We start from the raw sequence: 66219 nt of genomic DNA, 5'->3' as shown, positions 1-66219 counted from the left end.
TAAAGAACTGCATGTGGTTTGCTATATGTTGTCAAATGCATAATTATTGTTCGTAAATAACAGAGCATTTCTATATTGATTCCAAAATGTTTGCATGTAAATGATGTTGATCATTTTGCAAATATGCATAATTATTATGAACTTCATGTGTTATTAAATATTTAAGTATGCAAAGAAATGGATATATTCATCATGTTTGTATTCTTATAGTCGTAAATTTGCTTTCATTAACGAAAATTTCAATGTCAATACTATGAAACTATACTAAACAAGACGCCGTTCTGGCGTTAACTCCGGCGCACGTGCCAGTCTTCAATATAGAGCTTCTGAACATAGACATATATTTCGCGCCATTACAGACTTGCGACGACGAAAAAATAAAAAAAAACAAAAACAAAAAAAAACAAAAACAAAAAAAAACAAAAACCGGGGCGAATTTTCAACTCCGTCGCTGACGCCGGAGTAAATAGTCGGCGTTCAGGCAATACGTACATTATTATGTTTGTTTGTATTGCGGTTGACATTATATAAACCTGGCATTCTTCCACTGAAGAGTGAAAATGAAATACCTGTCCAAAGCCAAAACTGACTGAGTGAATATTGACTGAGCAAAAAAAATCTTATATGTAGAAATACTAGTTCATATAACTTTGTTAAAGCCTTGGCCAAAATTATCAAACTTCACCTTAAAATTTTCGCTTAATTGATACACATGCATACTGAGGAATACGGCGAATGTTTATTACAAATGCCTAGGCAAGTGCAAGGACCTTGCAACAAAATTCAGTTCAAAATATATAATTGATATATAATGAAATGATTGCAAAACAACTGTACTTAGAAACTACGTAATAAAAAAAAATTACGCAAATAAACTCCAATCCATTATTATACATAAATGTCCAATACCTATGCAACATGTCCAGTGGTCAAATGGACATTTCCAATGTCCAATAGATCCAATGGACAATTACACGTCCGCCGGGTTTTAGCATGTCCATCGGATCCATTGGACAAACTGAATGTCCAATCGACATCATGAATGTCCAACGGAAATGGGAAATTAAGCTAAACTGAATATGTAATTACCGCATGCTGCTTCAATGCGTTTTGCTTATATTGTCCAATAGTCCAATGGACCCAATGGACAAGCAATTGTCTAATGGACATTTACAAATGTCCATTGGACATATTCTTTGTCCGTATAATTTCATATATGCATGTATATGCCTCGTCACTTTTATGCTTCGTTCTTAAAAAAACTCGTGCTAATAGGCTATACTCATAATCTCATATGCCTCAAAAAGCCCGCATTTTAAATACTGTGACACATGTATGCCTCGTTCTTAAAAAAACTCCGCCGCATTATACAAATACTATGACACATGTATATGCCTCGTTCTTAACTGAAAACTCCACATATATACTAACTTCAGCAGTTGCTGTCATGCTCGTCATGTCGGCGTCGCTTGACGATTCAGCAGAATCCTCCTCCCCGCATACATAGTTGCATACAGAATGTAGCACACTCGATATTGAGGTAAAGGAACGTCCTAAAACACTCACAACCCCAAATAAACGCAACATGCGAGAAGGGTTTTTTGTTAATTCCTCCATATTCCTCTCAATAATAAACAACAGCGCAAAGATATGCATAAACGTGATATTCGATACACGGTTCACATTGCGTATCAAATTCGACCCTAAACTTCAACGCACAATCGAATTTCCTCTATGTAATTGATCCAATGGACAATCAAATGACCAATAGACATTTTCTGTGACCAAAACAAACGCGTTCGTTTCGGCGTGTGTCAGGCACCCGATTGACTATGCCTGACTTAGACAATTCACACATTGCGTAGTTACAACAAATTCGACTTAAAGGCTAACGCACAATCAAATGACCAATCGACATTTCCTCTGTCCAATGGATCCCATTGACAATCAAATGACCAATCGACATTTCCTCTGTCCAATGGATCCCATTGACAATCAAATGACCAATCGACATTTCCTCTGTCCATTGGATCCGTTGGACAATCAAATGACCAATCGACATTTCCTCTGTCCATTGGATCCGTTGGACAATCAAATGACCAATCGACATTTCCCCTGTCCATTGGATCCGTTGGACTCAAATGACATCCCCCTGTCCATTGGATCCAATGGAGCCATTGGACGCGTTCGTTTCGCCGTGTGTCTGCCGTCAGGCACCCGATTGACTATGCCTGACTTAGACAATTCACACATTGCGTAGTTATATGAAATTCGACTTAAAGGCCAACGCACAATCAAATTACCAATCGACATTTCCCCTGTCCAATGGATCCCATTGACAATCAAATGGCCAATCGACATTTCCTCTGTCCATTGGATCCGTTGGACAATCAAATGACCAATCGACATTTCTCCTGTCTATTGGATCCAATGGAGCCATTGGACGCGTTCGTTTCGCCGTGTGTCTGCCGTCAGGCACCCGATTGACTATGCCTGAGTTAGACAATTCACACATTGCGTAGTTATATCAAATTCGACTTAAAGGCCAACGCACAATCAAATGACCAATCGACATTTCCTCTGTCCATTGGATCCGTTGGACAATCAAATGACCAATCGACATTTCCCCTGTCCATTGGATCCAATGGAGCCATTGGACGCGTTCGCTTCGCCGTGTGTCAGCCGTCAGGCACCCGATTGACTATGCCTGACTTAGACAATTCACGCATTGCGTAGTTATATCAAATTCGACTTAAAGGCCAACGCACAATCAAATTACCAATCGACATTTCCCCTGTCCAATGGATCATTTTCTCTGTCCATTGGATCCGTTGGACAATCAAATGACCAATCGACATTTCCCCTGTCCAATGGATCCCATGGACAAGCAAATGACCAATCGACATTTCCTCTGTCCATTGGATCCGATGGACAATCAAATGACCAATCGACATTTCCCTTGTCCATTGGATCCAATGGAGCCATTGGACGCGTTCGTCTCGCCGTGTGTCAGCCGTCAGGCACACGATTGACTATGCCTGACTTAGACAATTCACACATTGCGTACCTAGTTATATCAAATTCGACTTAAAGGCCAACGCACAATCAAATTACCAATCGACATTTCCCCTGTCCAATGGATCCCATGGACAAGCAAATGACCAATCGACATTTCCCCGTCCATTGGATCCAATGGAGCCATTGGACGCGTTCGTCTCGCCGTGTGTCAAGCACCCGCATTGACTATGCCTGACTTAGACAATTGCGTAGTTTTATCAAATTTGACTTTAAGGCCCACGCACAATCAAATGGCCAATCGACAATTCCTCTGTCTAATGGGTCCCATTGATGACCAACCAATAGACACTTCCTATGACCATTGGATCCAATGGACAATCGAATGGCCGATGGACATTTCCTATGTCCAATGGATCGAGTGGACAATCAAATTACCAATGGACTATAATTTTATCCATTTGACATCGTGCATCGGTACTGGACATTAATCTTATTATAAGCGTGAAGCTCGAAAAAATATATGTTTTATGTACATTTTATTTCTGCGCAAGCTGTAGTTAGCCGGCGTGCAGCCCGACTTTCGAATTCTACTCACGCAAGGGGGGGGGGGGGGAAGAAAAAAAGAGACGAAAAAAGGAGACGAAGGTCTTTTATTTCGTTTAAACCTTTCTTTTCATGGAGACGTTGAAATTAAATAAGAATTCGCAACTTTTGTTTTTTACACTGCAAGGACTTGAACCACCACCTATGGACTAACCACTGTGATAACCAACTCGGCCACGGCTGCTGGTAGTAAAAGACAAGAGTTTTTATTTTACTTTGACATTTCTTCGACTAAAGACTTTTAAATAATAATTCCGCTATCAGTGCTGGGTGGTTAAAGACTTTGAACTTCAGACTGAGAGTTTTTTATTTCACCTTATCTGCAGTGTTTTCGGTTTTAATTTTTGTCAATAATAAAACTAAACTTCAGCCATTACGATCACACGTGTCGGTCCCTGTTTGACCCGCTATATGCATGCTGCGTCATACACTACATCTCTCCCACTAATAAATGTCATCCCTCAAATATCAATATTCAACTGTTAACAGTTGGTGTCCGAAAAGATTCGCACCCTAGTTTAAACATATACGTATATATATAGTCGTCTGTCCGGTCTAACTATCAAATCCTAGTCTAACCGGTTCTTGCCCTATTCTGAGAGGATAACGTTGTTCCTGTGGTTCTACCTCATCCGCTTCTTGGCTTGGTTCAGGAGGACCTCCCTGCTCTTGTACGTCCAATGCTATTTCATCTTCTACCTCGTTTTCGAAAAGAAGTTTTTTTTAAAAGATTTCAGGACTTAATTTTTTTTTGTCTTCATAAAATTCATTTTGGAATTAGGCATGCAGAAGTGAAGATATTTGCTTGGCTATCCCGGCGCCAGGAATTTTTCCTTTTAATAAGAACTCCTAGTACAAATAGTTTAAATTTATATTAGTCTTATATTTGAGATTGATATAACATATATTTGTTCACTTTGTTGTAAAAGCGATAACATTGAGTGATTTTTTACTTGAAAAAACTTTTTCGCTGCTAAGTGGTTTTACCCCTTTTTCTGCTTCAGCAATTCCGCTTCCGCGTTGCGAAATTCTGGAATCTTCGCAACCCGGAATGAGAACTCCGGAATCTTTAAAACCCGGAATGAGTATCCCCGGAAAGTTTAAAACCCGGAAGGAGAAACATGTAAACAGAAGGAGCAATAAAATAAATCCCGTTCTAAACAAGTTGTGTCATTCGATATCAACTTTTTTCGATAAAACAGTCAATTTATGATAAAATGAGCCTGTCTCTTGAATTGTGTTGTTGAAATTTTGCACACTCAACCTAAAACGTAAAATAATTATATTTGAATAGTTATGCTACTACGCACGCAATTTGCTAATTAAATCAATGTCAAGTCTAAAATATCGTAAAAATCAAAGGTTGTCGGAATGCTTCTTATCCAGGCGAAATATTGGACCGTCACCGAAGCCCTATTTTCTCTAACAAATGCGTTTTTCTTCGCCTCATCGTTGTTCTAGTGGTTTAACCAATGAGATGGACATTAGAACACAGGAGAAGTGGCAGAAGGCATTCAATACGATCGAGTTATGAAATGAATACATGCCCACATCCGTGAAAAACGTTACAAAGTGAACTATCTTTTGTGTAGTCAAGTGCATCATATCTTCTGTGATTAAAGCTGTTAAAAAGTAAGTTTTATATTACTGTTATAGGTTTTTATTTTCTTCTATGCACGAGGTAGGAGATCTTTTACAAGGTTATCTAATGTTCATTAATGTTCAGTTTCTTTTCTTGATTCTTAATTCTTCTCTTGATCTTCTGATCTTCGTCGTTTTTGAGTTCTGGTCTTGATTGTCTGTCTTGTAAGGTTGAGCTTCCTAACGTTTCATATGCTTTTTACTAAGCTAGTCCACTCTCGTTTCGGGGTTCCATCTGAAGTTCTTGTGTCCACTCTCGTGTTCAGTCAACTGAAGGTTAGGGTGTTGTGCACGCCCTTTTATAGTCACGGTTGAAGGACAACTGTAAACGTCATCAACCAGAATGGGCTGATCCTTATCCAACCAATCAGCGTTGTTAGTTAGAAATGTGGGTTGGTCTTAGAAGCTCGTTCCAGCTCTCATATCTTGTTTGTATAAGGCGTTGACGCACTAGTCGAGTTGGTCTTTAGCTCTATCGATCAATACTTTCTAATGTTCACAACTTAAAATATTTATCATCAATAAGCATTAAAATTATCAAACATTGTTTTTGTGAACCTTATTTTAGAACTTAACTATTTGTTCTACTATTTTATTAATCGATTTAAACTTTCTCTGACGTAACCCTTAAAATGCTCGAACGCGCATTATAAAAAAAAACATTTGATTGACATAAGAGCTTCGCAGCTGCCTCGAACTTGGCAACGACATACGACTGTTGATCCAGATGCGCACGTTCTGACAGGATGATTGATATTTTCACCTTACTACTTTATTAATTCCCACGAAATGTCATGCATGAAAGGAAATGTGATTAACGGTTGCGAATGGGCCGAAATTATATTTACTCAGGCATCTTGTGGCAAAAAATAATCACTAATCCCTGTCATGCTCTTGCTACTTCTATTTTTATGGCTATTTTTATATGCATATCTCAATCACTATGAAGCCTTGCGTAACATTACTAACGTATTAATATTGAGAGTAGTTTGGAGAAGCTAGCACTCAGTTCTAGCCTTGCCCTACCATTTCAATACCTAATGGTATTGATAGTAGCATATTTGACGGGTGCTCGCAATTAAATAAAGTAGTTATTATTTTTAAAATTGTTTTCGAAAATTATTTCGTTACTGGTTGACTTACGCAACTTGGAAGAAGCCTAGCTGCAAGATTACCTCTCGTGATTAGTTGTAGGTGTATATACCCGTGTAACGTAACGGACACACGTTGAGGTGTTTCCAACGACCGGTTTGAACAAAGAGAATTTACATCCCGACTAATTCGCATCGGTAAAAACCATTAAAATTACGAGAAAATATAAAAACTAGATCTAAACGAAATTGAAAACTCTAGATCTCGTAACTCAGAAGGTTTACATTTACAAAGATCGAAACTCTACATATTAGTACTGATGCTTTTTGTCAAATACTTGTGTTTTTAATTATACTAACTTTAATTAAATAAGGCGTGCTCCCACAGGCTTTGGAATATAGAGTTATGGGAAACACAAGGATATCGTCGATTCCTTTTCGTAGTCAACCCCCTGTGTCTTCCGCATACGTCGAGTTCCCCCCTTGAATGTTGTGACCTCGCACACTCTGCCATTCTCCTTCCCATATCCAAGCTCAAACCGTCCTATGTTGATTATGCCTCGTTGTTCAGAAATCAGCGCTTTTGGTTTGTACATTTGATGGAATTTAAATCTCCCTATCGTAACTCTTATAATTTTAGTAACATATTCTTGTTGGCTGTACATCAGCCAGTCCAATAGCTAACAATCGTGAACGATCTCAAGATCTGAAACTATCTAACTGTTGATATTAAAAAAGTTTCTCACCAAGTTTAAAATTTCATATGCTTAAATCGTCATTGGCTTCGCTGTTTACGAAATGTACAAAATTATCTCTGTTTACACTCCAACGAATTCACGAACAGGTGTAAATGTTTTACTTTAACATGGTGTGTATGTTAACGTCATGATATAATTACGACCCAGACTGGTCGAAAAAACAAGGATATAGCGTTGCTGAAGTTAGAAACCCCTATCAAGTACAATAGTCGGGCCCTACCCGTTTGCCTGCCTACCTCTAACCTGCCTGCAGGCACACAATGTTGGGTGACAGGCTGGGGTGCCTTGGAAGAACATGGTCACGGTCCAGAGATCCTGCAACAGGCTAAAGTTAAAGTACCTCTCGTTAGTAAGCAAAGCTGTGGTTATGTTTACGGTTCACTCACATCGAGCATGCTCTGTGCTGGCTAACACACTGGGAAGATTGATTCCTGTCAAGGGGACAGCGGGGGACCCTTGGTGTGTAATGTGAACAGAAGGTGGCATCTGATGGGCGCTGTGAGCTGGGGGATTGGCTGTGCTAGAATTATGCGGTATATGCTGATATTGTACGCTTCAAAAGCTGGATAAATAATGCGATGTATATGTGCATAAAGGCCGATTTCCACTTACAGCGAAATCGTTCGCCAGCGAAATATTTGCATGTTTTCTTTTGAATTTTAACAGCATAAATAAATTAGTTCGACTTGACTGTTCTCGATTCAAAAGAAAATATGCAAATATTTCGCTAGCGAACGATTTCGCTGTAAGTGGAAATCCGCCTTAACAATTAAAGTTTGACACATTGTACTTTTTGTTGTTTATTTTGGGACATTAAAAATTACGTAGTGATCAACAGCGTCTCTACAACCTGTTATCATACGACTGTCCTCTTAAGGGGATGGGAATGAGAAAAGAGAGAAACAAAGAACTTTTGAAAAGAATGCATAATATATCCTAGTAAGACTAATCCCTCCCTCTTTAGGGAAATTTCCTTAAATTGTGGAAACGCTGGTGATCTAGAATCGAATTATGAATAATACAAATATTAACTTTGTAATTAAATAAATATTAATCGTGTCCTCTTAAAATTGGTCTGGAATCTACTTTAAAAGAATATATAGTTGTTGGTGAAAAAAGCAAGAGTGCCCAATACTATTTGATTTGCTACTCATTATATATAATAAATATGTATGAATTATAATGAATATATATAAAGATATTTCGATGACTAAGTCGCACCAGTATCATGGGCGTATTGTTGATTTTCTAACTATAACTATATAAACTATATAAATTATTACAATGATACATTAAAAAAGGCTTAAAATGACATTTACAGTTAAATTATGTTAAAAATACGAGCATGAAAATAGAATCATATCAAATTATCAACTGCGGCCACATTGGCGTATGCAAGGTTTAATGTTGATCCAACTATACTTTTTGTTTAACGCTTCAATACTTTGATGTAAATTTGGACAGTAATACACGTTTGCATTTGGCACGTGATTGCTTACTATGGCGAATGGTAAATTCTTACTTTCATGTACTATACAAACCAATGCACCTGAATCTCCTTTTCTTGCGAAATCATCGGCATGTTTTCCACGAATTTTATAAAAACCGAGATTCATGTCGTTTGGCAGACAGCTTGTTGTTATCGCAAAAAGTTCCCCTTCTGTTTCGTCGGATTCCGAGCCATATTTCTTGACTTTAGGCAATTTACCCATTTTCATGTACGTCTTGAATATTTCCCAGACTTGTTTTTTACTAAGTAATTGTGATTCAACCTCATTGACAAGGACAGCAATAGCGTCAACGCAGGTCAGCTCAGGTGTGAGCTGGATCAAACCAATATCATTTTTGTCGTCGTATAAACCACACTCGAACACTCCCAATACTGTTTCTTGATTCATATATTCGTACCGGCTACCAATACATCCAGCGGCGTCATTGGAGCAACAGTCTTCTTTCAGTTTGTTGTGTGCTTCGAATATGTTCTCCGGTAAATCGTTGAAGCAGTAACAAACATGATAGGAGGTGATGGCGTAGTGTTTTTTGTTGCTTCGCACCTGGGCAGCAAGGACTGCTATGGTTCCGCGTTCTTCATTTTGAACATACAGAGTATCACCAGAGCTAGGTGCTCGAAGAAAACAAGAGGAAGTTCTTAATCTCTCTTCATCTTCATCGTCGCTCTCCTGGATAAATTCAACGAATGAGGCGATGTTATCACCAAACAACTTCTTTAGGTCCTCCATCGAAGGTTCTGTGTTTCGAGCGTAGGTGATGCTCATTTGCCATGACTTTTTTCCTTCATCAATCCCAATATGGAAATCTTTTATCCAAGAGAATCTAATAAGGGAGTTTGTATTGTTTACTCAAATCAATTTATGAAAGTGGATCAGAGTTATATAGTTCATTTATAAGGTGGCTTATCCTTTAAGATTAAGGCTTTTCTACGCTCGCAATTAAAAACAATTTTGTTAACAAGTACGATCGTACTATAGTGGACCAGAAACTGCGTAACCGAGTTTAATTTCTGAACTGCATTGTATTTATAACAATGGAGAGGACAATGTATTTCTAATCGTTAGCGTTTACTTATATATAGGCTGAATATATTATTATATGTATATATTATTTGCTGCAAATATATCAAAAATTGCTTGTAACTTGCTTCAAAGGTCAAAAGTAAAAATTCGAACTCCGTCAATCGATGCGGAATATTGCTTAGAATAATTGTGCCAAGTTCATTCCGATCAAACAAGTAATGCTAGAGCCCTAGGATTTTTTAAAGAGCGTCGCCCCCTAACAACCACAACAACAACAACAACAACAACAACAACAACAACAACAACAACAACAACAACAACAACAACAACAACAACAACAACAACAACAACAACAACAACAACAACAACAACAACAACAAGATTAGCAGCGGTTAGGAACCAGTTCCTGGTGCTGCAAGAATATGTAATAATTATATTCTTGTAATTTTCATGCTTTGATGATGGTATCACAATATAAGTAAAGATCCTTTTTCAAAAATTTTTACTGTCCCACTGAGTTAACGGACCGAAAGCTTTGCAATAATAAATACTTACGTGGTGTAACTACAAACTAATTCATTTATATGTAGTAATTTGTCGAAAGTAAAGACTGTGTGATCATAATAGTGTATTAAAAATTGAGAACTTACTGTCTTAATTTGATGATGTGGTTGTAGTATAATATATCTTTTTAGATTAATTGGTATAGTAAAGGAACATACCTTTCACTTCTCAATTCATTTACGCAAACCTCTTTAATGTCACAGTTTTCGTCAAATACGTTTTCTTCAAACCATTCATTATTTGTTGACCCTATTTAAAAATAAGATTTAATTACCGTTGCATTCATGCTACTTTTGCATGGAAATTCAGGTGTTACCAGGGGCGTCGCGAACGAGTCAGGGTTGTATAATTTACTTTGCATTATTTTTAGTCAATATATACAACGCACAACTTTTCGCTCCTTAAACGGCGACTACAAGTTCTCACTAAAATCATCTTAATAGTCCACGAGTTGTCTTAATTCATGATAGATACTCGCTTATTTAACGCCAACTAAATAAACTTTTAAAACACACAGACATAGACCGAACGCAATGCGGCAAAGGGAAGCGAATTTTCAGTTTTAGAAGCACATAGATCATATTAGAATATGATGATATATAGTTCGCGTCCGATCTGTTTGGGCATTTATGTTACCCGTGGGTCCACAAAACATGATGTTGAAATGGACAAAACAAACATGGTGGTCGAGGGTCCACAAAACATGATGTTTCCCGAGAATATCAGTCAATAAGTGTCTTATTATTATATAGCAAGTTTCAAAGGAAACAACGGGTGAAAATAAGCGACACAAACGTACTAGGCAAAACTAACAGAGAGACTTTTCATTTTAAAAAGAATTCGGCTGAGGTTCAAACTTCAAAGGTAATATGTGACGTGGTATCACGACTTGCAGTTTTATTAATCCCCGGTGGTTAAAAGCATTAACCCCCGTTCAAACTGGTTCAAACCTGACAAACAAGATTTTGTAGTAAACATTCGAATAGTATCTCACCTGACGTAATTTTAACCAATCAGATTCTCAAACATATGAACTTCGAAACTTGCTATATAATAATAACTTATTATATACCGGGTGTATAAAAAAAATGTCCCTTCTTTCTAAGCAAACTGCGGCTCGTCTGAGCATGGTAAACATTGAACGGCGAACCATTTGTCTGTTCTGCCTCAAATTATCCATTTGGTTCGAAATTCTTTCTTGCAAATCACCTATGCTACCACCGGCAAATCTAGGCGAATGGACAGACAAATGGTTCGCTGTTCAGTGTTTACTATGCTTAGACGAGCCGCAGTTTGCTTATAATGAAGTGGTGGACATGCTGAGGATTAACATCACGAATAAATCGCTTTGTTTTTGTGTTCAGTTTCTCGCTTTAATTTATTCATTTGCCCAACCTTGCACGAGATCGGTCACGCTAAAATCAACGATGCATTTAATCCACTGCGCGCAATGAAATATTTGTCAACTTTAGGGGTCGCGCGTTGCTCCCAGTATGCATTATTTTTCCTGAAACTTTGACAGTTTATTAAAAAGCTTTCCTACTTTTAGACAGCTAAATCATATCTCAATTTCAGCTACACATTTTCGCGCGCAAGCCCTCTCAATATCAGTGCAAAGGAACACATCCCCCGGTAACATAATTTTGTTAATGAAAAACCAAACTTGGCCTAGGTATACCAGATAAGTCTTAACTAATCCCAAGGAACACAAAAATTTGCCAAATTCTACAAAATATCCTGAAAACGAAAATTTTACATTTGGGACACTTTTTTTGATACACCCTGTATAATGTTAAGAATTCAAGCAATCTCATTGGTCGAGAGCCATGATCTAGAAGAGGACAGACGACACGAAATGACGTCACAGAAAATTTTAACGAATTTAATCAGTCATCTCTTGTTTTACTTTGTCAGCCAAGCACATTTAGCACGTGTCTTAAGCTAGTCAATAGCATTTCGTCAATCTAAAAAGATCATGTACGCGTAATAGTTGCAAAATTTCTACTTTGACAATTTTCCAAGTTTTTGGGGGAAATTATTACCTGTTTGTTTTCGGAATTTTTCTGATTTTATTATACCATATCGCCCCAACGGCTCGTGGTCGCTTCTTATCACAAATGACGTCATAAGTCCACCTACTACCGAACAGACACATACCTCAATGTTATCAATTTGTTAATTACTTTATTACAATCAAATTGCCGGAAACAATACTTTGAATTTTTTGGAGTTCTAAGATATGTGCGTAATTTTCAAGTAATTAACAAACACTTCGCATCAATTATGGCACAACAGCTGCCTATAAAGTTAGACAAAGCAATTCTTGACGTGTCTACCTAAGTCCAGAGCCTTCGCCAAGAGAGATAGTTATGAACTTGTCTATTTTAGGCAGTTTTTATACCACATTCGATGCTAAGTTGTTTGGAGACGTTACCACACCATTTCGAACAATTTCTAAATCTCTTTACCATTAAAAGAAACAGCAGAAGCTATTTTGACTGGAACTTTTAGAGTTGATTCGTGCGTGCTGATATTCATGGCGGACGATGATTTCGTTGCTTGACCGTTTTTCGGAGCTTGAATACTCGGAATACCCTGAAAGTAAGCCTGAAAGTATATAATAGCTACAAGACTTATTCCTCAATGTATTTTCCCTTTGGAAATATAATGAGTATTGTTTTCTCAATGTTTCCCTCGAAGACATACATTAGCTGTATACTATATATCTAAAGAATTACAAGAAATTTTGATGCTAAAAGAGGTAATGACTTTTTTCTGTTATTCGTTCTAAGTCACAATCGGCCTTTATATTACTACTTCAATCATGTATACTTAGCTTACCTGAAACGCGACTCTGACATGTATCAGACTGCATCCGTTGTAATGTATTAGATCACCGCTGATAATGCTTCCATCTTCCGTTATCTTCATAACATTACAAATAGTGTACGTCCTACTCACTGGTCTGTCGTACTTGAAAATACAAGGCCTGTTTGGTTTTACCCAACATTCTTTGAAACCGTCGTACTCATTCACATCAGACCAAACATCAGGAAAACGCATGACCTGAAATCTAACTTTGATGTTGGTAGCATTGTTTGGTAACAGAATCAAACTTCCAGTACCATGAGCCTCGTGATTTTTCTTTTCATCGTTCACTTTATAGTCAACAAGCATCTTGGAAAGCCAACTTCCTTCAAAAATATACATCAGTTTATGCTTACCATCACCTCTCTCAGACCTATTTTAATTATCATGTCCCATAATATCCCTTACTCTTTCCGAATACTTGTCCCCAGTCAAGATATAAGTGCAACACTTTGGTGTATCGTACTTAAAAATATGAGGCTTGATTTGTTTTACCCAATCATTCTTGAAATGGTTGTATTCTTTCACATCACGCCAAACACCAGGAGAGCGCTTGACCTGAAAGCTAACTTTGATATTTGTGGCATTGTTTGGTAATGGAAAGGCGCTTTCGCTACCTTCAACCTCATGATGTCTTGTTTCACCGTTCTCTACAAAATCAACGAGCATCTTGAAACACCAACCATCTTTAGAAATATACTGTAGCTTATGTTTGGCTTTAGAATTGTAGGTGGTACCATCGCCTTTATCTAGCCTATTTTTGTAGCCTCCCATCAAATTTGTATGCGTTTGGGATGATTTTTTTTGTTCTGACTTATCGATAGATACCGTGGTTTTATCAATATCAATTGTTTCTCGTCCAACTGGTTTGTATTCATCGTCATTTATCGATATTGCTCTTTCCCAATCCAAGTTTCCATCCAAAGTGTAGGTGCAACTCACTGGTGTGTCGTACTTGAAAATATGAGTCTTGGTTGGTTTTACCCAACATTTTTTGAAACGGTCGTATTCTTTCACATCAGACCAAACACCAGGAGCACGCATGACTTGAAATCTAACTTTGATGTTGGTAGCATTGTTTGGTATCAGTATCAAGCTTTCACTACCATGACCCTCGTGATGTTTCTCTTTACCATCCTCCTCATAATCAACAAGCATCTTGGAAAACCCACTAATTGCAGAGAAATACTGTAATCCAACTTGCTTGCCTAAATAATAATTTCTAGGGATCTCTTTCACCTTTTCATGAAACCAGATTCCATTTAAAATATACGTGCAACTCGCTGGTCTGTTGTACCGAAATATATGCGGCCGGGTTGGCCATATCCAGCGTTTATTGAAGTGATCATACTCTTTCACATCAGACCAAACACCAGGGGAACGCTTGACTTGAAATCTAACTTCGATATTGGTAGCATTGTTTGGTATCGAAATCAAACTTTCAGTACCATGACCTTCATTATGTACTGTTTTACCGTCGACTGCAAAGTCAACAAGCATCTTAGAATGCCAACTTTCTCTAGAAATATACCTTAGTTGATGTCCGTAATTAAAGCCGGGTAAAGGAACACAATGCATACTACTTCCATGTCCAATTACTATCATATTATTGCCTCTTGACGCTGAAGTTTCTCTTAACCTTTTTTGTGTTGCTCAAGTTCTCAAAGAAGAGTTTTCAATATAGACGAAGCATGTGGCAGTCAAACAACTATAGACCTTCACCCTGGCGATCCCACGCACCGCTGTCCTAATACATAAGTCATGTAATTAGCACCAAAATTAAATTATAATTCACGAAAAAAATAAGACAAATGTACCGTCAGCAAGAGACACTTCTTCATTGAGTGTTGTAACTTAATTTTTTTCAGTTGTCTGAAGCTTTACTGTTTGCCTCGTCTAAAGAAAAAAATGAACAGAAATTGAGCGCATGCAGACTGAGTTAGACTTTTCCCATCTTTATCTGTTTAACAATAAACAAAATTGGGAACAACTGCAGGCTGAATTTATGGTTATATATCATACAATCTTCATGTATAAATTGCCTGGCAGAGTTTTCTTATCATTCGCCCATTCCTATATAGATATCGCCAAAATAAATGTATGCAATCGGAAAAATATAAACATGTTTCATGTATATATAAATATTAAACATATATTAATATAATTATTTTACCGACTATTAAAGCAATTTTATCGCTATAACCGATAATATCGCTATATTATTACGTGTCTTTATCGCTGCGGTGTTCAGATGCAAACGCTCGACCCTGTAAACGTGGCATCAAAACGAAAAAATTTTAGAAACGCTTAGAGTAAACAATCGAAAAAGCTGTAGTATACTGATTAAACTAACCTGGAAAGTTAAAGCCGGAATATTTCTTGTCAGAAATGTGGCATAAGATCTTTTGTTATAGAATAGAACTATGGAAGCGAACATATAGGATTATTAAGTGTCGCAGTTTTTTATATACATCTTGTAGACTTTTGCTGAAGCTTTCTTTCTTAATTCACAATATATATAACTTATTTTCCTATGAACTCGGCGAAGTTATCATATACGCCGACTGAAGTTGACAAAATTCGGTCTTTGGAGACTCTATGATCGTGAAGTGTAAGGAGTGCATGACCAACAGGAATACAACTTATTCGTCAAAACAAACTTCATTATTTATTACTCGCGATGGAAATTTGCATTTGCAGGAAATTTGCAGTTAAATAAAGTGGTTATTGTTCTTTAAATTGATTTGAAATATTGCATCAGTTGACTCGGTTACCCACTCGATTTTTATTCTATTTTCAAAGATTTCTAATTCTAATTCTGTTCCCCCATGCACTGCTCTGCGGTCTCCCCTCGGAGTTCAAATGTGGTTTAGCGACTATACCTGAAATATTAAAGAGAACTTTTCGAAGTCAACCTGATATTATGCAAAAATAATTTACGTTAATTTAATATGAAAATTTCTCAGGTTAGAACACTCGCTGGAATGTTCATAACGACCGATTTGAATAAAAAAATAACATTTTCCGGACTATTTCGCATCAGTGTAACAATTACAAGAAAATATTACAAACTAGGTCTATACGAAATTGAATATGCATGTACGTACCTTAAAATGATTATGTTTAAATTTTACAAAGATCAAAACTCCACATAAAGGTGGGATGCTTTTCGTGAAATAGCTACTTGTGTTTTCCTTTCGAATTGTTAACGACAGTAACATAGTACTGATGAATGACACGGATAAGTTTTATCCAGCGTGTGATTTGCGTTGTATGAAGCTTGGATCGTCAATCGTGCAACGCAAGTTTATTCAGCGGATAAAAAACACTATGCCCTGAATAAATTCATCCGCCGACTGAAGTTGAGAAAATTCGCTCTTTGGCGGCTCCTTGAAATGTAAGGTCTGCATGACCCAACAGGAATAGAACTTATTCATCAAAACAAATTTATTATTTATTATTACTCGCGATGGAAATTTGCATGAGCATGCATGCAGTTAAATAAAGTGGCTATTGTTTTTAAAATTGATTTGAAAAATATTGCATCAGTTGACACGTGAAAGAAGCCAAGCTGCTAGGTTACCCACTAATTGGTTATCTTATTCTATTTTCAAAGATTTCTAATTCTAATTCTGTTCCCCCACTGCTCTGCGGTCTCCCCTCGCGGAGTTCAAGACTAACTTGGAAGCCGAGTTAAAAATTTTTCACCAATGTTGACCTTTATCACGATCAAAGCGTTCCCGTAAATCTCGTGAGATGAAATATAATTATTATCGTTCTCAAATTGCAAATAAACACAGAAATAAATTTAATTTTGGCAAAATATACATATTTATACATATATACATTTTTCGAATTTATGGAATTTATTTTTTCGATCAACTTTCAAATGAGGTTAAGCGACTACCAGAAATATTTAAGAAAACTTTTCGAAGTCAACCTGATATTATGCAAAAATAATTTACCTTCAATTCATATAAAATTGTCTCAGGTTCAAACAAATTTTACAAAGATCAAAACTCCACATAAAGGTGGGATGTTTATTCGTGAAATAGCTACTTGTGTTTTCCTTCCGAATTGTTAACGACAGTAACATAGTACTGATGAATGACACGGATAAGTTTTATCCAGCGTGCGATTTGCGTTGCATGAAGCTTGGATCGTCAATCGTAAATCGCTATCCATTGAATAAATTTATCCAAGGTCCTGCGGTAGTTTGAATCCACTATCCAGTGGATAAATTCGAAGATACAAAATAACACTGTAAACGTTTACAATGAAAAAGGTTCAATAATGACAAAAATGCAATATTCCTGTTACTGCATGGGTTTGAACAAACTAATGCACATGATCGTACTCACTATTAAAAATGCTTTCGAAGTGCAATCCAGCCATTGTTATATTTGTCACAGCAGCGTTTCACGATGTGTGCACGTACATTCCCTTTCCTTGGTGTTTTTCTGGACATCTTTACGATGAAATTTACTATACACTTCTTATCAGTTTATAAACCCGAATGTGCATGCAAAGAAAGATTCAACCTATTCCCAGGAAACTGCTAATATTGTTTGAACTAAGTAAAACCTTATTCATGCATGCAATATATAGACAACAAAGTTACAAATTTTGCTCTTCGTTTTGATTAGCCCGAGGATTAATAGCTAATCGTAAAAACGTAAAAAATAGTGTTGATAAAATTTTTATGGAACCGAAAGGCAAAGCGTTACAAGGTGAAGACTCAAGGAATTAAATTGCAACTGTTCAAATCGTAAAAGAAATTCAAGTCTTAGCAACAAGCGGCATTGCGGTACGAAATTTCAGGAGAATCCTGGTCTCTCCGGGTAAATTTTAACTTATCTATTGGATAGCTTTCTCCTCCACTGTCCATGCTTCGTGCAACGCGTTTTTATCCAATGGCACTGGATAACAGATTTATCCAATGGATAAGTTTCTCATCTTTCGAACAACCGCCGGTCCCCTGAGCATGCAGCTGCTCTCGCCGTGCGTACGAATACGACTGCGAGTCCAAATGCCAGTTGTATATTATACTGTTGACGAGTCGGAAAACCAACGTTTATACGCGCTAACCTGTTTGCCTGCGCGGCTCCGCCATCCGACGAAACCTGCAGTCGTTTTAGTCGAAGGAATCGTGTGTCGTTTGGCTAATGCTTTCCATGGTAAATGTATGCAATCCAATAAACATGTTAGATGTGTATTTTAATACAGAAAGCGATATCTTTTATAGCTATATTTTAAGGTCTTCTTGCATCAATTTTATCCATTATACTCTATAGCAATGAATGGCGCTATAAGCCTATATTATTACGTCTCTCCATCGCTTATCATAGTAAGTCCACGTACGCTAATGTTTTCAAGCGTTTTCAGTGCAAACAGCATCAATTTAAGAGCAAAGTTAAAGCATATTTGATATATAATGGAGAATTCGGAAACGCTAACTATTAAAGAGCTGCCACTCTTTTATCTCATACGAAGAATTTCTTAATAATTGTTTATATATATATATATATATATATATATATATATATATATATATATATATATATATATATATATATATATATATATATATATATATATATATATCACATACTTGTGCCTTTATCAGGGCGATAACAGGGTGATATAAAAACGATATCGTCATTGATATCGCTTTTTGTCACTGATATCGCTTTTTGTCCCGCTGCATTTGCCGCTGGCAAAACAAAGATGGCTGACTCGAGCAGTTCGAGGTTTGTTTCAGTCGATGTCGATTGCTTTATAGAAGAAAACGAAGTATGTGATAAACAGGTTATCACAATCGGGACGAGGTGATATCAGTTTTATCGCTTTCAGGACGATATCATAAATGTCCCTCGTTCGCTGCGCTCACTCGTGACATTTATGATATCGTCCCTCAAGCGATAAAACTGATATCACCTCACCCCTCATGTGATAACCTATACATATATATATATATATAATATATATATATATATATATATATTATATATAATATATATTATATATATCAAAATTTAGAAAAGTTGTTATAGCAAATCAAGAGTGCACAAGCCGAAGCGTGCTTTATTTAAATTTACCGAGATAGTATGAGGAGCTACAAGAGATGACTTGTAGCTCCTCATACTATCAAGCCGAAGCGTGCTTTATTTAAATTTACCGAGATAGTATGAGGAGCTACAAGAGATGACTTGTAGCTCCTCATACTATCTCGGTAAATTTATATATATATATATATATATATATTTATTATTTATTGAAAATGGGTCAAGAGTTTTGATTGGCCAGCAGCTGTTGGCGAAATCGTCATATCCGCTCGGCAGCTGCCCAAATTTGGACAGTGACGTCACTTCGTCGGATATGAAAAAAATTATTGCACGTTTGACGTCACTTCGTCAGATATGAAAAAAATTATTGCACGGTATGACGTCACGCTAATTTATGCGGCTTGTGCCAAAACCTAAAAGCGGGAAAATACGAATGGCTTCATCAAAGGAAAGGTTCGCTGACCTTGGTGAAGATGAAATTAAAAAATTGCTGGAAGAAAAAGACTCAAAAAACACAAAAAGAGCTACCAAAGGCAGCAAAATGATCTTTGAAGACTATTTACAAGAAAAGAGGCTTCGCCATCCACAAAATAGCGAAGAACTTGCTTCAGTTCTCAAGTGCTTCTACGCTGAAGTGAGAAAAAAAGATGGGTCGGAATACACAAAAAATTCGCTGTGTTCAATAAGGTTTGGACTGAATAGATACTTTAAGTCTCTTTTCAACAACGACATCATCAAAGACAAAGAATTTGACGAAGCAAACAAAGTGTACGAGGCCCAATGCGTAGCTTTAAAGAAACGAGGACTTGCCAAAACAGAACACAAACCACCAATAGCCGACGAAGATATCAAGAAACTCTATGAAAGCGGCGTTTTCAATACAGACAGTCCAGCCACTCTCCAAAACAAAGTATTCCTTGAGATTATGTTCTTCTTCTGTCGTCGAGGAAGACAGAATCTTCGCGACCTGAAGAAAGACGATTTCGTTATTATAACGAACCCACAAGGACAGCGATGTGTTGTAAAAAAAACAGACGAACTCACGAAAAACCACCGCGTAAACGACGCTCAAGCTGAAGAAGGGGGAATTATGGTTGCCAATGACAGTCCTTACTGCCCTGTGCATTCGTTCGAAAAATATTTAAATCATCTTAACCCCGTCAACGAGTTTCTTTTCCAAAGGCCGAAGTATAATTGTCCTGTTGAGCGGGTAATTTGGTATGACAATATGGTCGTCGGGCAAAACACACTTGGCAAGAAGATGAAAGCGTTGTCAAAACAAGCAAAGCTTTCTGTTGAATATACCAACCATTCGATTCGAGCAACAACAATTACTATCCTCGACAGAAATGGCTATGAAGCCAGACACATTATGTCAGTGAGCGGTCACAGGAGTGAAAGCAGTTTAAAGAGCTACACTAAAACTGACGATTTAACAAAGAGCAAAATGGCCGGTTGCTTGTCTTCTGTAATTGATTCCAGCGAACATTACGTAGCTGAGACTCCGACTCGTAATGATAAAAACACTAACATGTCTGCCCTGACTTCTGTGAATGAAGATGAAACTGAGCTTCTTTTAACAAACTCACAAGAGGAATCAATTTTGCGGGATTTCTGCATCCAAACGACTACACAAACATCAAAACAGTTCAATTTTTACAACTGTCAAGTTCAGTTCAACTAAAATGTTTATAAACTGGAATGTTTCATTTGAACTTGTGTTAGGACAATTTCAGAACTCTAGTTTTCCAAACATTTGTATTTTCATATAAATATTCTACATGATTTGAAGTGTAAAATAACGAGGTTCATGATATATATATAGCCTACGAAACTCTAGTAACAATTAATTCCTTCGAAGTTCGAAACTAACCTGGAAAGCCAAGGCCAGATTATTCCGTTTAGAAGTGTTGAGCAATATCAACTTTCACTTTTTCTCGGAACCACGATATTGCAAAAGTGGCAGACTAGTCAGTCTTTAATACTGACTTGTTTACAATAGCACTAACGATTTTCACCTGTTTAAACATTTATCATTTTTCTTTATAACATGCGAAAGAAAATTTGCATGGGCGTGCAATTAAATGAAATTGCGATCATTGGAGACATTGCAGTTGTCATGTATATATATATATATATATATATATATATATATATATATATATATATATATATATATATATATATATATATATATATATATATATATATATATATATATATATATAAACAATTATTAAGAAATTCTTCGTATGAGATAAAAGAGTGGCAGCTCAATACTGCAAGCAAATAGAGCAATATATATTTATTCATTTAAATAATTCTTAAAAAATTGGCATCGCTACTCTGAGTTTCATGCCACAGAGGCAATCATCAGGCGACTAAATTTCAGTTCCTTACAAGTTTGATGACGTGCGACTTTCTTGTTTGCGCGTGCGTTTAAACGCCTTGATCGTATTAATAACACAATCAGATCTGTTTTAAATGTCAACCAGTGGAAAAACTCTTATTCAGTTATTGATTGGTTTAAAAAGATTGATGATAAAGCCAAGCACATGTTTCTATCTTTCGATATTGTCGAATTCTATCCGTCCATTTCAAAAGAACTGCCGGACAATGTCCTCAACTGGGCCAAGTCATTTACATTTATATCCCTAATAAACTGTTGAAAATAGCATCCGATGTGATAGCACCCTCACTGACAGAAATTTTTATCCAGTCTATTGCCACTGGAATATTTCCAAACGATTGGAAGGAAGCTAGAGTGTCACCCTTATACAAAAATGGCGCTAAAACTGATCCAGGTATAACTACCGACCTATATATCGATCATACCAACGATGTCCAAAATTTTCGAAAAAATCATTTACGACCAACTTTATGATTATCTTAATGAGAACAACCTGCTGACTTCTTGTCAATCTGGGTTTAGATCATTTCACAGTACACTAACAGCACTACTAGAGGCAACAAATGATTGGTCGGTTAATATAGATAACGGCTTGTTAAATGCGGTAGTCTTTATCGACCTAAAAAAAGCTTTTGACACCATTGACCATGAAATTCTTCTGCTAAAGCTAACAAATTATGGAGTTGATCCAGGTAGTCTAAATTAGTTTAGGTCATATCTATCGAATAGAAAACAAAAGTGCAAAGTAAATGGTCAGCTCTCAAGCTCTACCTCGTTAACCTGTGGAGTCCCCCAGGGTAGTAGTTTGGGGCCATTGCTATATTCCTAATCTATATTAACGACCTATACCAAATTGCTTGAATGTATCAAAGCCCAGAATGTTTGCGGACGATACGAGTATAAGTTATTCCGCTGATTCATTGGACAAAATGCAATTTGTTATTAACCGTGAATTAGAAAATCTGAATAACTGGGTTACAGCTAATAAGCTTAGTTTGAATATTGTTAAAACGGAATTCATGATAATAGGATCGCGGCAAAGAATTAAGATAACGATATATCTATTTCCATTAACAATCGTGAAATAAACAGGGTCAATGTTTCCAAATCTCTAGGTATGTATATTGATAGCCACCTCTCGTGGTCAGAGCATATTGACAAAATATCCAAAAAGGTTTCTTCGGCTATTGGAGCGTTAAAGCGCGTAAGACCCTTTATATCGCGCAAGGCGGCAGTTCAGCTTTATTTCGCTTTAATACAACCACATTTTGACTACTGCTGCTCGGTTTGGGATGAATTAGGGGACACACTTGCAAAAAAATTACAAAAATTACAAAACAAAGCAGTTCGAGTCATAACGAGGTCAAGTTATGATGCCAACGCTTGTGCTCTCTTAAATCGCTTGCAATTAGATAATCTCTATATACGACGTAAAAAATTGAAGTCTCAGTTGATGTTTAAAATATTAAAAGGAAATATGCCTCCATATTTACAAACCTTGTTTTCTATTCGAAATTCTGAGTATGACTTTAGAAATAATCAATTTAAATTAAATTTACCAAAAACACGAACGAACTATCTAAAACGTAGCTTATGCTATAGCGGGGCTTTGTTATGGAATAGCTTTCCTGAAGAAATGCGTAATTCAACCCTCTTTCCTCAATTAAAGAAAGCTACAAATGATTATTTTACTAATATATATAACGACTCTCTCACGGCAATTTTGTAAACCAGTTGTATTTTTTAACTGAATATTCCACCGTGTTTAAATAAATTGTTTGTATTGTATTGTATTGTGGTTTATTCAGCCGAAATAGAATTAAATAGCGTATATGAGACCAAGCAATACCTCGGAATGACCGCGAATTCGTTTAAATCAAGATTCAGCAACCATAAAAAGTCCTTTAACCACGCCAGGTACGAGAAGGAGACTGAACTTTCAAAGTATATTTGGGATTTAAAAAGAAATGACAAGAAGTTTACACTTTCATGGTCCATCACAAAACGCGCGCCAGCATACTCGCCGGGTGCTAAACGATGCAACCTCTGTATTGCAGAGAAACTGTGTCTTTTGCAGGGTGACGCAAAAAAACTCCGGAACAAAAGATCAGAGATCTTCGCCAAGTGCCGCCACCGAGAAAAATTCTGGGCAGGAAATTTTAAACGCACGCGCAAACAAGAAAGTCGCACGTCAACAAACTTGTAACGAACTGAAATTTTAAATTTAGTCGCCTGATTATTGCCTCTGTGGCATGAAACTCACAGTATAGCGATGCCAATTTTTTGAGAATTATGTGAATTAATAAATATATATATATATATATATATATATATATATATATATATATATATATATATATATATATATATATATATATATATATAACCAAGATAATCGTATTTCGTTAAGACTAAAAGAGTGAAAATTTTTCACTCTGAGTAGCGAAAAATCATTGTAATTTTAAGATTTTAAATTATTTTAAATTAAAGTCGCTTAGAAAACGATTTTCGTAGCCCACCTTCAAGCACTACTTGAAAACACGATAGAAAATTAGGCTAAATTATAGAAAGTCTTAATAAACTTGTTTTTAACTTCACAAACCTGCAGTTTTCGAGCATTTCATCTTCGAAGAATCAGTGAATTTGCATGTTTTGCAATACACCGTCGCCATTTTGATTTAGGAAATGTTCGGAATACTTGGTGTAATATGCGACATATTTAGCAGATTCAGCAGTTTTATACCCGCGGTATTTAAATGAAGTTCCCTGCACTTTTGCTGTTAGGTTTTTCACAAATTTTCATAGTTTTTCTAAACTGAATTAGTCAGAGAAGATTTAGAAAACAATTAATCGAAAAAACATCCGCATGGAATGAATGGAAAATGAAGATTTTTAGTCTCTTTGCAGTTGCATAATATTGAATAAATATATTATAGAATACTATAGAAAATTGTCACTGGTAAACAAGTCCATAAGACCCAACTAGCTATTGTATATTCAGTTTTTGAGATTATAACGCTGCATGCTGTTTAAAGGTGCGGTGCGAATTTCATGTGATTCTATACAATTTTTCTAATGGTGTGGGTTCAAACATGGTTGAATGTCGTTTATCAATTTTTTTATATTGTCTAGTAAATTCCGGCATCGAACGTTTGCATTAGTTTCACTTTTCAAATAAACATAGCTAAATAGTATTCTTTTTTCGTTGTATATCAGATAGACCAAAGATCCTGAGTCACCTTTCTCGGGAAGGCTTTTCCATTATTTCCCTCAATTTTTTAACAATTATTTTTGCCTGGTGAGCCTAGCGGTGGTACAGCATCTATTTGGGTTAATTTCCAATTTGTTATTCCGGTGACGGCGCCAATTTTTTCCACGGGAACACTGCCACTCATATCGAAGAAGATTTTCTCGACTTTCTTGATATCAGCCAGTTCAGTTTCAATTTGACTTTCTTCAATGAAATTGACAGCTTCGCGGCAATTCAATCTCGGTTCCAATTCAACAAAAGCAATATCGTGGTCGTCATCGACCGCGTTATAGACCGCGACAGAATCGTCCGAGTCGTCTTTCTTCTTCCATCGTGAGTTTGTAGACGCATGTAGCTCCCTGGCAGCCTTCTGAGTTTTTGTTCGCGCAGTCGTCTTTCAGCACTCTGTGGAAGTCTTGGTTTACATCTCCCTTGAAACATACGTGGTAACATGTAGTCACGTAATGCTTTTTATCAGAGTAACTTACGATGCCGACCGTTCCTGTGGGAATTTTGCGGTCTTGTACTTCCAGGCAAATTTTATGTCCTGATCGTAGTCCTCCAAGAAGATATGAAAGTGGAGGAGACTCTTCGTTGGGATTACTATCTTGAATAAAATCAACAAACATGCCGATTTTTATACCAAACAATTTCTTCAGTTCGACCATGGACGGTAGTTGATTTTGAGCGCACGTAATGTATAATTGCCAAGATTTTTCTGGTTCTTTTGCGATGCCAATATTGAAATCTTTCACCCAGGAAAGCCTGAAAAATACGAAAAAACAAGCTACAAGATTAGCGTAAGGACCTTTGTTTAATGTTTAAAGTTATCGTGATTATAATTATATCATTTATTATAATATAGCTTATGAACTGTAGCTATATGAGCTATTCTGCAATCTGATTGGTGGAGATACTCACCATGCAGATATTAGCTCATATATGGCGAGGTGAGTAGCAAAAACACAAAACCGACAATTATAGATATATTTAGGGGTAAGTAAGAACTGACAAAAAGCTTTCTGTTCATGAAAACGGGTTTTCAAATTTAATTTGACGTGTAAACATTCAGCGAAAGATTGACTTTAAATAAAAGAATAGCCGATCTAATTAAATGTTTTATGCAATGTCTATTTCGGTCATAAAATGGTATATCTATTCCTGGTATATAATTGTAAATTATTAATAAACTGCATATAATAGATATACTGTACCCAGCTAGTTTCTTTTTATATTTCTTTTTCCCACCAGAATTTTTGCCTAGTATATTTTCTTCAAACCATTCACGTTTCGTGCCTTAAGAACAAACGTTTGGTATTTTGGTATTTATATTTTGGATATGATAATCTGAAATTAGACTGTCACAGATGATTTAAACAATTTGTTTGAATGAAAGAATTTATTTTCACACGTGTATTTTCACAATTTATTTTGGAAATAGTGACAGCCAACTCCTGAATTATTAGACTAACCTTCCTTATACGTAATGAATGGAAGGATCTCTTTCCCAAAGATATCGATGATTTCATGGGTACGAGGTACTTTGCCAAACTTGCAAACGATTTATAAATGTTGGTGACTGCATTCCTCGTTTGCATCAATAATTTTAAAACTTTCCAGCCATCCCAATCTTAATTATAAAGCATAAAACGAATATTAATTGCATAGTGTTTAAACAATTCTATAATCTGTTTGAAGCGAACGGTTTTCTTACTTTGCGAGTTCATCTTTATGACCCATACTTATGTCAGAGTTTTCGTCTAGAACATGCGTTGCAAACCATTTTTCCTTCGCGCCTATAGTCAAATAATGAGAATTGTATACAATATACCTGTATTGCTTTCCATATAGTTCAAAAACTCATTAATAATTCATAAGCATTTAAGCCAATAAAATCAACCCTACGAAGTCACATGTGTTAGCCTCATACGTGGCAAAGTACCATGAATGCTTATTATATAATGGCACATTATATAATTTGTCACGTTCATTAGTATTCTTTATATAATTTTCATCCTAATTAGCATTTGTATTATACTTGGAGCAAATTTAGCAAATAGGGCAGGCTTTAATGCATTCGTTGCGACATACTGTATGTAAATGACGTAAACGCATATTAGGCATCCGTTTAGGTACTTACAACTGCCTCTCTCCCGGTAAATATGGTAAAAAGCTCCTTCTCGTGTTTTAAATAGTACTTAAAAAACAAATAGTAAACGAGAAACACGCTTCTAGAGCAAATAATCACGGGTGTTAGAATTTAGGTTTATTTAGCCTTAGATAAGGTAATAATCCGACTTATATATTGTAGGCGTCTGATGTCAGTATAAGATTAGTTACGAATTAATGGGTAGAGGTAAATATATATAGCACCAATGGAAATATTTAAACTTACAATCCTTGTAAGAAATAAATGGAAGTATTTCTTCGCCAAACAATTGCACCATATCCGCAGTACAGGGTACTTTGCCTAGTTTACAAATAACTTCTAAACTATGTTTGTTACGTTCCTCAGGTGTATCAACAATTTCGAAATCTTCAATCCACTCAAACCTAAACGAGAATTTTATCTAGTGAAAATCTTTTGATGCGAACACGAGGTAACCAGCGTGTCCTAAATCAACTTTCTTGAAATTATGAAAGGTTTCAATGCAAGAGTTCCAATTTTACACATGCCTTTAACGAACTATGGATTTGCTTTTCAAAATGTCTCCGATAGAAATGTGAGAAATGTCTCCCGATAGAAATGTGAGAAATGTCTCATGATTAAAGCATAACAAAACAAAAGGGTCTTGGAAGATGTATACAAAATTTTAAGAAATATATAGCAAACTGTTAAAATTAAATTTCATGAAGACAGACGTTTGGTATAAAATTATATCACATCTAAAGGTACATTCTTACCTTTCACTTTTCAATTTAACATAAACCTGTTTCATATCATAATTCAAGTCAAGAATATTTTTGTCAAACCATTCATCTTTTGACCCTAGTATGAGAACAACATTGAACATAAAACGAACAAGCATTAAGTATTCCTTCTGTCCAAGATGCCCGAATTTCGTAGAACAACCTTTTTGAATTCTCTCCGTACGTAATGAATTTGAGTTTCTATAGAAAACTATGTAAAGAACAATATTGAAAAATTTCTCACCTTCCCGAAAAACAACGAAAGGAGGTGATTCCTGTCCAACAAATTCCACAATCTCCTCAGGGAGGTTTTTTGCTGTATTTGTAGACAATTTCTAACTGTCGTTTATTGCATCTCTCGTTCAAATCAACAAAGTTAACGTTTTCGACCCAATCTAACCTAAAATTTGAATTTGGACAAACCTCTGAGGTTGAATTACGAAATTCTTGTATGTATACATGCATGTACCCATGCACACCAGTACAAATATTTTCAACCTTATCATAAGTTTAACAAATTAAAAACTCAAAAAGTGCGTAAACCTAAAAAACGCTACAAAATTGCATGGTAATTTAAACAAATTGAAACTTTACCCTGCATATACTTATATATGTGCGTATGAAATGCACAGAAAAAGATTGCTACCTTTTCAGCGAAATCTGAGTATACCATCTGCCTGAAGCATTTCCAGTTGCTAAAAATATTAAATACAACGACATGAGGCAAGTTTGAAAAGAGGTATATAGCTATAGTTATGTGCATGGGTATTGTGAAAGTCTGGATAGATTTGTATGGCATTCATCAGTTAGATTTTCTGCCAAGATAGCTTAAAGAAGCGTTCTTATTTCTTTATCTTATATACCTTCCAGTTTTACGCATGGAATTGTCCTGTCGACCTCTTCTGTAGATAGATCTTGCATGCGTGCAAACAAATTGTAAAAGGTCAGGTTCCGAACTGCATTTTCAACAACGTGAAAACTAAGGGGATCCTCAACGAACACACCACCCTGGCAAGGGTAGACGATGATTGTTATGACATAAAGGTTTGGATAAAAAGAATCTTTATATTTTACGCTTGCTGGTTTAGTGTCTTCGACATGCCGGAAAGTAATTTTCCAAAATTGTTGTATACTTCCGACATGTCTTGGCCAAAATCAGGGACGAGATTTCCTTAGCAACTCTTTTCCTAACTCCTTCTATTTCGTGCATTGAAATTATTACTCCACGAATAACTTCCTCACAAGTAACACCATAATTTGGCAAAGTTATACAACGAGCCACATCGCCTTCTATACAATCAGTGACAAAACTATCCGGACATTTCATAAACCTCCCTTTCCCCCCCCCCCCGCCCACTTTCAATGTTGAATATAAAAAATATGGCTTAATATATTACTTACTGTCTCTCCAAAGGCTTTCTACAAAAACAAATTTGCCTTTACCCAACATTGAAGAGGGGGACGGGGGGAGAAGCCACTGTTTTTAATGAGCTGTCCAAAAAATGAACGAAAATATGTAAGTGTCCGGAAACGATTGCCTCTAATAAGATCGGATGAAAACGAAAAAGCAGGTGGGCGTGCGCGGAATGAGTGGCTTTTGACAAGGCTGGAACTTACCAGAGATGAACGGAATGAGTGCGTGGCTTTTGACAAGGCTGGAAATTACCAGAGATGGACGCAATGAATGGCCTTTGACATGATCGGACTTCGATAGTTCTAACGCGGATAGCTGTGGACCACTCAAAAGAGATTTAATTACTTCGTCAGATTAAACGACTTTCGCCTCTCCATCTTTCAAGATGAACATGTTGTATTCCATCGTGACAATTTCCTGACTACCTTTTATCACTAGCCCAATGCTGCTCAGGTCGGAGAAATCTGCCTTGATTTCGTCTCGCTACGTTTCATACACACGAGACTTGATCATATCAGCGTAATTCATTCTCTCGGATTGCGTGAAATGGATTTTGTCTAAAGAAATAAACAACACCTCTCCCCCAGAATTACAAAATGCACATGCAAATGTAGATCTGTATAATTTCTATGAGATACTCTTCTTCATATCTGCATTTATTTTTCGATTTAAACCGCCCTTGCATCAAGTTATAGGTTCCTTTCTTACCCATTTCGGGGAATCCACCGACACGTATCAAGGATTTTGTTGATCTGAATGTATAAAGAGAGATGTTATATCAGTACATCAGACAACTTTATATCTACATGCATGGCGAAAATTGTGAAGAACATTATTTGTGGTTTTGAATATTGTTATGTTGCTCTTGGCCTCCTGGGAATGCAATACTTTTTTTTCACAACATGACTTCATGCAAAGTTTCATATTGTTATGATTTTTTTCTCTACTCGTTTTAGACATGCAAAATAGCTGCCCTCAAAGAGTGTTATTCATCAATATACCTACATTCTAATTTTGTGATACGGCAATTTAATTTAGCATTGGGTGAATCAATAATATCTATTTTGTAAAATGCTGCAAAAACCGGCCCACATGCATGCATGCATGCATGTTCTATATACAATATGTAACCTACACCTAGTTTTCTTTTGAGTTATATAAGCGCTTTAATTTAATAAGAAACAAGTAACCAATGCTTTACACCTTCAGGGTTATCAAGCGACCAAAACGAAAGTATAGCTAAAACAATCAACAGAAGTGAAAAATCCTGAGTTCGCATGTGTATTTTTTTACTGAGAATATAATATATATTATAATTATGTAGGTCACTCGTATAATAGTTTTTTGAAAGCTTGTCTAGCTATTAAATCGTTTTATCGAAAAACGATTTCTTCGTGGTGTATAGCCTATATTTTGTAAGAATTTCTTTCTTCTGTTAATTTGATACAATTTGACTTTCATATAAGCCTTGAAACCTTTTGAAAATTACTCATTACAGTTGAAAAATGTCATTTGCTTTTCTTACAAGTATGAGCGTCAAAAGCAAATTGTGTTTGCTAATTAGATGCCTGCATGATTCTGTAAATTTCCGAGTACTTTGGAAGTATCATGGTGCGACATACCTTTTACGAAAATTACGAAAATCCTTTGCTTTTTGTATTCACGTCAGAGAATGCAAGTAAGAATTGTGAATTCTCCAGTGGTCTGGATCAAGGAAGTATCCACGAATGAAGAAATATAATTTGGTAGAGAACAAATACAATTTGGTCGCAAAAAAGAATGACGTCACATCGTGATATAGATAAAAGATGTTTTTGTCATGGAAACAGTGCATAGCAGGGACGATCTGTCTATTGTTAATGCTATATACCTTCACACCATGGATTTCCTTGATAAAACACACCATGCTATGGCGCGTCAACAGATCCAAGCGGACGCCGGATGCGTAGGCAACTATAACGTAGGGGTAGAATCGTAATTTCTATTTAACGGCCAAGAACCCTGACAAAACAATATATATAGCTCTAGTTTTTCAAAAAATGTGGAACTGCGCGTGCATGGGGGTAAAAAATCCGGATATTTATGATAAAGTCTGAATTTAACCTGAAACCATGAGTGCGCAAAGGATGGTGGATTGTAACCCATGCCGAATAAACTTTGACTGATTGATACGGATGATTAAATAAAAGGCTTGAAACAAGCTTGGTTTACATAATAGACTCGACAATTTGCGAAAAGTCTATTGTCGAACTCGGCTCGTGGCCACTTTGTTTTGTTCTTATGACAAATGATGTGTATAACTGTAATATTCGTGTATCACTAACTGAACAGACAACGGTTCAATGTTATCTATTTGTTTAAATACTTACATGCAATTACACATTATGCTACACTTTCAATTGTTACTTTCGTTATACAATTACTTAGCATCACATCTGATGTACATCACATAACATCACATCTTTACATCTTATTTTTCATTTGGTGACCTGCAGAATGTAATTCAAATTGTTTGCTCTGTGTAATAGTGCAATATATATATATATATATATATATATATATATATATATTAGTGAAAAGAAATATATAGTGAAATGAAAATGAAGCAAGTATACAGAATAATAGATAATATGTAACCAGTTACCGTTACCTCTAAATGTTTCTCGATACAAAATTAAAAGTTTCAACTTTGAATTAGTCCAAATAGCCAGCATACCATCATTAAAATATGCTTGGTATATGCATGCATATCATTCACACAAGTGAAAGTTTTTCAAAACCGCATCTACCTAAACAAGGTTCCAAATCAGGATTCAGTGCTTTCAGACTGTGTTTTAAATTAGGACAGTAATAAACGCCACCAGATGTGTTGCTGACGTAAGCGAAGGGCAACTTTCTGCCATCTTTACATTTCATACACACCAAGGAACCCGAATCACCCGGTTCCGAAAAGATTTTTTTATCTGGAAGACTTCTTATTCCATAAAATCCGCGGTTCATTCCGTTTCCCAATGGCCCTGCATCTATTGCAAACAGCTCCCCTTCTCTATCTTTGCTTACAGAGCCAAATTTTACAACCCGAGCTAACCCGCCCATCTTTTTTAAATTATCAATCACTTCCCTTTTACTAGCCAAATTTTCACGAACGCCCTCTCTTTCAAGGTAGTTGACAGCATCGTGACAACTCCAACATTCATCAAGTTGAATTAATGCAATATCGTGCTCGTCGTTGTATAAACCACGATAAAACGTGCCAAGTACCCGACGTCCGTTTTCGTCCGAATACTCATACCTAACGCCAGCAAGATTGCTTGAACCATTTTCATGCTCTTTCTTCATTACTTTGTGCGATTTGAATAAATCGAATTCTTTCAGTTTTCCGTTAAAGCACACGTGATAACAGGTAATTGCGAAATGTTTTGGCATGTAGATATTTCCAACACCGAGGATAGTGATTGTTCCTCCAAATGGTTCATTTGAGACGTAAACTGCGTCGCCTGGTCTTGGTCCTCGGAGAAAGCCAGAATAACTGTCGCTAACGACCCGTTCTTGAATAAAATCAACAAAATAGAAAATCTTATTGCCAAATATCTTCTCCAGCTCCTCCATCGACGGTGTTTTGCGGTCATCGTGTGTGATGTAAATCTTCCACGTTTTATCCTTCTTGCCGTCAAAACCAATATGGAATTTCTTCACCCAGGATAGCCTAATGAAAAGGCGAAAGAACAGAGTTAGTACTATTTAACAATTAGTCGCCTAAGGCGAGGTGGTAACAAGCCTATAGCTGAATTGTTTTAGTATATATTTCGAGGTGTTTGCAAATAATATGAACATGATTTCATAAAAATTTAGAATTGCTTCAAATTTCTTATTTAAAAGACAACAACAAAAAGCTATCGTCACCGAGCAGTGATCAGAATGCAGGGAAATCAAACTCTCAAAAGCTTATACTCTGCGAGTAAGCGGTTATTACATTTTCGTGATAACCTGGTACCTGGTTTTTATTTCGCTGTAATAACCTTCCACCCCGCATTTCCCCAGGAGAAATTAAATACCACCGCCTGCTTTTTAGATTGCATGAAGGTTATCACAAAATACTTAAAAACTGATGAGTTTCTAATTGGAACCAACGCGACATTTACCCTTTGGATGTCACTTTCATCAACGCGGCAAAAAACATCCTGTTTAAAGCGGGATGGTCGAAACTGGGATCCCGTCTGCATGGGCGGGACGGGTTGAAAAACGTCCCAGGGTTCATATAAATTAACAGAATGCGAAAATCATATAGAAATAATCCTGAGCATTGTTATTCCTTTCCAACATGAAACGTCCCGTCCCAGCTCTCATATATAAACGGTCCCTTATAAGTCTGCCGCACACTTGGGTTATTAGTTGAGTTAATAAACCCCGCGAGGCGGTTAGCTCAGCAAGTTACTCTCGTGTGCGGATAGTTTTTCGTGAGGAATTTGCCTCGAGAAGCAAGTTTCTATCGTGTGCGGATGGTTTTCGGTCTGAGATAACTGCCTCGCGAGGTCGTTAGCTCAGCTGATAGCTTTCTTGTCACCTTAACAAATCATTTGCATATTCTTTCTTCATTTTCAGCTCTTCATCAAGGATATTTGTTTCGAACCACTCAGTCTTTGCGACTATAAAATAATTAACGGTTTAAATATAATATACGGATGTAAAAATGTATAGAATTAACGTGCGCGTTGTATAACATCATTTAGATTTGTCGTCAGTAATGAAAATATTGCTCGATTTTATTTGCAATATCATAGGAATGAAGAGACTTACATTCCTTGTAGGTAATGAAAGGAAGGATCTCTTCTCCAAACAACTTCAGAATATCAGGAATACGAGGTACCATGCCAAATTTGCAGACAATCTCCAAATTACGTTTTTGCCGTCTTTGGTCTGCAAAAACGATTTTGAAACATTCCACCCATTCAAGGCTAAACAAAAGATGTTTATAGTTAAAATGATGCGACAAACAATAGACCTTCCCCAAATTTTGAAAACAGCAATGTCGCAGCTGAAATTGCCTTGGATTATTACTACAATCACACATTGCGCTGTTGGATGAAATGTAAAAGGTCTATTATCTAACTTATACCTGGACAATCCTTTGGAGAATTTCTCTTTTATTTTAAAATCTTCACAGAGAATATTTGCTTCAAACCACTCAGCCCCTGAGACTATCAAATTAACAAAGTTGATATTATACAAGTTTCATGAAAATGACAATGAGTTTTGGGTAGTTGATACATATGTGTTACTTGCAAGTAAACTTACACTCCTTATAGGTAATGAAAGGAAAGTTCTTTTCTTCGAATAAATTTTCAAGGTCAGCAATGTGCGGTACTTTGCCAATTTTGCAGGTAATTTCTAAAACTTGTTTACTGCATTCACCATGTCCACTAACCCGTTTGAAACCTTGTACCCATTCCAAACTATAAATTAGAAGTAATATCGGTTGGATACGAGGGCATTGCAACGATGCCTTTCAGACATTCAAAACGATAGAAGGTGTTTCTAAGTATCTTTGATCATATATTTCTCGAAATTTTGAGAATTCGTTCGTGACCGCATATAAATCCCCTTCCCCGGGCACAATTAAGCAAACATGTCAAATTTTTTTTATTACGCGACGGAACATAAACATGTATTGCAGTCTATATTTAAGACTCAAAATATTCTTGTTCATTCTTGTTTGATAAAATTTTTTAAGAAGAATTTTCACTACCTTGCTAGCGCCTTTCCATATGTCTCTTTCAAAATGTGGTTTTCATCAAATACTTTTTCTTCAAACGACTTTCGTTTTAAGTCTCTATCTGTGTATAAAGAATGGAAATTGATGTAATAACCGGCGATTCCTTTTCAGCATTTTTTCAATTACAAATTAAACGTTCTGAATTAGATTTTGGGTTGATGGGAGTAAACTAGCAGGAAGATAACTATTCTTTGTAATTGGTAAGAAGGATCGATTTTATCGGTCAATGGTGTTCTTTTTGTGCTATTTTTCTTTGTATTATGACCTGAATTGTCTTTATTTTGACGGACGGTCGCACTGGATTTTCGTTGTCGTTTTATCGCACCCCGGGCGCGAAAAATTGACGCTGGTAGGCTATTGGATCTTTGTAACTTCCGAACTGTTCTAAATGAATTAAAAATAACATTTAAGAATGATGCTTTTAGAACAAATGCAATACTAGGCCTATGCATATTCCAGAGTTAAATCGACAGGTACAACAGGTTCGCGGTGTTGTGATGGTGCTATTCTGCATGTTTCTGTTGCAAACCGAACAATTATAATTGTCTATATTTTAACATTCTAAACAGCGAAACAAATTTTCTGTTTGTAAAAGTCATCTTAGTTTAAAAAGCGCTAAACACTCTTCCCATTCTAGTCACCATTTCGAAACACCATAACATTCTTTCTATACGAAAACTGCTTCATCATCTCATTTATTTATTGACTTAGTTAAAGTCGACTGCTAAGAAGGAGTGATGCTTATAAAATACATGTATACACGATAGGAATGAAAAGTTTCAAAGCAATGGCTTGAAAGCAGTGGTATCGGTATTTCTTACCATATTTTATTATTTTTATAAACTAGAGATACTGACGTAGGAAGGAATTTACCTTGTCACCTTCTCTCGCATCTTCGCTCTTTCAATGTGATCACGTTCAGCGCCTGTAAGAAATAAGCATTTATATATAAATAATTATGCTTGCTTGTACACCACGTAAGTATATAATTCTTGTAGGGTGTACCTACAAGCTTAATTACTTATCGATTGTCACCATGCAAACGTACAAGAGTATCATTTATATATACTCAAACAGTCAAGCGTATGTATCTATCTATATACGGGGTTTGTTGTCTATACGAAGCAAGTTGTTCCTGGCAATTCTTGCCAAGCAGGAAAAAATTGTTTTTATCACTCAATAAAAACACTTAATATTTTTATCAAAAGTTTACATAATAGGAAAGCACCCAGAAAAGTGGCACACTACAGAATTTTACTAAAACCTTTCTATCCATAAAGCATCTTAAATTTTGATGAAAAGAAAAAAATGAGGATCACCGAAGTCGCGTGTGCGATATAAACCTGATTAAACACCATTTAGTGATAATTAAAAAAAAACACGAGATTTCAGATAAATATAACACAAAATGAAAGGATCATTTCTCGCGATCATGTAAAAGCTTTCAATTTTCTTCTTAGCGTCGACCTTATATTGGAGGCCTTTTGTGGCCGTTGTCGTCAGACAGTTCCTTCCTGCGCTTTTCTTTTTTCTAATTTATTAAAAATATTTGCGTAGGATAGTTGAAATGCCGAGACAACCGAAATAGGGTTTCCACTGCACTCCCCGTCAGCTTTCGAATGGACCGCCTCTTGAGAAGAGGAGATACGAAATAAAAAACAAATTTTTCGGCAAGCTTTACCCCTTCCCACCTCATGGATTGAATTTTTATGCTGACCATTCAAAGTTATCGTTTAAAAACATTATTTAATTCCTGGCGTGACCTTTCTATTGGTTTAAACGGCGTGGCGATCCTGATTAAGAATATAGTGCACTACACATGATAGCTATAGTTATGAAGTTCAAAAGCTTTTATTCCTAAAGCAGATGATACGAAAACAATGACGTATAAGGCTGAATAAGTATTCATTACTTCTGACTGGTTGACTTGAAAATAAATATGATTATATTATCATTGAAAATACATAAAATACATGCAAATACATTTAGACTGTTTACTGTTAGTAAACTATTAACTAAGAAATTAAAATCGAATAAGAGAAGATTTATCCAATAAATGATATTGTCTGCAGCTCGCACAATGCAATCAGCTTATAACTAGAATGCTATCACAGTAAGTCATTTAAAGGCATTCAAATTATACATTCCGTAAATAATCCCGACTATATGTTTTGAAACTCACATTATAACATATTGTATATATTAGAACAATCCTCGTTTCATGTGGTCGTTTATACAATTTGTATTTATTGAAATCGCGATACAGCATTCGTATACTCTGATACGCTGATTGGCTAAAAGCGTTGTGTTTAGATATAACTCAAAAGTAAACACGGAAATTTCGAGTGGAAACATGCACATAGCTCTTTCGAATTCCATCGCTAAAATACTAGCTACATAAAAAACGCGATAGACGCGTTGAGAGAGGTTTAAGTGAATAAGAGCTTTTCCTGCATTGGTCTTTAGTGTTGCTCTCTCCCTACGTAAAATCTAGGGAGAAAAATTTATTCTCGAAAACGTATATATGTTAGCAAATTAGCATCAAAAATGGAAAGTTCTTGCTTCATTATAAGAGATTAGTTCTCTTAATTGTTAAAGCAGTTTTCCACTATACTTATTCTAAAGCTTCTTGAAGGAAAAATAACTTACTTAACAACAAGATACATATGCGAAGAGATACTCAAGATAAAACAAGAGTGTAACCGACGCAGCCTTTAGTTTATACAAAAATAATTGTATTTAAGATGAAGTTTTTATACGTTTTTATAAAGTGCCGTTGAATCTACATCTTTTGTGTTGTATTTTTTAGTCTATTTTTTAGTCTATTCATCGATCGACGTAATGAAGGGCTTTATGGTATACTGAAATATAACTATTATGTTACGTTAAATAGCTACAATATAGTTATCTGATACACGTTAATACTTACAGATTTGCATTTGAACTGAAGATTCTTTCTCGGATATAGAAGTAAAGTATTGTACGGGTATGTTTTATACTTTGTTTATACTTTATACGTGCGGATGATGTCCGACTTGATGGGGGTAACCTTTTTATGTATGACGTTAATCGTTCATGCATGCAAATAATAATTCTAATTACTTCTGCTCTCAATGACGTCTTTATGGAATTTAAATGATAAAAATTAACTATTTCTGTTCCTGGTTTTTCGGTACTCATGGCTTAATTTAATTACGCCGGTCATATTTGCGATAAATATGGTATTAAAATATCAATACTTCTTCTAAATTGTCGCATTTAGTATACCCGCTCATAATTATATGACCACTGAAGCACTACATTCCAGAAACAACTTAGATTGATCGGCATGAACACATTATATTGCAAACACTGGAACACACAAAAATATATTGTGTATATTTATATTTATAATTCCAATCCATGTGAGGTCCTAATATACGTGGTATATCTTTGAATCTATATTGTATTTTTACCAAAATAACTTTGAATCCTTATTATTTGCCCAATTTCGCGTTGGTATGTGGCCAAGATTATGTTAAAGTATCGTTACTGCTTTCTATATATTTCATTTTCACAAACTAAATTAGGCAACGATTAAGATAATATAATTCACCGCGTCATGGTGAACTTTGAAAGTGTGGATGTTCACATGCACAAGAGCATCCGTTTTTCCGGAATATTCTTACCCTTTTGCCAAAAAGTGACCAATGTGTCCTAAAATTTTGCTGAGATTTTAAGGAAGTTTTGATGTCTTATTTAGGGTGATCATGACTTGCCTTACAGCAGTAGATACGAAAAATATTATTCCCATGCATGAAGTTTCATCTACATATATATTTGATTATATATGATCATTGCCATATGTAGTCTAAAATTATTGCTAAAATACATGCAAATACATATTAAATATTGTTAGTAAACTATTGACAAGAAAAAGAAAAGATATAATAAGAGTAGATTTATCATTTATCCAATTGAATTATATTGTCTGCAGTTCGCACAATGCAATCAGCTTATAACTAGAATGCTATCACAGTAAGTCATTTAAGGGCGATTGTATACTCTGATACGCTGATTGGCTAAGAGCGTTGTGTTTAGATATAACTCGAAAGTAAACAGGGAAATTTCTATAGTCTTTTAGTTTTTCTTTGTGCTTTATCATATACAAAAATATGTAAAGCATTTTCCCTGTTGATATTTTTCGAGTATTTAGTAAGCATTTCGAGTCGAAACATGCATGGTTCGTTTGGATCGAATTCAATCGCTAAAATACTAGCTACATAAAAAACGCGGTGGGAGTTGACTTGCATGTAGCTCTATGATTCTATAAACGCGTTAAGAGTTTTGACCAGAACGACCTAATGCTTTTAAACAGGTAGCTCTTTCACAGCTTTTCGTACACTGGTCTTTAGTGTTGCTTTCTCCTTACGTATAATCAAGGCAGAACATTTTTTTCTCGAAAACGTAGCTATATGTAGCAAATTAGATGGCATCAAAAATGGAAAGTTCTGGCTTCATGAGGAGAGATTAGTTCTCTTGTTAATGCAGTTGTCCACTATAAAGCTAAATGTAATCACTTATTCTAAAGCTCTTGTTTGAAGGAAAAATAACTTACTTAATAACAATGCACATATGCAAAAATAAGACAAATAAGATAAAGTAGACATCTTATGTTCTTGATATTCAAGATAAAACAAAAGTGTAACTGACCGAGCCTTTGGTCTATAGACCAAATGTATATATAATTATACAAAAATAATTGTATTTAAGATGAAGTTTTTACACGAAATTAAATATTACATACACATAAAGTTAGGACCATGAGTATTTATACACTTATAATATGATGTAAGGATTGGGAAACTTCGTGACAATGTTATAAGCGTACGTTATAATTTATTTTTTTACAAGCGAATTTTTTCCTACTAGCCTAGATATATTACATAGTTTAAGCTACATCAATAAAATGATCTTTCTTAATAACAACGTAATATTTTTTACTTATCAAATTTGTGGATATTTTCGATAGCCCCCTCCCCCCCCCCTTATAGTTAACTATATATTAACTATATGCTCTCAAATCATGCATTCTCAAATCACTCTCAAATCACATTTTTGCGTGCGATTCACCTTTTTTGTACAAAAAAAACTTCGTAGCAAACGTATTCATTGAAAAGTTATTTCAGACAAGAGTTTACCTATTTTCTATCGGTATAAAATTTATTTTGCATCAGTGATTATTCGGTATGTCTATTTATATATATATATATATGTATATAGCTATATGACTTATCGAAATATTCTTTAGGCCTAACCTAGATTAAGAATTACTTGCCGGTCGCATGCCATGCTTTCTCAGGATCAAATTAGCGTTTCTGGTTTGAAGCAACGATAATTAAAATATGTTTTGGTGGTTGAGAAATGCCAGGGTTTTAATGAACAATGTGAAATACGAAAGCTCGAAATTTTCATTGTTTTTAAGATAGCTGTAATATATATAACTCGATGAAATTATGTCTTATTATAGTATTAACCGACGGTAACTGTTTTTATACCAATTACTAGATAAAGTGTCGTGGAATCTACATTTTTCGTGTTGCATTTTTTAGTCTATTGTTTAGTATTCGTCATATAGATCGACGTGTAATAATTATAGGCTTTATGGTATACTAAAATATAACTACATTACGTCAAATAGCTACAATATATAGTTATCTGATACACGTTAATACTTACAGGTTGGACTTGGACTGAAGATTCTTTGTCGAGTATAGAAGTAGCTAAAGAATTGTATGCGGATATGTTTTATACTTTACTTTATAAGTGCAGATGATGTCCGACCCAATGGGGGTTAAAGGAATACCAAATGATTTTCCGTGCAGGATTGCGTGATCCATGCACGCGGGATGTTGCGAGACTTTCGGAAAGCGTGAAAATACACGAGCCGTAGGCGAGTGTATTTTCACGCTTTCCGAAAGTCTCGCAACATCCCGCGTGCATGGATCACGCAATCCTGCACGGAAAATCATTTGGTAATTGTTTTATAAAATAACTGTAGTGAAACAACGGTTAACTTTATTAAAATTAAATTTCGCGTGCAGGATTGTCTAAAACGCGTGCAGGATTGTCTGATCCTGCACGGCTATTGACCAATCACATTGCGTGTTTCACTATAGTTATTATATAAAACCTTTTTACGAATGACGTCGTTATAATCGTTCATGCATGCAAATAATAATTACTCCGGCGTGATCGACGGAGTTGAAACTTCGCCTTATAGTTTTTTTTTTTTTTTGGTTTCTGTTTTTTTTTATTTTTGTCGTCGCAAGTGTGTTTTGGCGCGAAATCTACTAGTAATTGAAATGTGTCTGTGACCGTATTTATCCACGTCACAGTTTAGTCTCCCAAGAGTTGTGGTGCACAGCTTTGGCTAATTTTCCGATGCGCGATTCGATTTCGCTCGCATAATACGGCAATTCCTCCAAGAAAAACAATTAAATCGTTCTTTTGATGTTGTTCGATTAAGTTTAGATTTTTTAATTGGGGTCAGAGTATATTTAATACTCACATGTACATTCTGGTCCTATTCAAGTTAATAATATCGCTGCTATTTTGCCGTTTAACAAGATGATGTGCATGGTCGTGTATGAGCGCGTTGATACGTCGCAGACTCGCAGTTTGCACAGGATTGAAGATTTGATATAACTATATAAGCGCGAATTTCAAAGACAAAGTTTAGGACAAAGTGAACGTATCATGCGGTTTATTTACATTTTTGAACAATTGAACTTTTATACTTTTATACTAAATACGACGTGCTTCTGAATTTCACGATCGAATAACATTTAGGTTGGCGAGGCATCTAAATGAGTATGAACTGTTTATGTTCAGAAGCTTTATGTTCACATTGAAGACTGGCACATGCACGGCATGCCGAAGTTAACGCTAGACAAGCGTCTTGTTCCAATTACTTCTGCTCTCAATGACACCTTGATGATCAAAATTAACTATTTTTGTTCCTGGTTTTTCGGTACTCCTGGCTTAATTTAATTACGCCGGTCATATTTGCGATAATTATGGTATTAAAATATCAATATTTCTTCTAAATAGTCGCATTTAGTACCCGCTCATAATTATATGACCACTGAAGCACTACATTCCAGAAACAACTTAGATTGGTCGGCATGAACACATTATATTGGAAACACTGGAACACACAAAAAACACAATGTGTATATTTATATTTATAATTCCAATCCATGCGAGGTCCTAATATACGGGGTATATCTTTGAATCTATATTGTATTTTTACCAAAATAACTTTGAATCCTTATTATTTCCCAAATTTTGCCGTAAGTGTACAATCATTTGTGCTCCGTTTGCACTTTAGTCAAATAAAATACCTAGGACGATTATGAGACTTTTTTCTTTGCTTTATCATCTTCTATTCATATTTAACTTACCTTGGACGTCTTATAAGCGTTTGCATCCATATATTGAAAGTTAGAAACGGAGAAATTTGACACGTAAGAATTTACCGGCGACTGGCCATCCTACAGTAGTTGCATGCAACATTTGATCATTGTATCATTGATAACCGATGGATTGTCAGCGCTGCCCATTGTTAAAATAGCGATCGAAAGTTTTTGAAACTGGTTTCGTAATATAACATTTATAGTACGCGCGTGCTGAATGGTCCGAAGAAGCGTGTTTCTATAACTGTATAGAAACACGGGCCGAACTTGACAAGCGAAGCGATGTAATGAGAATTTATAACTGAATCGAATTATGTCATTTGTACAAAATCTTTTTATTGAGTTCTATTATAAAAGAAATAGAAAACATCGTTACCCGTGTTTCTATACTCCCAAACTCCCACGCGTGTTTCTATAACTGTATAGAAACACGGAAAATGTTTTCTATTTCTTAATGTCACCCCTAAACGTTACACGTGTGTATGCACAACAAAATTTCTATGACAAATTTTTCTTTGAAAAGTTTTATTTGCTCATGTGAACGTGCCAACAAGTTTACTTTATTAATTAAAATTAGGCCGGTTCGCGCCCCTGTTTGTAGCGTTAAATAATAGCATTATGTAGGGCTTCTTTGAAGACTAAGACTATAGTTATGATACAATAAATATGCATACGACGGTGGAAGTTGTATCATAGGAAAAGTCCAAGACATCAATAAACTTGAGGTGAATTCTTAGTCCCGTTTCTTTGTTGAATCAATATTATTTCGACTAGTACGACCACATTGGTTTAAACTAGGTTGAATCCTTATCGAACGATACTCTTTACCTAACGCCTCTATACTCTGAAGTAGATTTGGACAATAGTAGACATCATCGTCAGGGTCTTTATTGCTTACAATAGCAAATGGAAAATTTTTACCTTTATCTACAATGTAAACCAAAGAGCCCGAATCGCCTTTCTCGGCAAAGTCGTTCCCCCCAGTCCCTCGAATTCTATAAAAACCGTTGTTCATACCATTTGATTTTGCTCCACTTATTGCATAGAGTTCTCCTTCTGTTTCTTTAGTTACCGAACCAAATTTTTTTACTTTGGGGAATATGTTCTTACCCTTTTTCTTGTACTCCTTATATATTTCTCCGACTTCTTTTTTACCAAGCAATTCTGATTCAACTCCATCTTTAAGAAGAGTAATGGCGTCATTGCACTTTAGCTCTGGTGCAAGCTCGATAAGGGCAATATCATTTTTGTCGTCGTACAAGCCACATCCAAAATTGCCTAATTCTGTATCTTTGTTGATATAATGACACTTGGTGCCAACACAACCAACTGAGGCGTTTGAGCCACAGTCCACCTTTAGTGCGTCGTGTGCATCGTGTATGAATTCGGGTAATTCACTCTGGCAGTAGCAGACATGGTAGCAGATGACTGCGTAGTGGTAATTTGTGTCTGATATCCGAGTGGCAAGGATTCCTATTGTTCCACGTTCTTTATTTTGAACGTAGAGGGAATCACCTGAACTAGGTTTTCGAAGAAAACAAGAGGAAGTTCGTGACTTTCTGGGATAAAATCAACAAACGAGGCAATTTTAACATCAAAGAGTTTCTTTAGGTCTTTCATGGAAGGCACTGTGCTTCGTGCGTAGGTGATGAATATTTGCCAGGAATTCTCAGGCTCACTTGTGGCACTGATATACAAATCTTTAGGCCTAGGGAATCTGAAAATCACATAAACACAGCGAATGAGTCTGTAATTCGTTCTAATTTGGTATTCGGAGGTTTTAATATTGTTGTATATGGTTCATACAAGCAACCCCTTCCCTTTTCTCCGCGGTTTTTACGAGGTGGTCGAAGGACTTGGGACAAAAGGGTTACAATGCTGTTCACCAAAAATTTTCTTAATACATTATGATTATAGTTGTGCCCTTCTCCCTCAAGATTTGGAACGCTTAACTCAAAATCCAGGTTTTGATTGTTCGATGGCCCAGTTTTGAGAAGCTCCTAGCTTTCAAATTCAAAAGTAATGCTTATTATAGAGGTTATATCATTCAGGACACGCTTTTTTCATTGTCAAATTGATTCGGGCTTTTTAATGAAGTAAATTTTACCTTTCACTTATCAACTCATTGACATAAATCTCTTTCATGTCATAATTCTCGTCAAGCACGTTTTCATCAAACCATTCATCTTTTGATTCTATTGGTTAATATAAATGAAAACGTTTGAATCGTTTTTGGACCTACGAGAGTATGAAGCAATGCAAATGGCGTAAAAACGAACCTTTTTTATTATTATTATTATTATTGGGTAAAATACACAGTTCTAGTAGCTACTACCAGCTAAATTGTTATGTGCATTACAATAACAAGTCTATATTTAAACTATGATAACAATAAAAGACTACATTAAAGCTATATATACTATAAGAAGATTACTACACCTAAGATAAAAATTCATTATACTTTAAGATTGCATAAGTAATTGGGCTGTTCTTAAATCGTTCTGTATTTGCCTTATAATTATAGTACTTTTGAATATTTAGTCTTGTTTCCCTCTTTCTAATTTCTCCAATTCTCTTTGGAAGTAACTTATGCAGTTTGTGGTCTACATTCGACATATCCTTAATTAGGTCTATGCACATGCGGTCTCTCCGATTCTCCAAACTTTCTATTTCTGCAATATGAAGATTCTCATCATAATCATCATTCTTGTAAATTATCCTCAATGCTCGTTTTTGAATCCGTTCAATATCTCTACACTGTTCCTTAGTAATCCCTTCATGCCATACCTGAGCTCCATATTCAAGGACTGGTCTGATGACTGTGATGTAAAATTTTTTTAATTCATCAGGAATTGCACCATATGATTTTAATACTTTAAGAAGGAATAGTCGCTTAGCAGCCTTTTTTACTATCTTCTCTGTATTTGTCTTCCACTTCAAATCATCATCAATCCAAAGACCCAATAGTTTATACGTACTAACCCTTTCAATCGTGTGGTTATTAATTTTCACCGGTGGTATGACAGTTTTATTCCTTCTTAAATCGATGAGCATTTCTCTACACTTTTTCAAGTTTAATTCCATTTTTTGTTCCTTAGTGAACTTCGCAACTTGGCTCATGTTCCTTGTAGCGTTGCCAATGACATAACCTGACGTGTGATTTTTTATATCTATGATTTCAGAGATTGTGGTATCGTCCATAAATATTGATACATCATCGTCGTCCTCATTACCTTCAAAATCTTCACCAGATACTTCTGATTGTTTCAATACTGAAGGAAGTCCATTTAAGTGCACAATAAATGCAACAGGTCCTATTTTGCTACCTTGAGGTACACCTCCATTTATAGTATATCTTTCAGATAACTCGTTTCCAAATTTCGTAACTTGACTTCTACCACTCAAATACGATGCAAGCCATGATATCAGTGCTGGTCGAATGCCAATTTTAGAACAATTTTCAAGCAATATATTATGATCAATAAGATCATAAGCTTTGCGGAAGTCTAGAGACATTAGCCTAATTACGAAGCCAGGGGCATCCAGAGCCTTCTGCCACTTATGGACCAAGTATATTAGGGCAAGAACGGCAGACGATCCAGGCTGTCCTCCATACTGTGCTTTCGAAATTTTTCCTTCAACATCCTCGTTTATCCATTTAACTACATATGATTCTTGAAGCTTAGAAATTACACTTGTTAGTGCAATGGGGCGTAATTGTTCAGCGCTAGTACAAGATACACATTTTGGGATTGGTATGACCCCAAATTCTTTCCAGGTGGTTGGGAAACACTTTGATTTGAAGGATTCATTAAAGATGTGCGTGAGTGGTATTGCGAAAGCCTCCGCAAATATCTGGGATCATTTAAACCAGATGCCTTGTTAGTTTTTAAGTTTCTCAATTTGGTCAAAACGGATTCTTTCGTAATTATGGGTAAGGACTCACCCGCGCCATATTCAAACCACCTTTCATGGACGTCGGGAAAATCTTCTGTCAAACTTGCAAAGAAATTGTTAATATAATTAGCAGTTTCCTTATCATTCATTGTAGCTTGACTTTCAGGGTCACTTAGGAAAAACTTTGAAGATTTGTTTCTGCCCGTTAATTGACTGATATTCTTCCACCATTTTGAGCTGTTTTTATTACAGTTGCCTAAAATCTTATCTTTATGCTTCGCTTTTGCTAACCGGGTTTCACGTTTTACTTAATTCCTAAGTGATCTGAACAATATAAGATTCCCTTGTTTAAATGCTTTGTTCCTCGCACTAATCAATTTCTTTAAATTTACGGTTATAAAGTATTTGTCGTTATCATGGATTTTGACAGTTTTTGTAGGAAAGAAATCATTTATCATAGTGTTAGTAGCTGCCAAGAACTCCTCAAGTTTGTCGTCGACAGTGTCTGCACAGATTACATTTTCCCATTCGTAAGAGGCCAAAAACGAGCGAAAATTTTCCAAAGCAGATGACTTTAATGGTCTTACAGTCACTTTCTTTGTTACATTGTTTCCTGGACGTTGTATTTGGGGACACCAGACTACCATATTGTGATCCGCGGATGCTAGTGGGGCGATGATTTCGGGGTCTTTATAAAGGGATTTTATATTGGTAAAAATGAGATCCAAAATACTATTTTTTCTTGTCGCTTTATTAATTACCTGTTTGAGATGGTAATGGGTATTAAAAACTCTTGATCTAAACCCATTACTGCTTGGATTAAAATCTCCCGCAATAATAAGGGCAGTATCGCAACTTTCCAACATTAGGGTATCGTAACAGGACTGGAAATACTCGTAGAAGATTTCCAAGTCATTAGATGAGAGGGATGGTGGGAGATAAATACATGCTAAGGCGAATCGTGATATTTTTCTAGGCAACCACGTTGGTCTAGCGGTCATCCACAAACATTCAAATAATGAACTATTAAGATCATTTCTAATTTTCACAGGAATATTGTCATTATTATAGAGGGCAACGCCACCGCCACGAGTTCCCACTCTATCATTCCTAAAGACGTTATAGCCACCAATATGAATTGCTTCATTCGGGATATCTTCAGAGAGCCATGTTTCAGATACAAAAATCATATCTGATTTATGGTTTTCAATATGAAAACCATAACGTAACGCTTCTCTTTCTGTTGTGACAGCTAGCGAGACTGTGCGTCCAAGCACGCTTCAACAACCAAGACAATCAAATGTTCCCCAGCTTACCGCGGGCAACAACTACAGAAATTTCGTGGCAAGGCACAATTTTTCAGGGCAGCGACCAAGATCTCAATCTTCCCGTCGACCCAGACAACCAAGTAAAATTGACAACAGGCCTTTCATGCGTGATCTGATTTTGTTTGATGGTCCAGACACAGTACATGTTCCAAGACAAGGATCTCGTTTAGCATTAATGGAAAATGGCCATGTTGTTTCAGCATGCAGATTTACTAAGGGAGTGACAGCCGCTCAATGATAGCCGTCCCAGGTAGGCGGGATCATATAAACAGGCCCTTAAAGGGGGGGGGGGGCGGCTGAACGTGTAAAGCCAGCTAGCGCACAACGTTATCCCAACATTATCTAAAGGTTTTATATAGGTTAAGTCATGACTTGACTTTATTTAAACGTTCCCGCCACTTTGTTCAAATAGGAACACCTTGTTTCAACGTTGGTCGGACGTTGTCGATTAACGTCCTTTATGAGATTGTACTCATTGTAGAAGTGCTATATTCTGACCTTGCCGCATGCTTGGCTAAATGTTGCGCAATCATGTTTGATGACTGAGCTTTCTCGTTGCACTAATGTTATATTCCAACGTTGTAGTCACGTTCGACTAGAGGTAAAAAAAATGTTGCAAAAACGATAATTTTCTATTTACATTATGGCGAAACTTTGAAACATTTATCAGAAGTGAATTGGATTCGACAAAATTAGACCGAGTGAATAGAGCTTTATAACTAAGTAATATTTTCACGGGATCGTGTATAACTTGGGATACAGTGAATTCTGATATGGTCACTATTATATTAATTCAAATTTATTCCGTTGCGTCATGCGCGATGAAAATACATGGGACATGTCCCAGTGCTCGGAAGCTTTCGTCCAATTGCATGGATAATGCTTTTCTATGCTTTCCAAAGAACGAAGCTATGTTATTGGTTGAAACAGAAATGTATTGTAAAGTTCAACCAATGAAAATCATTCTTGCATGCGAGGAGCTGCGAGCCTGGGACACTACCCCGGGGGGACCAGTTTTTTTAAGACATACATCTATCTCGTTTGCTTTGCATCTCTGTTATTAGTTTCGTAAGTATGTATAGCGTGCCTCTTATTCTCTTTGACATTTGGGCTTTTATATAAGTTATAACTTCGTGTTAAGTAATTCAAAAAGTTTTTTAGAAAGTGTAATTTGAATTTTGATGGGACAAATATCAATATGCAATATGAAACCATTTATATACCAAAGAACAACGAAATATTAGCACAGCCGTTTCAAACTGTCAAGCTAAATAGCTACACTGTACTGCTCATCAATGGTGAATGATTTGGAAAATCTTACAATTTTGGAACATGCTTCGTTTTACAAGCAAATCTACCGAGTCGAAGTCATTAATTTGTCCTTTTAGTATGTAATAATGTACATTTTCACTAAAAATTAAAGCACAACTAAGCGTCATGACAGATTACAGATTCTTGAAGACATTTCACAACATCAAAACTTGTCTAACATCGAATTATCCGCTAAATATTTTGGTTACTGAAATTTTCTGTTCTATCTTCACAGAAATTTGATTCTTGAATTCAATTCTCAAATGAACTGATTGAACCGCAAACAAATATCGTCTCCCAGCTTCGCAAATGAAAAAGAATGACTTTGTAATGCTATTTTTTATTAGCATTTAAAAATTGATCAATCGACAAGAAACATGCCGAAAAGTTATTGTTAAGCTTTTTGACAGCATTGAGATTTATCTATGTTGTTCAGCCAAGCACCATTTCCGCGTGTGAGACCAGTGTTGTAAAAACCAGCCTTGGAAGCCATCATTTAGATGCCTCGCCAACCTAAATGTTATTCGATCGCGAAATTCAGAAGCACATCGTACTTTAAAAGTATAGAAGTTCAATTGTTCAAATCCAATGTTGAGCAAAGTTACGTTAGGCTCGGTGGGATTTTTTGAACTGTTGCCTGCACAGTCATGTCATTGGTAAAAAGTGGCGCAAACGCCCTTGAAAATATTGCTTCAAATGCTGGGGCTAATTTATTGGGAGACATTTCCTCAGGAAGAAATGTAAAAGCTGCGTTAAAGAACCGAGGAAAGGAAGCCGTAAACATTGCAAAAGGGAGAGCAGTTAATCAACTTCTTTTCCTTTTGATCATTCTCCTTAAGCTCCTCATTAGTGGATAAACGAACTGTGGGAACGGTACTGTGTATTTGATGTTTCAAATTTAAGGTAACGTCCCATATTTGCGTTAAATAGTTTCTGCTTCTCGTCATCATCGAGATCATTAGGATAAAGGAGTTGTGACATCTTCGTATCTTTTTGTAACAAGCTGCGAACGATTGAAGATTTGCTTCAACCTGTTCAAACCTGTTAAACACGTCTTCCGGAACAATATCATACGCTTTTAGTGTTGTCAATAAGCTATATATACTTAATACGCTTAAAACACGAGGTAAAATAGCCGCTAGTAAACTTCCACCCTTTTGAGTTAATAGGCGTTTTTTCTTAACAGGAGTTTTTTGCTAGCTAACGCTTTGAGATGTTTCTTGTATAGAGATAAACGCTGCTTCTGACCCTTGTTCAAAGGTATAGTCGCTTTTAACACACTGAAGCAGCACTCGCAAATGCTCAACAAAACCTCCCCATGCAGGCCCATGTAGTGATACAGCGTTTCGAATTTTTGGTTTACACTATGCGAGGATTTGCAAGTAAGTTAAATTACCCTTCACTCTCTTCGACATGGAGTCAAATGAAATTGTTTGTGATGAACTTAGAGTTTTATGTTTGCTTTTGATAATCACCAAAAGTAAAATTTTGAGTATTTCCGTATAACATTGTATATTATTTTTTACTGCTTAATGAATATGTTGTTGTCTACATTAATCAAGCTGTCTCATTTACAGTAAACGCCAATCATTTTACATAGGCGTGTCCGCCATTACTAATTACATAGACTACGTATGTGGTTGTGGATTAAATAAATTACCAACGTTTAAACGGGGGAGCCGTGTTGTGAGGCAGGTAGATATGAGGCGAAACAATCTATCCTCAATCGATAACACTGTAATGATAATTTGGCCAAATATTGTTATGATCGATGTACGTCAAAACCCTTTGGTATGTGCAAACATAAGTATAACGCTAATGAAAGTAAGGTCGGACTGCAAATAACCTACACCAAAGAAGACCCGAGAGATTCAATACACCACAGCTACAAACACCCATGTCTCTACCCTAAACATGCCACCCATTGTATCCGTTTATAGTACCCTAAAATTAAATACACCCAGCATTAATTATGAAACTCCCGCCGTTTCCGCCTCCCATAATTTTTCCCCAGCCTCAATCCGACCTTCACCTACGACAAAAGACGGCGTCTTTCCCTGTGCTAGCTCCTTTCTTACACACTCAACTTCCTACCTTGAAACCCTAACCCCTACCTACGCCGAGAATTTTCATCGTTTCCTTTGTCAACCGCTGCGTCAGTCTGATCGTTGTTGTTGTTTTCGGTCCGATCGTTGTTGCTCTGCCCGAAGTCGAAATCAAGGTCGAGGTCGTCTAGCGGGTCCGGAGCACCGTTGGCATTGACATTGCTTTGTGTACTGTTAGTGTCGCTTCACATACTGTTGGCATTGACGTTGCTTTGTGTACTGTTAGTGTCGCTTCGCATACTGTTGGCATTGACGTAGATTTGTGTACTGTTAGTGTCGCTTCGCATACTGTTGGCATTGACGTTGCTTTGTGTACTGTTAGTGTCGCTTCGCATTCTGTTGGCAATAGAATCGTCCCCCAAACTGTTTATGCCCTTCCCCAGACGCTCGATCTCTTGCTGAATCTCGTCCTCGATGCTCATAATGTCGCTCACCTCGGTTAGCGAGCTGGTCCACGAGGCCATGTTTAGACCACTGTCATCAAACAGCCTTAATCTCCAGTCCATTGTTTTCATTACGTCTTTTACGTGCGGGTTCGCTTTCGTTATCTCGCGATAAACTTTTGAGTACTCAAAAAAAATATGGATATTTTCTCTTTAGCCAAACACTCAGGGGCTTGTTGAACTTCTCGTCGTCGCGTACTCTTTTCTTCCTTAACTTTTCTCGCTCGTTTCTGCTAATTGTACTCTTCTTACGCCCCATAATCATACCAAAAAATATGTGGTTTAAAAATCTAATCGACGCCTTTTATAGCAAAAAAGAGGATAACCAAATATAAAAAATACAGCCAATCATTAGCGGTATTAGCGGTCGGACGTCCACGTGCAAAATTATACTTTTAATTATAATTATTATTATTTTATTATTGTTTATTATTATTTTTTTATTTTAGTAAAATTGAGGATAGATTGAGGATAGATCCTCGAGCGGACGTATGAGGACAAACTTTTAGAACATTTTTTATGCATGTGCATTAAAGTACGTGTTATAAAAGGAATAAAAGCACGTTGAAAAACCATTTTACCGTCATGGAGAACTTTGTTGCGCTTATAGATATGGACGGATTCAGAATTGCGAAAAAATTCTATTGTAAAGAATTGGGGCTAATCGGGCTCAATTACGAGGAAGCGATGTCATTCCTATTCGAGATACCTTTTGAATGGGGGGATTTAAACGAGAAGGACAAAAAACAATGCCTATATGTTATTAACTATATCCACAAACTGCCGTTCAACGGAGCAGAAATACATAAAGCGAGCGAAATTGACAGTATTGTTAAATCCTTTTACGAAAGCGTAAAAATAAACGATGAAAGTAGTATGGGTTACAAAGGCGGAAACATAGAAAAAGAGCTCCTGTCGAAACTCAGAATCCCCAATGTTAACCTAGAAATATTTGGCTGCCCAAAATCTGCTCAGTATATACCGTGGATACTGGCCGATCCGACCAACACCTCCAATGCGTGGATGGAAACATGCAGTCATCATAACTCCACCAATGCATACGAACACTGTCCTAAAGCAGAGCTGAAAAATATAAACAATTGGATCGAAGGCTATAAAAAAGCATCTCAATATGTATACCGTGGCGCATTGTAAATAATTGTTTATAGTTTGTAAATATATTGTTTAATAGTTTGTAAATATATTGAATATACTAAATATATTGTTTATTTTTTTCTGAACTAAAAAAAGGTCCATCAAACATGTCCATCTATCCACTCTATCCCATCTCCTAGGTTCTTTGAAAATCACTATGTCTTTTAATATACTACCATTCTCGTTGCATACTTCATATGAGTTAAAAAAGCCGTTTAGCGGACAAATAAAATCCGGCCGTTCTCAGTCCAATAAAATTCATGACCTCTCCCATAATGTTGATGTAAGCCCATCTTAACCCCATCTCGTATCAATTTATAACTTTGATTCCTTAGACACACACTCGTCAAATTGAACAATAATATTGCAATCAAACATCCCCGTCGGTAACCTCAAAACAAGTTTATGTCTCCAAATACTTGCATATTGCTTAAACAAGCGAGACACATGAGTTGTAAAATAAATTGGAATCTCAACACAATATTTCCCCGGAGAAATATTCACATACTCAGTAAGAATCTCCCGCACATCAGTTTTGAACATGTGATGAACAAAATATATAAACACAGGTCTCAATACCTGCACTAACGGATTTCTAAATGTGTGAACTCTCAAAACACGTACAAAACATAAAAGAGAATCAATATCCAACAGTCGAATGTAAGATTGATGAAATACAAATATATTCTTAATTTCCTTTGTAGTTGGCTCTTTAATATTAAGTATAACATCTTGAATCTTGTTTAATACTGCGTTTATGTTCATCGTGTCATAATAACTGATTACTATAAAAACATGCTGCTTTATACATGCTGCTTTATACACGTGCTTTATTTTTTAAACACGTGCATTTAAAAACGTATGTCACGTATATCACGTGCAAATTGAGATGAAAAATACCAACTCAAACATACCCTTACTAATCTGTCACATCTCTTAGTATGTCTAAAAAATAACACCTTTTCTAATACATTGGCAACATTACCACATAACAAAAAAAATTTTCAATGACGAACTTTGTAAAATAACATGTGTCGTAATTGTATAATTAATGCGTGGGCGATTCATGTCATTATAAAGAGTCTTCACCGTATCTCGTATCTCTTTATAATTAGGATTCCTCATTTGCATTCCGTAAAGTTTACCATAAATTTGAACGATCATCGTACAGTTAAACATGTTCCTCGGTACCCTCAAAACAATCATGTTTTTAAAAGTATCTATATATTGGTAATATATAGGTGACGTAAAATAAATTGGGACCTCCACACAACATTTTCCGGGACATATATGAACATAATCTATAAGAATCTCCTTCATGTCTCTGCTCAATAAGTACTGAACCATATACATGAACATTAATCTCAGCGCCTGCACCAGCTCATTTCTAAACAGACGAGCTCTCAAAACAAGCACAAAATGTTAAAAGAGAATCCATATATCCAAAGGACGAATCAACAACGACCCAATACCAAAAAACATACGTATAATATCCCGTCTCGTTGGACATTTTATATTAATGACAATACTTTGAATCGGATTAACAATAACACTAACATAACCTATATCTTTCACACTCCCCATCGTAATACAAATAAGAATTAAAAATATAAAAAACATAAAAATTAAACATTTTATAAAAAACACGTTAAAAAACACACGTGCATAAATATGTAAAAGCACGGTTCTTTTAAAAAAGTACACGTGCATAAATATGACGTCATAATCCCTTAATCCTTAATCCACGAACCTCGTAAAAACACGTGTATAAATGACGAGAAAAATGCTGATGTCAGCAATCCCACGTAAGCCCACGAAAGCGCACGGTCATAACTATTAATATAATTTTTATATGGCAACAGATTAGCTTATCTAGTTTGCGATTATACCGTTCTTATCTCGACACGACCAAAACTGGCCGAGTTATCGTCTTTTAAAAATTGTTGCTCGAAATCAAATTTTTCCGCTGATGGGAATTCGAAGTGAGACCTCCGGACAAAAGAAAATGCAAATTTTATTAAATCGACAAACTGTTATGTAGCAAAATTTACATAAATCCCCGTTCATTTAATAACGAGTTCAGGGTCCTATGCCTTCAACATGTCCTCCGTTTCTGTCGTCTGTCCAAGGTCCAAAACAAAGTCGAGATCATCTAACGGATCTGGAGAGGGTTGTTTATCGTCGCTACCGCTTTGCACAGTCGCTTCCGGAGAGGGTTGTTTATCTTCGCTACTGCTTTGCATTGTCGCTTCCTCAAGACTATTTATATCTTTCTCCAAATGTTCAATCTCCTGCTGAATCTGATCCTCGATGGTTATAATATCGTTCACCTCGGTTATTGAACTGGTCAACGAAGTCATATCTAAACCGCCGTCATCGAACAATCTTAATCTCCAATTGTTTTCGATATGTCTTTTATATGTGGATTCATCTTCATTATCTCGCGATAAACCTTAGAGTATTCAAAAAAAATATGCGGATATTTTCTCTTTATCTAAATACTCGAAGGCATATTAAATTTCTCGTCGTCGCGTATTCTTTTCTTTCTTAATTTCTCTCGCTCGTTTCTACTTATCAAGCTCTTCTTACGCCCCATAACGATATAAAAATATATGTGAGCTAAAAAATTCAGTTGTCGCCTTTTATAGAAAAAAAGAGGGTAACCAAATATCAAAAAACAACCAATCATGATGCGTATTGGCGGTCGGACGTATAAGGACAAATTTTGGACCCTTTTTTAATGCACGTGCCTATAAAAAGGCGAGAACACCCATTAAAAATCACTCTTTACCGTCATGGAAAACGTTGTGCCTCTCATCGATATGGACGGATTCCGAATCAACAAAAAGTTCTATTGTAAAGAGCTAGGTCTAATGGGGCTAGACTACACAGAAGCTATGTCCTTCCTATTTGAAATTCCTGTCGCGTGGAAAAATCTGAACGAAAAAGATAAAAAACAATGTGTATTTGTGATGAAACACGTCCATAAATTACCCTACAACGGACCGTTCAACGGCGCTAAAATACGCAAAACAAATGAGATTGAAAGCGTCGTCAACTCCTTCTATCAAAGCGTAAAAATTGACGAAGAGAGTAGCATGGGGTATAAAGGAGGTGTTATAGAAAAAGAACTACTAACGAAACTGGAAATCCCGAACATCAATTTAGAAATATTTGGAGCTCCGAAACCAAAACAGTATGTACCTTGGATCGTGGCAAACCCCGCAGCAAATGAACATGAACTTTTAAAAACATGTGGAAACCATGATGAATCAGCAATCAACGCATACGAACATTGCGCAAAGGCAGAATTACAAATATTAAACCACTGTATTTCCGAATACAAAAAACATCCGAATACATATTCGGTAAAGCTTTGTAAATAACTTTGTAAATATTGTAAATATTTTGTAAATACTTTGTCAAGATTCAAACTTTTATAAATACACTGTTTTAACAAAGAGCATTGGTTTATTTTAATTAAGTTTATAAATACATTTGAACTTAAAAAAGGTCCCTCAAACATGTCCATTAGTTCAATTCTCGCTACTCTATCCCATCTCCTTGGTTCTTTGAAAATCACTATATCTTTTAATATATTACCAACCCCGTCGCATACTTAATACGCCGTAAAAAATCCATTCAATTCTACACTCTGTCCGATAAAATTCATGCTTTCTGCCATAACGTCAATGTAAACACTCTTAACCCCCACCCCGTATCGATTTATAACTTTGATTCCTTAGACATGCACCATAAAGACACTTGTCAATTTGAACAATTATCTTGCAGTCAAACATTCCTGTCGGTAACCTCAAAACAAGTTTATGTCTCCAAATACTTGCATATTGTTTAAATAAAGAAGACTCATGAGTTGTAAAATAAATCGGAATCTCAACACAATATTTCCCGCGGGGAATATTTACATATTCCGTAAGAATCTCACGTACATCCGTTTTGAACATATGATAAACAAAATACATACACACGGATCTCAACGCCTGCACTAATAAATTTCTTAACATATGAACTCTCAAAACACGTACAAAAAAAAGAGAATCAATATCCAGCGGTCGTATGTAAGATTGTTGAAATACAAATATATTCTTAACATCCCTTGCAGTAGGCTCTTTAATGTTAAGTATAACATCTTGAATCTTGTTTAATACAACGTTTATGTTCATCGTGTCATAATAACCAATCGCAATAAAAAACACATAACTTTATACCAGGGCGCTTATATAGAGGGCGGTGAAACGCGCTTACTGCGCGCCGATCGATGTGTGATGCGGAAGTAGACTGGCACGAGCGTGATTTTGTCAAAAATTTAGGCAAAAGTGGCCAGGAGTGTGCTTGTGATTGTTGTTATATTTTCGCTATTTTGTCAACGAAGATTGATTTTTTTATGGAGTTTTTGGATTGTAATGACCAAGTGGAGACTAGTGCATCATTTAAAAACGTTTATAGCAGATACAGTTGAAATCTAGAAAGAATTTTGAAGAAAATGACTCGTACGTTGGATTACTTCGATGGAGGGAATGTTTCACAGAAGTGTTTGAACATGTTGTCAAGTCGTCCATACTTCGATATTCAGGTGTGTAAAATTTTTAGTGATGGTAGATTACGTGATCACATTTTCATTATAATTAAAGTTGAGCAATCGCATCGCTAACCATTTAAAAATCAGGTCTGTTTTGCCGTTAAATTTTGGCTTCTTTTGAGTCATTTCACACCAATTGAAAGAAACAAAGTCAATATTTCGCATAGGTTATGTCCTTTCATACTACTGCAATAATTTAATAAACTTTTTATACCATTTAGCTGAAGTAACTGTAAACTATAGAGAGTTTTTGTCCCTTGGTCATTTCGTTATCGTATGAGGCGCTTTGACGTATCGAGAGCGCAATGTGGTGAAAAATATCGTATTAACTACCAAATTATATGATTAATAAGCCAAGATGTCTGTAATTAGAATTCGTTGTGAAAAAGCAAATTAGAGTTGAGCAATTCTTAAAATCCATTTATGAATGTTACGTATCGTTAAAACTCTAAGTAACTTCTTGCATTCTATCGAACGTGAAAGTATGTGTTCGGAAGATTTTAAAATCAACCAACTCGTCATGTCTTGCGAAAACAACGGTAAATGGAAAACATTGTTTGTCAGTCTTAAAAACGTTTGCGATTCAGCATTAAAAACATTAAAAATGACTGATGCTTCCTGTAAAAGACGAGCTTGTGAGCAACTTGCTTCACCTGGAAAGAAAGCTAAAGGTTTAGTTGATAGTGAAGGGGAAACGTCAGCAATGACTGACGAAATTGACCTTAATCAACGATTGCAGCCGTGTGCTGACTTTAAAAGCTTTATGGCTAATACTGAGCCAACTTCTATAAATTATGGTGGTAAAATTTTATTACAACCTGAAGAACTTTTGATGTACGCTCTAGTAAATCTTTCAGTACCTGCTGCAACTAACTTAGCGCGATGTTCACTTGAGAAGTTTGCTGGCGTCTCGTATGGAGTATACAAGTTGTATGGTATTTATTTCAAATGCAAACACATTCAAAACTTTTTCTACAGATCTACTAATAATTTATGCAAGGGTCTTGGAAAATTTAATGGATATCTTCGTTGGAAATATTTTTCTAAGTACACTGAGAGAATTGTTTCAAAACATCAGCAAGCCCTTTATAGTCTGCTTCTTGATTCAGATGACAACAGCCAGTGTCTTGATGATCTAAAAAATGATTTGGAGTCGCATTGTCTCAGTAGTTTATCAGAGAATGAACGTTCAAAAAGTCTTGCATATAAGATCAGTAAATCTATCAGCAGTTTAGAAGGAAAGTTTCCCAGGTGGAAAGTTGTTCCTGATGTTGATCAGTCAGAAGTCCATCTGTTTTTTATGGCTAATAATAGCCCAGTTGTTTTCTTGTATGAAATTGTTATACTTGCAGGTGGCAGTTATTACATTGTTTATAAAGAGAAACACAAATCCTTGGATGTTAAATTGGGCCTGCCAGAGACAATACAACATAAAGATCAATTATACTCAATTATGAAAACACTTGAAAGCCTCTGCATTTGTTCTGCCATTTTGGCAGAAAAGTATATCAATCAGCTGCCTAAGGAAAATACTACTCCTGTATTTAAGACAAAATGTGGTGTCCCAGGTGCATTCGTTGAAACTTCACCTGTGAGTGGTAATAAGTGTATAAGGTCTGCAAAGTGCTCTATTCTTAGCAAAGATACATGTTGCAAAGAGTGTGTGGGTGTAGACCACTATATGAGGACCATCAAGTCCAGAAGTGAAAATACTATTAAGCATCAGTCCAAGCATACTCGTTTTGACTATATGTCAAAAGAGAGACTTATTGAGAACAGTAAAGAAATGGCCACAAGGATCCATCAAATGCAAGTCAAGTTAAAGCGCTTAGAACAGTATCAGCAAGAAATGAATACTGTGGGCCAAAACACTGATTCAGATTTTCGAAAACTTTTTAAGCAGTTATATGACGGTATAAGTAAGCGTATGGATAAACAAGAATCCAATGTTTGTTACTGGGAAGATTGTCTGCAAGCAGAGCACAAGTTTGCAACAGCTGAGTTACTTCAGAAACATGTTAGCTCTGTACATATACCAACAATTTCGGATGAGGCTCCAATTAACAGGAAATACCAATGCAATTAGCTTGGTTGTTACAAAACATTCTCCAAGAAAAAGCTTCTTCAATCTCATATCATTGAACATACTGGAACAGAATCTGACACGTTTTTCTTAACTCTCTTACATGACCAAGCCAAAGCTTTAAATATGCCATCACGACAGATGAGGTGGCATCCGTTGGTTTTGAAGTGGTGCCTCCGAATATACTCAAAGTCCCACTCAGTTTATGATGACCTCCGTGCATCTGGATTTTTAAAACTTCCAAGCGGCAGAACACTATCTGATTATAAGAACTTTTGTTCTTCAAAATCCGGTTGGCAAGTTTCAGTAATGGAGGCTATGAGGGAAAGTGCAAAACAACAGGGTATCTCAGAAAGTGGGAAATTTGGTGCTCTCTTATTTGATGAAGTAAAGATAAAAGAGGGATTACTTTTTGACCCTTCTTCATGGGAGTTAATTGGTTTTACTGATCTTGATGTTGGCGAAAGTGACACTTCAGTGCAATCAAGCCTGGCAACTCATGTATTACAGTTCTACTTTAAAAGTTTGTTCTCTGGTTTTCAGTTCCCCTGTTCTTATATCTTAACAAATGGCATATCTGCTGAAGACTTGAATAGAGTATTTTGGCAAGGAGTTAAATTTCTAAATTCTTATGGCTTCAAAGTTCTCCTTGCTTGTTGTGACGGTGCATCAGAAAACCGAGCATTTATGGTAATGAATGGATGCAGTGAGACAGTCAGTCAAACCAATAATCCGTTTACGGGCTTTCCATTATTCTTCATGTCCGACCCACCTCACCTAATCAAGAAGCTTCGTAACAATGTTTATAAAAGCGGCTATAAGGAAATATCTCCAAGATATACTAGGTGCCTGTTATTGGATTCGAAGTGCATTTTGTGGGAACACATATACTCTGTTTATCTGCGCGACCGACAAAGACATATATTCTCAACTGACATTAGGTCTTCACATGTTCATTTGGACAGTTTGAGCAAAATGCGAGTCAAATTAGCCGTTCAGGTTCTAAATTTTAAAGTTCAAAAGGACATGTCGAAATATCAAGGGAATTTTTTCCCAGTTGTGGCCAGTGTATTTAAAGGTATTCTAAAGAATTATAATATTTAAGTAGGGAGCCTAGTTCTTGCATAGTTGAAATTTAGTTATTTCATGTTAAATTTCAGTCTAACAATCAAACTTTTTAAATAAAACCATTAAGGATATGAATTGAATATATATTTTTACTAATGTCACAAAGAAAACTTTTAATAACTACCCCATTGTGCTGATATATTGTATCAAATGTTTCCCATCTGTGATTTCAAGTTGAACATACTCTTGGTCATATTGTCATGCCATCATCTTTTTACTGATTGGATTATTGCAATCAATCATTTGTTATATATACACATCAAAATACTTGGTTTCCACAGTTAGAATGATTTTACATTAGCAGATCTAGACATAACAAAAATGAAACATAATTTTCATCATGGGGTTTGCTCATAAAACTCTAGTTTTGGTCAATCACAGTTGTTACTAAATTCTTATCTTGTTGGCTTTGATTGTTTAACAACATTTTAAATTTATAATATCTCTGAAGAATATATGGCATATAGAATTTACCTATCTATATAAGTGCTCTCGTACATACCTTATCAGGGAATTTAACTGGAGTGCTTTGATAAGACATTGAACTTGTCTTTCTTTTTTCTTTCCCAAAAAGGATGGCTTTCCTATACCCTTCAAAATTTTTGCCAATTCTCTTCCCTGGAGAGAGCTTAAAAGTGCTTGTTGTTGATCTTGAGGCAAAGTTTTTAAATGGGATAAGAAGGTTTCAACTGTAGGAGGGGTAAAGTCATTTCTCAAAGTGGAAATTTTACTAGGTATTGTTGGAACTGAAGGCATATAAGATTTTTTTACGGAAATTTTCGGTTTTCAAGACCCTCTGATTTGTTGTCTTATTAAGAACTTTTCTTATTTGGTTTGAGACCTTCCTTCTCTCTGAAAACTTGTTGTTTTGACTTCAGGAAGAACGTTACGATCCTCTGTAGTACAACAACAGATGTTGTTGGATCCGTATCCGGCGGTAGTAATGCGTTCCATTCACGGCGAAGGTCTTTATGCACAGACATCTGTTTCAGACAGTACTTTAAAATGTTTCCCTTTTCTCTCAAAATATTATTGTGGCTTAACATACTTTCCACTAACTGATGCAGAAAAAGGAAAAAAGGAAGTACGTTTTTGTTTACACAAAACCTGTAACGTTTGTCTGGCTGTTGAACGTCTTGCCCCAAAAGGGAAATTATTGCCAGTGCGTCAGTTTTATTGGCGTAAAGGACGTCGGCATCTTCCGATGCAGTTTCTGTTGCTGCTAATTTATCGAGTCCTTTTTCAATAACATCCCTGGCTCGTTTAACAGCCCACCCACCGTGATCAAGTATGACATCTTCCTCTGTTGGCTCTTCTAATCTTGGTTCAGGATTATCCGCCATATTTGAAATGTGCTCACTTCAGCATTTTCGTCACCAGCCTCCCGCATCACACATCGATCGGCGCGCAGTAAGCGCGTTTCACCGCCCTCTATTTAAGCGCCCTGCTTTATACATATTTTAAAAACGCGTGCTTTATTTATATAACGCGTGCATTTAAAAACGCATACTACGTATATCACGTGCAAATTGAGTTGAAAAATACCAACTCAAACATATCCTTACTAATCTATCACATCTCTTAGTATGTCTAAACATAACACCCTCTCTAATACATTGTCAATATTATCACATAACAAAAAAATGTTCAGTGATGAACTTTGTACAATAACATGACCTATAACTGTATAATTAATACGTGGACGAGTCATATCATTATAAAGAGTTTTCATCGTATCTCGTATCTCTTTATAATTAGGATTCCTCATTTGCATTCCGTAAAGTTTATTATTAATTTGAACAATCGCCGTACAATCAAACATGTTCCTCGGTACTCTCAAAACAAACATGTTATTAAAAGTATCAATATATTGATCATATATAGGCGACGTAAAATAAATTGGAACCTCCACACAATATTTTCCAGGACATATATGAATATATAATCCATAAGAATCTCCATCATATCTTTCTTCAATATGTGCTGAACCATATATATGAATACTAATCTCAGCGCCTGCACAAGCTCGTTTCTAAACGGATGAACTCTTAAAACAACCACAAATGTAAAAAGAGAATCCACATCCAAAGGGCGAATCAGAGCACCAATACCAAAAAACATATTGGTAATATCTCGTCTCGTGGGACATTTTATATTAATCACCGTACTTTGAATTTGATTAACAATAACATTAACATTACATATATCTCTCGCACTTCTCATCGTAAAATACAAATAAATAAATAAATAAATGAAAGAAAATATAAAAATTAAAACATTTTAAAAATTTTATATACCCAGAGACATTAAAAAACACCACTTTTTAAAAAAGAACACGTGCATAAATATGACGTCATCAATCCACGCGTGTGACGTCCACCCCCCCACACGCGCGTCCACGCATCCCTAAAAACACGTGTTCAATCCACGTGCGTTATAAAAACACGTGTATGAATGACGTCAAATCTCACGATAAAAATCCCACGATAAAAATCCTACCCCCACGATCTACCCAATACAACACTACTCCTGACTCTATCTGGGGTTATAACAGGTCTACATCGCTCAAGGACCGAATATCATGCATCCTATGACCTCAATGATTTCTGGCGGATCCGCCATCCAGCAGTTAAAGAAGTCACATGGAAGCGTCCCAATGGTCAGCAAGACTCACGAATAAATATGTTTTGGATTTCCTCCTTACTTTTACCGTACTTTTAAGCGGCTAAACGTTTACATTTATTAAAATCCCTGAAGTGTTATGGTGCACTCATGCAGAAAGGATCTCAAAGCCTTCTATTGCACCGCGTTATTAGATCAACTCTGGAATACGGTGAACAAGTATGGCAAGGGCACTTGACGTTGATATCCACAAATAACAGCTTAATATTAGAAATCAAATTTGGAGAAACTGATTCAGAAGATGAGGTAACTGGGAATGAACTGTTCGACCTTGGAAGCCCTCTATTAGAGCAACTCTGGAATACCTTGCACAAGTATGGCAACAGAACTTGACACAAGCATAGCGTTATGACATTGAAAGAGTGCAGAAACGTGCCATGAAGATAATCCTCCCAGAATATGGATACGATCAAGCATTACAAGAATGCAATTTAAAGACGCTGCAAGAGCGCAGGGATGATATGTGTATTGACCTTATTAAGAATATGTTACTACAGTCCCATAAGCTTCATGTATTGCTCCCTAAAAATATTCGGAGGTGAGAGGCAAGGAAACTAAAACAAACCCAGAGAAACTCTACAATTTCTCATGTAAAACTGAAAGATTCGGTCGTAGTTCACCAGTATATGCATTTAATAGATATAATAGTAGTTTAAATTTGTAAATATCATAAACTTATTTTCTACTTCCTATAGAATTAGATGATTTATATACTTCCTAGAATTAGGTTTATTAATATTTTGATGATCACTCGATTGTATATATGCATATCTTAATAGTTATAAAGTTTAATAAGTATAATGTTTTATACTCTATAGCCATATTTTTAAACTTTAATTCATTATTCTCAAAAGTGTACACACATCAATAATTTAGCGTAACTGTTATTAATATGTGTAATAAAGACCATTTACCATTTTACTTTTATAGCACAAATAGCTCTGATTTACCGATAAATACACCGCAAATTGAGAATATACAATTTATAAAGCATACCGTGATGATAGCTCTTTTAGGTTGGTGTAATTCGAGTAAACACCTTAATTTAATCAATATTGTTTGCTATGCTTTCAGACAATCATTTCCAAAAGTAGTTGGGACACTTGCTATTTTTAACTAAAATCTACTATATAGGATGATTTCCATACATCTCCACCCCCCTCCCCAATCAATGTTCGTTTTCAAATACAAACACGTTTAAAGGGCGCGGTGGATCTGGGTTTGTGTTATAAATTGGTAATTTGGCAATCTGTCCCAACCCTTTTGAAAATGATTGAAGGTTTGAAATGTCTTTCGAGGCAACTTGGGGAGGATAGTCCTCATTATCATTTTTCCCAAATGAAATACTTGATGTGGGTAAATATTCCCCTGCCTGTATGTTTCGGGTGCATTCCTTGAGTAAAATGATCATAATTCCTAAAAAGGCCTTGGAATTCCCCCCCCCCCTAACCAGCACGACAGCCACGAACCACTTATACTGAAGAACAGAGCATATTCGATTCTTTTTTCGGTGTACTCCAATTGACCTAGGAGAATTTTCCCATTAGATTTTTCCCAAATTATTTAGAATTGATGTGCGTGAAATTGCCCAGTCTGCCTTAATTACCTTGAGTCAAATGATCATAATTCCTTAGACAGCATTCGGGCCATGGGTGATGTAGCAGTAATGGTAAAAATTTCCAATTATGCCGAATTATGCAACGAATTATGTTAAAACAGATCATAGCGAGGTTCAGATTTTACTTTAACTACCACTACCTCTTGCCAATCTATTGAGCTCTGATAGATCTTAGGTTAGTCTGATAGATCTATCGCATTTGATTGGTTCATGTTCCCTTAATGGTAGTGCCCGCGAAAGCCAAATATGGACCTCGTTGTTTGAACAGCGCCTAGAAAACCAGTGGAGGGAATACGACAAACCAGCTTTGTGGAAATTGCTTGTATAATAATGTGCACGATTTAACAGCCTGAATCGTTCGGTAAACAATAACTAGTAACAACAATAGGACAAAATTCGGGCAATTGATACAAAAAGTAGAGCAAAATATAGCGATGAAAACGTTCGCAACTGTTTTAAAGATGCAGATACATTGGATTGAAGGACATGTAAATTCATATAAAAAAAATTATATTGAAAATTTTGTTTCTCAAAGCATTTTCAAAATAACTTAATCACATACGTTGGTATGGATTGCGGAATGAAGAAAGGGCATGAAAGGAAAAAAGAGAGAGATGTTGCGAATGACAAAAACAGTTACGAACCTGACCTCGAATACGTATACTGCAACTTCCTACGTTTCGTAGGGTTGACAGACATCCCACCAGCTGTGATTTGAAGTGCACAGCTTTTGGAAAAGGGATTTCAACCTTCAAACGAGTTCCTAATAAGGACATTCTCAGGTCAAATTTTTAGGTCATCACCATAACAAAAGGGAAGAATCTGAGAAAGCCTGAAGGTTTTACGATAAAAACTTTTAGAATTGCATGTGACTTTTGTGTTGTGGTAGACGAGCATTCTGTTCCACAGATGAACTCATTGCTTGATGAAATGGTATTGTTCTAGCACGTGGAAGGCTCTGTGCTGCATAATAGTTGAATACAAGTGTCAATTGAAGGGTTGTGGTTATTCCAGGGTCAATTGAAGGGTTGTGGTTATTCCAGTGTCAATTGAAAGTTGTGGTTATTCCAGCAACATTTGAAGGGTTGTGGTAATCTCAGCGTCAATTAAAGGTTGTGGTTATTCCAGTGTCAATTGAAGGCTGTGGTTATTCCAGTGTCAATTGAAGGTTGTGGTTATTCCAGTGTCAATTGAAGGTTGCGGTTATTCCAGTGTCAATTGAGGGATTATGGTAATGCAATTGAAACAATGCAATTGAATCACAGTTTGAGACATGTGTATGTCGTAGCTGGTAAACTTCATATAATCGTTCAGAAAAATGTGAAACAGTGTCAAATTGAAGGTTGTGGTTATTTCATTGTCAATAAAAGGTTGTGGTAATCGCAGTGTCAATTAAAGGTAGTGGTTATTCCAGTGTCAAGTATTCCAATGTCAATTGAAGGGTTGTGGTTATTCCAGTGTCAATTGAAGGGTTGTGGTTATTCCAGAGTCACTTGAAGGCCCTGGTTATTCC

General features: G+C 36.1%; 2 protein-coding genes and 1 long non-coding RNA gene across 3 annotated transcripts; all 3 read right to left on the bottom strand.

Moving 5' to 3' along the window:
• Nucleotides 1-8321: 8321 nt before the first annotated feature.
• On the bottom strand, nucleotides 8322-14807 carry LOC114541895. The gene is made up of 5 exons (XM_028561691.1): nucleotides 13051-14807; nucleotides 12678-12804; nucleotides 12252-12347; nucleotides 10368-10458; nucleotides 8322-9445 (listed from the first exon to the last, which is right to left on the bottom strand). The coding sequence occupies exons 1-5, from the start codon at nucleotides 13417-13419 to the stop codon at nucleotides 8482-8484; spliced, it is 1647 nt and encodes a 548-aa protein (XP_028417492.1). The 5' UTR covers nucleotides 13420-14807; the 3' UTR covers nucleotides 8322-8481.
• Nucleotides 14808-24514: 9707 nt separating this feature from the next.
• Nucleotides 24515-30828, bottom strand: LOC114541896. Its single transcript, XR_003689395.1, has 10 exons — nucleotides 30749-30828; nucleotides 29330-29878; nucleotides 28359-28407; nucleotides 27957-28112; nucleotides 27707-27791; nucleotides 27198-27355; nucleotides 26517-26598; nucleotides 26275-26432; nucleotides 26017-26098; nucleotides 24515-25567 (listed from the first exon to the last, which is right to left on the bottom strand). It is a non-coding gene; the product is annotated as an uncharacterized LOC114541896 (long non-coding RNA).
• A 954-nt stretch (nucleotides 30829-31782) lies between these two features.
• Nucleotides 31783-40671, bottom strand: LOC114541897. Its single transcript, XM_028561692.1, has 9 exons — nucleotides 40618-40671; nucleotides 35773-35824; nucleotides 35165-35283; nucleotides 34873-34960; nucleotides 34422-34579; nucleotides 34243-34324; nucleotides 33924-34081; nucleotides 33691-33772; nucleotides 31783-32832 (listed from the first exon to the last, which is right to left on the bottom strand). The coding sequence occupies exons 2-9, from the start codon at nucleotides 35790-35792 to the stop codon at nucleotides 31881-31883; spliced, it is 1659 nt and encodes a 552-aa protein (XP_028417493.1). The 5' UTR covers nucleotides 35793-35824; nucleotides 40618-40671; the 3' UTR covers nucleotides 31783-31880.
• Between the last annotated feature and the right edge of the window lie 25548 nt (nucleotides 40672-66219).

This window comes from Dendronephthya gigantea, unplaced genomic scaffold (assembly GCF_004324835.1).
Source record: "Dendronephthya gigantea isolate DGI-Jeju-01 unplaced genomic scaffold, DenGig_1.0 000319F, whole genome shotgun sequence".
NCBI classification, from domain to species: Eukaryota; Metazoa; Cnidaria; class Anthozoa; order Malacalcyonacea; family Nephtheidae; genus Dendronephthya; species Dendronephthya gigantea.
The sequence above is the reverse complement of the archived record's forward strand: the minus strand, read 5'-3'. Positions and strand labels throughout refer to the sequence as shown.

What these genes read in the sequence shown, in the direction of transcription:
- LOC114541895 (XM_028561691.1), bottom strand. Translation starts at nt 13,419, where the DNA reads ATGTATATTTTTGAAGGAAGTTGGCTTTCCAAGATGCTTGTTGACTAT. An exon ending in ATGTCAGAGTCGCGTTTCAG is followed by an intron (nt 12,805 to 13,050) that starts GTAAGCTAAGTA and finishes GCTTACTTTCAG; the next exon opens with GGTATTCCGAGTATTCAAGC. An exon ending in AATGAATTGAGAAGTGAAAG is followed by an intron (nt 9,446 to 10,367) that starts GTATGTTCCTTT and finishes CTCCCTTATTAG; the next exon opens with ATTCTCTTGGATAAAAGATT.
- LOC114541897 (XM_028561692.1), bottom strand. Translation starts at nt 35,792, where the DNA reads ATGCGAGAGAAGGTGACAAG. An exon ending in ATGCGAGAGAAGGTGACAAG is followed by an intron (nt 35,284 to 35,772) that starts GTAAATTCCTTC and finishes TAATTCATTTAG; the next exon opens with AACAGTTCGGAAGTTACAAA. An exon ending in TATGGAAAGGCGCTAGCAAG is followed by an intron (nt 34,580 to 34,872) that starts GTAGTGAAAATT and finishes TCTAATTTATAG; the next exon opens with TTTGGAATGGGTACAAGGTT.